Below are 72,089 nucleotides of genomic sequence, written 5' to 3'. Positions count from 1 at the left end.
CATTCTCTCTATCTTGCTGTATCTCTCTCTCACACACACATTCTCTATCTCTTGCTGTATCTCTCTCTCACACACACATTCTCTCTATCTTGCTGTATCTCTCTCACACACACATTCTCTCTATCTTGCTCTATCTCTCTCTCTCACACACGTTCTCTCCATCTTGCTGTATCACTCTCTCCCACTCTTTCTCTCAATCTTGCTGTATCTCTCTCACAAAACCATTCTCTCTCTCTTGCTTTGTCTCTCTCACACACATTCTCTCTATTTGCTGTATTGCTCTCACACACATTCTCTCCGTCTTGCTGTATCTCTCTCTCACACACATTCTCTCTATCTTGCTGTATCTCACTCACACACATTCTCTCTATCTTGAGCATCTCTCTCTCACACACACATTCTCTCTATCTTGCTGTAGCTCTCTGTCTCACACACATTCTCACTATCTTGCTGTATCTCTCTCTCACACGCACATTCTCTCTATCTTGCTGTATCTCTCTCACACACATAATCTCTCTATTTTGCTCTATCTCTCACTCACACACATTCTCTCTATCTTGCTGTATCTCTCTCTCTCTCACTCAATCCTCTATCTTGCTGAATCTCTCTCTCACACACACATTCTCTCTATCTTGCTGTATCTCTCTTACACACATTCTCTCTATCTTGCTGAATCGCTCTCTCTCACACACCTTCTCCCTATCTTGCTGTATCTCCCTCTCACACATTCGCTCTATCTTGCTGTGTCTCTCACGTACACATTCTCCCTATCTGGAGTATCTCTCTCTCGCACACTGATTCTCTCTGTCTTGCTGAATCTCTCTCTCACACTCACATTCTCTCAATCTTGCTGTATCTCTCTCTCACACACTATCTCTCTATCTTGCTGTTTCTCTCTCTCACACACATTCTCTCTATCTTGCTGCATCTCTCTCGCGCACACATACTCTCCATCTTGCTGTATCTCTCTCTCACACACATTCTCTCTATCTTGCTGTGTCTCTCTCGCACACCCACTCTCTCTATCTTGCTCTGTCTCTCTCACACACTCATTCTCTCTATCCTGCTGCATCTCTCTCACACAACCATTCTCTCTATCTTGCTGTGTATCTCCCTCACACACATTCTCTCTCTGTTGCTGTATCTTTCTCACACTCATTCTCTATGTTATGCTGTCTCTCTCTCAAACACATTCTCTCTCTATTGCTGTGTTTCTCTCACACACATTCCCCCTATCTTGAGTATCTCTCTCTCACACACACATTCTCTCTATCTTGCTGAATCTCTCTCTCACATACACATTCTTTCTATCTTGCTGTATCTCTTCTCTCACACACATTCTCTCCATCTCGCTGCATCTCTCTCGCACTCACGATCTCTCTGTCTTGCTGTATCTCTCTCTCTCACTCATTCTCTCTATCTTGCTCTATTTCTCTCTCACACACATTCTCTCTATCTTGCTGTATTGCTCTCACAAACATTCTCACCATCTTGCTGTATCTCACTCTCACACACATTCTCTCTATCTTGCTGTCTCTCTCTCTCGCACACACATTCTCTCTATCTTGCTGTATCTCTCTCACACACATTCTCTCAATCTTGCTGTATTGCTCTCACAAACATTCTCACCATCTTGCTGTATCTCACTCTCACACACATTCACTCTATCTTGTTGTATCTCTCTCGCACACACATTCTCTCTATCTTGCTGTGTCTCTCTCACACACATTCTCTCCATCTGGCTGTATCTCTCTCTCTCGCACACACGTTCTCTCTGTCTTGATGTATCTCTCTCTCTCTGACTATCATTCTCTCTGTCATGCTGTATCTCTCTCTCTCACGCATTCTCTCTATCTTGCTCTATTTCTATCTCACACACATTCTCTCTATCTTGCTGCCTCTCTCTCTCGCACACACATTCTCTCTATTTTGCTGTATCTCTCTCAGTTTCTCTCTCTCACACACATTCTCTCTATCTTGCTGTATCTCTCTCTCACACACATTCTCCCTATCTTGAGCATCTCTCTCTCACACACACATTCTCTCCATCTTGCTGTATCTCTCTCTCACACACATTCTCTATATCTTGCTGTGTCTCTCTCGCACATCCACTCTCTCTATCTTGCTGTGTCTCTCTCACACACTCATTCTCTCTATCTTGCTGTTCCTCTCTCTCACACACATTCTCTCTATTTTGCTATATCTCTATCTCACACACATTCACTCTATCTTGATGTTTCTCTCTCTCACACACATTCTCACTATCTTGCTGCATCTCTCTCCCGCACACACATTCTCTCGAGCTTGCTGTATCTCTCTCTCACACACATTCTCTCTATCTTGCCGTTTCTCTCGCTCACACATTCTCTCTATCTTACTGTTTCTCTCTCTCACACACATTCTCCCTATCTTGAGCATCTCTCTCTCACACACACATTCTCTCCATCTTGCTGTATCTCTCTCTCACACACATTCTCTCTATCTTGCTGTGTCTCTCTCGCACATCCACTCTCTCTATCTTGCTGTGTCTCTCTCACACACTCATTCTCTCTATCTTGCTGTTCCTCTCTCTCACACACATTCTCTCTATTTTGCTATATCTCTATCTCACACACATTCACTCTATCTTGATGTTTCTCTCTCTCACACACATTCTCACTATCTTGCTGCATCTCTCTCCCGCACACACATTCTCTCGATCTTGCTGTATCTCTCTCTCACACACATTCTCTCTATCTTGCCGTTTCTCTCACTCACACACATTCTCTCTATCTTACTGTTTCTCTCTCTCACACACATTCTCTCTATCTAGCTGCATCTCTCTCTCGCACACACATTCTCTCGATCTTGCTGTATCTCTCTCTCACACACATTCTATCTATCTTGCTGTTTATCTCTCTCAAACACATTCTCTCTCTCTTGTTGTATCTCTCTCTCACACACATTCTCCCTATCTTGAGATTCTCTCTCTCACACTCACTTTCTCTCTATCTTGCTGTATCTCTCTCTCACACTCATTCTCTCTATCTTGCTGTTCCTCTCTCTCACACACATTCTCACTATCTTGCTGTATCGCTCTCTCACACACGTTCTCTCTATCTTGCTGTTTCTCTCTCTCGCAAACACGTTCTGTCTATCTTGCTGTGTCTCTCTCGCATACACGTGCTCTCTATCTTGCCGTGTCTCTCTCACACCCACTCTCTCTCTATTGCTTTGTCTCTCTAACACACTCATTGTCCCTATCATGCTGTATCTCTCACACACACACATTCTCTCTGTCTTGCTGTTTCTCTCTCACACACTCATTCTCTCTATCTTGCTGTATCTCTCTCTCGCACTCACATTCTCTCTATCTTGCTGTGTCTCTCTCTCACACACATTCTCTCTATCTTGCTGTTTCTCTCTCACACACTCATTCTCTCTATCTTGCTGAATCTCTCTCTCACAGACACATTCTCTCTATCTTGCAGTATCGCTCTCTCACACACGTTCTCTCTATCTTGCTGTTTCTCTCTCTTACACACATTCTCTCTATCTTGCTGTATCTCTCTCTCACACACATTCTCCTTATCTTGAGCATCTCTCTCTCACACACACTTTCTCTCTATCTTGCTGTATCTCTCTGTCACTCTCATTCTCTCTATCTTGCTTTTCCTCTCTCTCACACACATTCTCTCTATCTTGCTGTATCGCTCTCTCACACACGTTCTCTCTATCTTGCTGTTTCTCTCTCACACACTCATTCTCTCTATCTTGCCGCATCTCTCTCTCGCACACACGTTCTCTCTATCTTGCTGTGTCTCTCTCACACCCACTCTCTCTCTATTGCTGTATCTCTCTCACACTCATTCTCTATATTATGCTGTATCGCTCTCTCTCAAACATATTCTCTCTATCTTGCTGTTTCTCTCTCATACACACATTCTTTCTATCTTGCTGTATCTCTCTCTCACACACATTCTCTCTATGTTGCTATATCTCTATCTCACACACATTCACTCTATCTTGATGTTTCTCTCTCTCACAAACATTCTCACTATCTTGCTGCATCTCCCTCCCGCACACACATTCTCTCGATCTTGCTGTATCTCTCTCTCACACACATTCTCTCTATCTTGCCGTTTCTCTCACTCACACACATTCTCTCTATCTTGCTGTTTCTCTCTCTCACACACATTCTCACTATCTAGCTGCATCTCTCTCTCGCACACACATTCTCTCGATCTTGCTGTATCTCTCTCTCACACACATTCTATCTATCTTGCTGTTTATCTCTCTCAAACACATTCTCTCTTCTTGTTGTATCTCTCTCTCACACACATTCTCCCTATCTTGAGATTCTCTCTCTCACACACACTTTCTCTCTATCTTGCTGTATCTCTCTCTCACACTCATTCTCTCTATCTTGCTGTTCCCCTCTCTCACACACATTATCTCTATCTTGCTGTTTCTCTCTCACACACAGATTCTTTCTATCTTGCTGTATCTCTTTCTCACACACATTCTCTCCATTTTGCTATATCTCTATCTCACACACATTCTCTCTATCTTGATGTTTCTCTCTCCCGCACACACATTCTCTCGATATTGATGTATCTCTCTCTCACACACATTCTCTCTATCTTGCCGTTTCTCTCTCTCACACACATTCTCTCAATCTTGCTGTTTCTCTCTCTCACAGACATTCTCTCTATCTAGCTGCATCTCTCTCTCGCACACACATTCTCTCGATCTTGCTGTAACTCTCTCTCACACACATTGTATCTATCTTGCTGTTTCTCTCTCTCAAACACATTCTCTCTATCTTGTTGTATCTCTCTCTCGCACACACATTCTCCCTATCTTGCTGTGTCTCTCTCACACACATTCTCTCCATCTGGCTGCATCTCTCTCTCGCATACACGTTCTCTCTGTCTTGCTGTATCTCTCTCTCTCTGACACTCATTCTCTCTATCTTGCTGTATCTCTCACTCTCACACATTCTCTCTATCTTGCTCTATTTCTCTCTCACACACATTCTCTCTATCTTGCTGTATCTCTCTCTCACACACATTCTCCCTATCTTGCTGGATCTCTCTCACAAAATCATTCTCTCTCTCTTGCTTTGTTTCTCTCACACTCATTCTCTCTGTCTTGCTGTATCTCTCTCACACACTCATTCTCTCTGTCTTGCTGTATCTCTCTCACACACACATTCTCACTATCTAGCAGTATCTCTCTCTCACACACATTCTCTCTATCTTGCTGTTTCTCTCTCACACACATTTTTTCTATCTTGCTGTATCTCTCTCTCACACACATTCACTCTATCTTGTTGTATCTCTCTCTCACACTCATTCTCCCTATCTTGCTGTATCTCTCTCTCACACACATTCTCTCTATCTTGCTATATCTCTCTCTCACACACATTCTCTCTATCTTGATGTTTCACTCTCTCACACACATTCTCACTATCTTGCTGCCTCTCTCTCCCGCACACACATTCTCTATATCTTGCTGTTTCTCTCTCTCACACACATTCTCTCTATCTTGCTGGATCTCTCTCTCACACACATTCTCCCTATCTTGAGCATCTCTCTCTCACACAAATTCTCCCTATCTTGCTGTATCTCTCTCACAAAATCATTCTCTCTCTCTTGCTTTGTTTCTCTCACACTCATTCTCTCTGTCTTGCTGTATCTCTCTCACACACTCATTCTCTCTGTCTTGCTGTATCTCTCTCACACACACATTCTCACTATCTAGCAGTATCTCTCTCTCACACACATTCTCTCTATCTTGCTGTTTCTCTCTCACACACACATTTTCTCTATCTTGCTGTATCTCTCTCTCACACACATTCACTCTATCTTGTTGTATCTCTCTCACACTCATTCTCCCTATCTTGCTGTATCTCTCTCTCACACACATTCTCTCTATCTTGCTATATCTCTCTCTCACACACATTCTCTCTATCTTGATGTTTCACTCTCTCACACACATTCTCACTATCTTGCTGCCTCTCTCTCCCGCACACACATTCTCTATATCTTGCTGTATCTCTCTCTCAGACACATTCTCTCTAGCTTGCTGTTTCTCTCCCTCGCACACACATTCTCTCTATCTTGCTGTTTCTCTCTCTCACACACATTCTCTCTATCTTGCTGGATCTCTCTCTCACACACATTCTCCCTATCTTGAGCATCTCTCTCTCACACAAATTCTCTCTATCTTGCTGTGTCTCTCTCGCACACCCACTCTCTCTATCTTGCTGTGTCTCTCTCACACACACATCCTCTCTGTCTTGCTGTTTCTCTCTCACACACTCATTCTCTCTATCTTGCTGTATCTCTCTCTCGCACACACATTCTCTCTATCTTGCTATGTCTCTCTCACACACATTCTCCCTATCTTGCTGTATCTCTCTCTCACACACATTCTCTCTATCTCGCTGTTTCTCTCTCACACACTCATTCTCTCTATCTTGCTGAATCTCTCTCTCATAGACACATTCTCTCTATCTTGCTGTATCGCTCTCTCACACACGTTCTATCTATCTTGCTGTTTCTCTCTCTTACACACATTCTCTCTATCTTGCTGTATCTCTCTCTCACACACATTCTCCTTATCTTGAGCGTCTCTCTCTCACACACACATTCTCTCTATCTTGCTGTATCTCTCTCTCACACTCATTCTCTCTATCTTGCTCTTCCTCTCTCTCACACACATTCTCTCTATCTTGCTGTATCGCTCTCTCACACACGTTCTCTCTATCTTGCTGTTTCTCTCTCACACACACATTCTCTCTATCTTGCCGCATCTCTCTCTCGCACACACTTTCTCTCTATCTTACTGTGTCTCTCTCACACCCACTCTCTCTCTATTGCTGTATCTCTCTCACAATCATTCTCTATATTATGCTGTATCTCTCTCAAACATATTCTCTCTATCTTGCTGTATTTCTCTCTCACTCACATTCTCTCTATATTGCTGTTTCTCTCTCACACATATTCTCTCTATCTTGCTGTTTCTCTCTCACACACACATTCTTTCTATCTTGCTGTATCTCTCTCTCACACACATTCTCTCTATTTTGCTATATCTCTATCTCACACACATTCTCTCTATCTTGATGTTTCTCTCTCCCGCACACACATTCTCTCGATCTTGCTATATCTCTCTCTCACACACATTCTCTCTATCTTGCCGTTTCTCTCTCTCACACACATTCTCTCTATCTTGCTGTTTCTCTCTCTCACACACATTCTCTCTATCTAGCTGCATCTCTCTCTCGCACACACATTCTCTCGATCTTGCTGTATCTCTCTCTCACACACATTCTATCTATCTTGCTGTTTCTCTCTCTCAAACACATTCTCTCTATCTTGTTGTATCTCTCTCTCAAACACATTCTCCCTATCTTGAGCTTCTCTCTCACACACATACTTTCTCTCTATCTTGCTGTATCTCTCTCTCACACTCATTCTCTCTATCTTGATGTTCCTCTCTCTCACACACATTCTCTCTATCTTGAGTATCTCTCTCATACACACATTCTCTCTATCTTGCGGTATCTCTCTCACACACACATTCTCTCTATCTTGCTCTATCTCTCTCTCTCACACACATTCTCTCCATCTTGCTGTATCACTCTCTCCCACTCTTTCTCTCAATCTTGCTGTATCTCTCTCACAAAACCATTCTGTCTCTCTTGCTTTGTCTCTCTCACACACATTCTCTCTATTTGCTGTATTGCTCTCACACACATTCTCTCCGTCTTGCTGTATCTCTCTCTCACACACATTCTCTCTATCTTGCTGTATCTCACTCACACACATTCTCTCTATCTGGAGCATCTCTCTCTCACACACACATTCTCTCTATCTTGCTGTAGCTCTCTGTCTCACACACATTCTCACTATCTTGCTGTATCTCTCTCTCACACGCACATTCTCTCTATCTTGCTGTATCTCTCTCTCACTCAATCCTCTATCTTGCTGAATCTCTCTCTCACACACACATTCTCTCTATCTTGCTGTATCTCTCTTACACACATTCTCTCTATCTTGCTGAATCGCTCTCTCTCACACACCTTCTCCCTATCTTGCTGTATCTCCCTCTCACACATTCGCTCTATCTTGCTGTGTCTCTCACGTACACATTCTCCCTATCTGGAGTATCTCACTCTCGCACACTGATTCTCTCTGTCTTGCTGAATCTCTCTCTCACACTCACATTCTCTCTATCTTGCTGTATCTCTCTCTCACACACTATCTCTCTATCATGCTGTTTCTCTCTCTCACACACATTCTCTCTATCTTGCTGCATCTCTCTCGCACACACATACTCTCCATCTTGCTGTATCTCTCTCACACACATTCTCTCTATCTTGCTGTGTCTCTCTCGCACACCCACTCTCTCTATCTTGCTCTGTCTCTCTCACACACTCATTCTCTCTATCCTGCTGCATCTCTCTCACACAACCATTCTCTCTATCTTGCTGTGTCTCTCCCTCACACACATTCTCTCTCTCTTGCTGTCTCTCTCTCACACTCATTCTCTATGTTATGCTGTCTCTCTCTCAAACACATTCTCTCTCTATTGCTGTGTCTCTCTCACACACATTCCCCCTATCTTGAGTATCTCTCTCTCACACACACATTCTCTCTATCTTGCTGAATCTCTCTCTCACATACACATTCTTTCTATCTTGCTGTATCTCTTCTCTCACACACATTCTCTCTATCTTGTTGTATCTCTCTCTCGCACACACATTCTCTCTATCCTGCTGTGTCTCTTTCACACACATTCTCTCCATCTCGCTGCATCTCTCTCTCGCACTCACGATCTCTCTGTCTTGATGTATCTCTCTCTCTCTCACTCTTTCTCTCTATCTTGCTGTATCTGTCTCTCTCACTCATTCTCTCTATCTTGCTCTATTTCTCTCTCACACACATTCTCTCTATCTTGCTGTATTGCTCTCACAAACATTCTCACCATCTTGCTGTATCTCACTCTCACACACATTCTCTCTATCTTGCTGTCTCTCTCTCTCTCGCACACACATTCTCTCTATCTTGCTGTATCTCACTCACACACATTCTATCTTGAGCATCTCTCTCTCACACACACATTCTCTCTATCTTGCTGTAGCTCTCTGTCTCACACACATTCTCACTATCTTGCTGTATCTCTCTCTCACACGCACATTCTCACTATCTTGCTGTATCTCTCTCACACACATAATCTCTCTATTTTGCTCTATCTCTCTCTCTCACACACATTCTCTCTATCTTGCTGTATCTCTCTCTCTCTCACTCAATCCTCTATCTTGCTGAATCTCTCTCTCACACACACATTCTCTCTATCTTGCTGTATCTCTCTTACACACATTCTCTCTATCTTGCTGAATCGCTCTCTCTCACACACCTTCTCCCTATCTTGCTGTGTCTCCCTCTCACACATCGCTCTATCTTGCTGTGTCTCTCACGTACACATTCTCCCTATCTGGAGTATCTCTCTCTCGCACACTGATTCTCTCTGTCTTGCTGAATCTCTCTCTCACACTCACATTCTCTCTATCTTGCTGTATCTCTCTCTCACACACAATCTCTCTATCTTGCTGTTTCTCTCTCTCACACACATTCTCTCTATCTTGCTGCATCTCTCTCGCACACACATACTCTCCATCTTGCTGTATCTCTCTCTCACACACATTCTCTCTATCTTGCTGTGTCTCTCTCGCACACCCACTCTCTCTATCTTGCTCTGTCTCTCTCACACACTCATTCTCTCTATCCTGCTGCATCTCTCTCACACAACCATTCTCTCTATCTTGCTGTGTCTCTCCGTCACACAAATTCTCTCTCTCTTGCTGTATCTCTCTCACACTCATTCTCTATGTTATGCTGTCTCTCTCTCAAACACATTCTCTCTCTATTGCTGTGTTTCTCTCACACACATTCCCCCTATCTTGAGTATCTCTCTCTCACACACACATTCTCTCTATCTTGCTGAATCTCTCTCTCACATACACATTGTTTCTATCTTGCTGTATCTCTTCTCGCACACACATTCTCTCTATCCTGCTGTGTCTCTTTCACACACATTCTCTCCATCTCGCTGCATCTCTCTCTCGCACTCACGATCTCTCTGTCTTGATGTATCTCTCTCTCTCTCACTCTTTCTCTCTATCTTGCTGTATCTCTCTCTCTCACTCATTCTCTCTATCTTGCTCTATTTCTCTCTCACACACATTCTCTCTATCTTGCTGTATTGCTCTCACAAACATTCTCACCATCTTGCTGTATCTCACTCTCACACACATTCTCTCTATCTTGCTGTCTCTCTCTCTCGCACACACATTCTCTCTATCTTGCTGTATTGCTCTCACAAACATTCTCTCTATCTTGCTGTATTGCTCTCACAAACATTCTCACCATCTTGCTGTATCTCACTCTCACACACATTCACTCTATCTTGTTGAATCTCTCTCGCACACACATTCTCTCTATCTTGCTGTGTCTCTCTCACACACATTCTCTCCATCTGGCTGTATCTCTCTCTCTCGCACACACGTTCTCTCTGTCTTGATGTATCTCTCTCTCTCTGACTATCATTCTCTCTGTCTTGCTGTATCTCTCTCTCTCACGCATTCTCTCTATCTTGCTCTATTTCTATCTCACACACATTCTCTCTATCTTGCTGCCTCTCTCTCTCGCACACACATTCTCTCTATCTTGCTGTATCTCTCTCACACACACATTCTCTCTAGCTTGCTGTTTCTCTCCCTCGCACACACATTCTCTCTATCTTACAGTTTCTCTCTCTCACACACATTCTCTCTATCTTGCTGTATCTCTCTCTCACACACATTCTCCCTATCTTGAGCATCTCTCTCTCACACACACATTCTCTCCATCTTGCTGTATCTCTCTCTCACACACATTCTCTCTATCTTGCTGTGTCTCTCTCGCACATCCACTCTCTCTATCTTGCTGTGTCTCTCTCAAACACTCATTCTCTCTATCTTGCTGTTCCTCTCTCTCACACACATTCTCTCTATTTTGCTATATCTCTATCTCGCACACACATTCTCTCTATCTTGCTGTCTCTCTCACACCCACTCTCTCTATCTTGCTGTGTCTCTCTCACACACTCATTCTCTCTATCTTGCTGTGTCTTTCTCACACACATTCGCTCTATGTTGCTGTATCTCTATCTCTCGCACATGCTCTCTATCTTGATGTATCTCTCTCACACACATTCTGTCTATCTTGCTGTTTCTCTCTCTCACACACATTCTCTCTATCTTGCTGCATCTCTCTCGCACACACATACTCTCCATCTTGCTGTATCTCTCTCTCACACACATTCTCTCTATCTTGCTGTGTCTCTCTCGCACACCCACTCTCTCTATCTTGCTCTGTCTCTCTCACACACTCATTCTCTCTATCCTGCTGCATCTCTCTCACACAACCATTCTCTCTATCTTGCTGTGTCTCTCCCTCACACACATTCTCTCTCTCTTGCTGTATCTCTCTCACACTCATTCTCTATGTTATGCTGTCTCTCTCTCAAACACATTCTCTCTCTATTGCTGTGTCTCTCTCACACACATTCCCCCTATCTTGAGTATCTCTCTCTCACACACACATTCTCTCTATCTTGCTGAATCTCTCTCTCACATACACATTCTTTCTATCTTGCTGTATCTCTTCTCTCACACACATTCTCTCTATCTTGTTGTATCTCTCTCTCGCACACACATTCTCTCTATCCTGCTGTGTCTCTTTCACACACATTCTCTCCATCTCGCTGCATCTCTCTCTCGCACTCACGATCTCTCTGTCTTGATGTATCTCTCTCTCTCTCACTCTTTCTCTCTATCTTGCTGTATCTCTCTCTCTCACTCATTCTCTCTATCTTGCTCTATTTCTCTCTCACACACATTCTCTCTATCTTGCTGTATTGCTCTCACAAACATTCTCACCATCTTGCTGTATCTCACTCTCACACACATTCTCTCTATCTTGCTGTCTCTCTCTCTCGCACACACATTCTCTCTATCTTGCTGTATCTCACTCACACACATTCTATCTTGAGCATCTCTCTCTCACACACACATTCTCTCTATCTTGCTGTAGCTCTCTCTCACACGCACATTCTCACTATCTTGCTGTATCTCTCTCACACACATAATCTCTCTATTTTGCTCTATCTCTCTCTCTCACACACATTCTCTCTATCTTGCTGTATCTCTCTCTCTCTCACTCAATCCTCTATCTTGCTGAATCTCTCTCTCACACACACATTCTCTCTATCTTGCTGTATCTCTCTTACACACATTCTCTCTATCTTGCTGAATCGCTCTCTCTCACACACCTTCTCCCTATCTTGCTGTGTCTCCCTCTCACACATCGCTCTATCTTGCTGTGTCTCTCACGTACACATTCTCCCTATCTGGAGTATCTCTCTCTCGCACACTGATTCTCTCTGTCTTGCTGAATCTTTCTCTCGCACTCACATTCTCTCTATCTTGCTGTATCTCTCTCTCACACACAATCTCTCTATCTTGCTGTTTCTCTCTCTCACACACATTCTCTCTATCTTGCTGCATCTCTCTCGCACACACATACTCTCCATCTTGCTGTATCTCTCTCTCACACACATTCTCTCTATCTTGCTGTGTCTCTCTCGCACAACCACTCTCTCTATCTTGCTCTGTCTCTCTCACACACTCATTCTCTCTATCCTGCTGCATCTCTCTCACACAACCATTCTCTCTATCTTGCTGTGTCTCTCCGTCACACAAATTCTCTCTCTCTTGCTGTATCTCTCTCACACTCATTCTCTATGTTATGCTGTCTCTCTCTCAAACACATTCTCTCTCTATTGCTGTGTTTCTCTCACACACATTCCCCCTATCTTGAGTATCTCTCTCTCACACACACATTCTCTCTATCTTGCTGAATCTCTCTCTCACATACACATTGTTTCTATCTTGCTGTATCTCTTCTCGCACACACATTCTCTCTATCCTGCTGTGTCTCTTTCACACACATTCTCTCCATCTCGCTGCATCTCTCTCTCGCACTCACGATCTCTCTGTCTTGATGTATCTCTCTCTCTCTCACTCTTTCTCTCTATCTTGCTGTATCTCTCTCTCTCACTCATTCTCTCTATCTTGCTCTATTTCTCTCTCACACACATTCTCTCTATCTTGCTGTATTGCTCTCACAAACATTCTCACCATCTTGCTGTATCTCACTCTCACACACATTCTCTCTATCTTGCTGTCTCTCTCTCTCGCACACACATTCTCTCTATCTTGCTGTATTGCTCTCACAAACATTCTCTCTATCTTGCTGTATTGCTCTCACAAACATTCTCACCATCTTGCTGTATCTCACTCTCACACACATTCACTCTATCTTGTTGAATCTCTCTCGCACACACATTCTCTCTATCTTGCTGTGTCTCTCTCACACACATTCTCTCCATCTGGCTGTATCTCTCTCTCTCGCACACACGTTCTCTCTGTCTTGATGTATCTCTCTCTCTCTGACTATCATTCTCTCTGTCTTGCTGTATCTCTCTCTCTCACGCATTCTCTCTATCTTGCTCTATTTCTATCTCACACACATTCTCTCTATCTTGCTGCCTCTCTCTCTCGCACACACATTCTCTCTATCTTGCTGTATCTCTCTCTCACACACATTCTCTCTAGCTTGCTGTTTCTCTCCCTCGCACACACATTCTCTCTATCTTACAGTTTCTCTCTCTCACACACATTCTCTCTATCTTGCTGTATCTCTCTCTCACACACATTCTCCCTATCTTGAGCATCTCTCTCTCACACACACATTCTCTCCATCTTGCTGTATCTCTCTCTCACACACATTCTCTCTATCTTGCTGTGTCTCTCTCGCACATCCACTCTCTCTATCTTGCTGTGTCTCTCTCAAACACTCATTCTCTCTATCTTGCTGTTCCTCTCTCTCACACACATTCTCTCTATTTTGCTATATCTCTATCTCGCACACACATTCTCTCTATCTTGCTGTCTCTCTCACACCCACTCTCTCTATCTTGCTGTGTCTCTCTCACACACTCATTCTCTCTATCTTGCTGTGTCTTTCTCACACACATTCGCTCTATGTTGCTGTATCTCTATCTCTCGCACATGCTCTCTATCTTGATGTATCTCTCTCACACACATTCTGTCTATCTTGCTGTATCTCTCTCACACACTCATTCTCTCTATCATGCTGCATCTCTCTCTCGCAAACACATTCTCTCTATCTTGCTGTGTCTCTCTCACACACTCATTCTCTCTATCATGCTGCATCTCCCTCTCTCACACACATTCTCTCTATCTTGCTGTATCTCTCTCTCACACACATTCTCCCTATCTTGCTGTGTCTCTCGCTCACACATTCTCCCTATCTTGAGCATCGCTCTCTCACACACAAATTCTGTCTATCTTGCTGTATCTCTCTCTCACACACATTCTCTCTATCTTGCTGTATCTCTCTCTCACACACATTATCTCTATCTTGCTGTTTCTCTCTCACACACATTCTCTGTATCTTGCTGCATCTCTCTCTCGCACACACATTCTCTCTATCTTGCTGTCTCTCTCACACACACTCTCTCTATCTTGCTGTGTCTCTCTCACACACTCATTCTCTCTATCTTGCTGTGTCTTTCTCACACACATTCGCTCTATGTTGCTGTATCTCTATCTCTCGCACATGCTCTCTATCTTCATGTATCTCTCTCACACACATTCTGTCTATCTTGATGTATCTCTCTCACACACTCATTCTCTCTATCATGCTGCATCTCTCTCTCGCAAACACTTTCTCTCTATCTTGCTGTGTCTCTCTCACACACACATTCTCCCTATCTTGCTGTGTCTCTCGCTCACACATTCTCCGTATCTTGAGCATCTCTCTCTCACACACACATTCTCTCTGTCTTGCTGTATCTCTCTCTCTCACACACATTCTCTCTATCTTGCTGTATCTATCTCAAACACATTCTCTCTTTCTTTCTGTTTCTCTCTCTCACCTAAATTCTCTCTATCTTGCTGTTTCTCACTCTCACACAGATTCTCTCTCTCTTGCTGTATCTCTCTCACACACATTCTCGCTCTCTTCCTGTATATCTCTCTCTCACACACATTCTCCCTCTCTTGCTGTGTCTCTCGCTCAAACATTTTCCCTATCTAGAGCATTTCTCTCTCACACACACATTCACTCTATCTTGCTGTATCGCTCTCTCACACACATTCTCTCTATCTTGCTTTTTCTCTCTCACACACATTCTCTCTATTTTTCTGTTTATCTCTCTCACACACATTCTCTCTATCTTGCTCTTTCTCTCTCTCACACACATTCTCTCTATCTTGCTGCATCTCTCTCTCGCACACACATTCTCTCTATCTTGCTGTCTCTCTCACACCAACTCTCTCTATCTTGCTGTGTCTCTCTCACACACTCATTCTCTCTATCTTGCTGTGTCTCTCTCACACACATTCTCTCTATGTTGCTGTATCTCTATCTCTCGCACATGCTCTCTATCTTGATGTATCACTCTCACACACATTCTCTCTCTCTTGCTGTATCGCTCTCACACACAAATTCTCTATATCTTGCTGTATCTATCACTCACACACATTCTCTCTCTCTTGCTGTATTTATCTCTCACACACATTCTCTCTATCTTGCTGTATCTCTCTCACACACATTCTCTCTAACTTTCTGTTTCTCTCTCTCACATACATTCTCTCTATCTTGCTCTTTCTATCTTGCACACACATTATCTCTATCTTGCTGTGTCTCTCTCACACCCACTCTCTCTATCTTGCTGTGCCTCTCACTCACACGCACATTCTCTCTATCTTGCTGCATCTCTCTCTCGCACACACATTATCTCTATCTTGCTGTATCTCTCTCACACACACATTCTCTCTATCTTGAAGTATCTATCACTCACACACATTCTCTCTTGCTGTATCTATCACTCACAAACATTCTCTCTCTCTTGCTGTATCTCTCTCACACACACATTCTCTCTATCTTGTTGTATCTATCACTCACACACATTCTCTCTCTCTTGCTGTATCTATCACTCACACACATTCTCTCTCTCTTGCTGTATCTCTCTCTCACACACATTCTCCCTATCTTGCTGTGGCTCTCGCTCACACATTCTCCCTATCTTGAGCATCTCTCGCACACACATTCTATCTATCTTGCTGTATCTCTCTCAAACACATTCTCCTTATCTTGCTGTTTCTCTCTCTCACACACATTCTCTCTAGCTTGCTGTATCTCTCTCTCTCACACACATTCTCTCTATCTTGCTGCATCTCTCTCTCGCACACACATTCTCTCGACCTTGCTGTGTCTCTCTCACACCCACGCTCTCTATCTTGCTGTGTCTCTCTCTCGCACACACATTCTCTCTATCTTGCTGTATCTCTCTCTCTCACATCCTCCCTATTTTGCTCAACATCTCTCACACATATTCTCTCTATGTTGCTGTATCTCTCTCTCTCACATACATTCTCTCACTCTTGCAGTATCTCTCTCACACACATTCTCGCCATATTCCTGTATCTCTCTCTCACACACTTTCTCCCTCTCTTGCTGTGTCTCTCGCTCACACATTCTCCCTATCTTGAGCATCTCTCTCTCACACACACACTCTCCCTATCTTGCTGTACCTGTCTCTCACACACATTCTCCCTATCTTTCTGAACATCTCTCACACACATTCTCTCTATCTTGCTGTATCTCTCTCTCTCACTCATTCTCTCAATCTTGCTGAACCTCTCTCACACACTCATTCTCTCTATTTTGCTGTATCTCTCTCACATACATCCTCGCTATCTTCCTGTATCTCTCTCTCACACACACATTCTCCCTCTCTTGCTGTGTCTCACGCTCACACATTCTCCCTATCTTGAGCATCTCTCTCTCACACACACATTCTCTCTATCTTGCTGTATCTCTCTCTCACACACATTCTCTCTATCTTGCTGTATCTCTCTCACACACATTCTCTCTATTTTTCTGTTTCTCTCTCTCACACACACATTCTCTCTATCTTGCTGTTTCTCTCTCTCACACACATTCTCTCTATCTTGCTGCATCTCTCTCTCGCACACACATTCTCTCTATCTTGCTGTGTCTCTCTCACACACTCATTCTCTCTATCTTGCTGTGTCTCTCTCACACACATTCTCTCTATGTTGCTGTATCTCTATCTCTCGCACATGCTCTCTATCTTGATGTATCTCTGTCACACACATTCTGTCTATCTTGCTGTATCTCTCTCACACACTCATTCTCTCTATCATGCTGCATCTCTCTCTCACACACACATTCTCTCTATCTTGTTGTATCTCTCTCTCACACACATTCTCTCACTCTTGCAGTATCTCTCTCACACACATTCTCGCTATATTCCTGTATCTCTCTCTCACACACTTTCTCCCTCTCTTGCTGTGTCTCTCGCTCACACATTCTCCCTATCTTGAGCATCTCTCTCTCACACACACACTCTCCCTATCTTGCTGTACCTGTCTCTCACACACATTCTCCCTATCTTTCTGAACATCTCTCACACACAGTCTCTCTATCTTGCTGTATCTCTCTCTCACTCATTCTCTCAATCTTGCTGAACCTCTCTCACACACTCATTCTCTCTATTTTGCTGTATCTCTCTCACATACATCCTCGCTATCTTCCTGTATCTCTCTCTCACACACACATTCTCCCTCTCTTGCTGTGTCTCACGCTCACACATTCTCCCTATCTTGAGCATCTCTCTCTCACACACACATTCTCTCTATCTTGCTGTATCTCTCTCTCACACACATTCTCTCTATCTTGCTGTATCTCTCTCACACACATTCTCTCTATTTTTCTGTTTCTCTCTCTCACACACACATTCTCTCTATCTTGCTGTTTCTCTCTCTCACACACATTCTCTCTATCTTGCTGCATCTCTCTCTCGCACACACATTCTCTCTATCTTGCTGTGTCTCTCTCACACACTCATTCTCTCTATCTTGCTGTGTCTCTCTCACACACATTCTCTCTATGTTGCTGTATCTCTATCTCTCGCACATGCTCTCTATCTTGATGTATCTCTGTCACACACATTCTGTCTATCTTGCTGTATCTCTCTCACACACTCATTCTCTCTATCATGCTGCATCTCTCTCTCACACACACATTCTCTCTATCTTGTTGTATCTCTCTCTCACATACACATTCCCTCTATCTTGCTGAACCTCTATCACACACATTCGCCCTATCTTGCTGTATCTCTCTCACACACACTCATTCTCTCTATCTTGCTGTGCCTCTCTCACACACATTCTCCCTATCTTGCTGTATCTCTCTCTCACACACATTCTCCCTATCTTGCTGAACATCTCTCACACATATTCTCTCTATCTTGCTGTATCTCTCTCTCTCACTCATTCTCTCAATCTTGCTTTATCTCTCTCTCACACACATTCTCCCTATCTTGCTGTGTCTCTCGCTCACACGTTCTCCCTATCTTTCTGTTTCTTTCTCTCACATCATTCTCTCTATCTTGCTGCATCTCTCTCTCACACACACATTCTCTCTATCTTGCTGTGTCTTTCTCACACCCACTCTCTCTATTTTGCTGTGTCTCTCTCTCGCACACACATTCTCTCTATCTTGTTGTATCTCTCTCTCACATACACATTCCCTCTATCTTGCTGAACCTCTATCACACACATTCGCCCTATGTTGCTGTATCTCTCTCACACACACTCATTCTCTCTATCTTGCTGTGCCTCTCTCACACACATTCTCCCTATCTTGCTGTATCTCTCTCACACACATTCTCCCTATCTTGCTGAACATCTCTCACACACATTCTCACTATCTTGCTGTATCTCTCTCTCTCACTCATTCTCTCAATCTTGCTGAACCTCACTCACACACTCATTCTCTATATCTTGCTGTGTCTCTCTCTCTCTAAAACTCATTCACTGTATCATGCTGTATCTCTCTCTCACACACATTCTCTCTATCTTGCTGTGTCTCTCACACTCACATTCTCTCTATCTTGCTGTATCTCCCGCACACACATTCTCTCTATCTTGCTGTATCTCTCACACACACATTCTCTCTATCTTGCTATATCTCTCTCTCTCACACACTCATTCTCTCTATCTTGCTGTTTCTCTCTCTCACATACATTCTCTCTATCTTGCTGTATCGCTCTCTTACACACATTCTCTCTAGCTTGCTGTTTCTCTCTCTCACACAAACATTCTCTCTATCTTGCTGTATCTCTCGCACACACATTCTCTCTATCTTGCTGTATCTCTCTCTCACACACATTCTCTCTGTCTTGCTGTTTCTCTCTCTCACACACATTCTCTCTATTTTGCTGCATCTCTCTCTCGCACAGACATTCTCTCTATCTTGCTGTGTCTCTCTCACACCCACTCTCTCTATCTTGCTGTATCTCTCTCTCACACACACATTCTCTCTATCTTGCTTTATCTCTCTCTCACACACATTCTCCCTATCTTGAGCATCTCTCTCTCACACACACATTCTCTCTATCTTGCTGTATCTCTCTCGCACACACCTTCTCTCTATCTTGCTGTATCTCTCTCTCACACACATTCTCTCCATCTTGCTGTTTCTCTCTCTCACACACATTCACTCTATCTTGCTGCATCACTCTCTCACACCCACACTCTCTCTCTCTTGCTGTATCTCTCTCACACTCATTCTCTATATTATGCTGTATCTCTCTCTCTCAAACACATTCGCTCTATCTTGCTGTATCTCTCTCTCACACACATTCTCTCTATCTTGCTGTTTCTCTCTCTCACACACATTCTCTCTATCTTGCTGTATCTCTCTCTCACACACATTCTCTCTATCTTGCTCTTTCTCTCTCTCAGACACATTCTCTCTATCTTGCTGCATCTCTCTCTCTCGCACACAAATTCTCTCTATTTTGCTGTGTCTCTCTCGCACACACATTCTCTCTATTTTGCAGTGTCTCTCTCGCACACACATTCTCTACATCGTGCTGTCTCTCTCACACACAGTCTCTCTATCTTGCTTTATCTCTCTCTCTCGCTCATGGCTATATCTTGCTGTGTCTCTCACACTCACATTCTCTCTATCTTGCTGTATCTCTCGCACACACATTCTCTCTATCTTGCTGTATCTCTCACACACACATTCTCTCTATCTTGCATTATCTCACTCTCTCACACACTCATTCTCTCTATCTTGCTGTTTCTCTCTCTCACATACATTCCCTCTATCTTGCTGTTTTGCTCTCTTACACACATTCTCTCTATCTTGCTGTTCCTCTCTCACACACACATTCTCTCTATCTTGCTGTGTCTCTCTCACACACAGTCACTCTATCTTGCTTTATCTCTCTCTCTCGCTCATGCTCTCTATCTTGCTGTATCTCTCGCTCTTACACACATTCTCTCTATCTTGCTGCATTTCTCTCTCGCACACATATTCTCTCTATCTTGCTGTGTCTCTCTCGCACACCCATTCTCTCTATCTAGCTGTGTCTCTTCCACACACATTCTCTCTATCTTGCAGTATTGCTCTCACACACATTCTCTCTCTCTTGCTGTATCTCTCTCACACACATTCTCGCTATCTTCCTGTATCTCTCTCTCTCTCACACACATTCTCCCTCTCTTGCGGTGTCTCTCGCTCACACACATTCTCTCTATCTTGCATCTCTCTCTCACACACACATTCTCTCTATCTTGCTGTATCTCTATCTCACACACATTCTCTCTATCTTGCTGTATCTCTCTCACACATTCTCTCTATTTTTCTGTTTCTCTCTCTCACACATTCTCTCTATCTTGCTGTTTCTCTCTCACACACATTCTCTCTATCTTGCTGCATCTCTCTCTCGCACACACATTCTCTCTATCTTGCTGTCTCTCTCACACCCACTCTCTAACTTGCTGTGTCTCTCTCACACACTCATTCTCTCTATCTTGCTGTGTCTCTCTCACACACACATTCTCTCTATCTTGCTGTATCTATCACTCTCACACATTCTCTCTCTTGCTGTATCTCTCTCACACACACATTCTCTCTATCTTGCTGTATCTATCACTCACACACATTCTCTCTCTCTTGCTGTATCTCTCTCACACACTCATTCTCTCTATCTTGCTGTGTCTCTCTCACATGCATTCTCTCTATGTTGCAGTATCTCTATCTCTCGCACATGCTCTCTATCTTGATGTATCTCTCTCACACACATTCTCCTTATCTTTCTGTTTCTCTCTCTCACACACATTCTCGCTATCTTCCTGTATCTCTCTCTCACACACACATTCTCCCTCTTTTGCTGTGTCTCTCGCTCACAAATTCTCCCGATCTTGAGCATCTCTCTCTCACACACAAATTCTCTCTATGTTGCTGTATCTCTCTCACACACACATTCTCTCTATCTTGCTGTATCTCTCTCACACACATTCTCTCTATTTTTCTGTTTCTCTCTCTCACACACATTCTCTTTATCTTGCTGTTTCTCTCTCTCACACACATTCTCTCTATCTTGCTGCATCTCTCTCTCGCACACACATTCTCTCTATCTTGCTGTCTCTCTCACACACACTCTCTCTATCTTGCCGTGTCTCTCTCACACACTCATTCTCTCTATCTTGCTGTGTCTCTCTCACATGCATTCTCTCTATGTTGCAGTATCTCTATCTCTCGCACATGCTCTCTATCTTGATGTATCTCTCTCACACACATTCTGTCTATCTTGCTGTATCTCTCTCACACACTCATTCTCTCTATCATGCTGCATCTCTCTCTCGCAAACACATTCTCTCTATCTTGCTGTGTCTCTCTCACACACTCATTCTCTCTATCATGCTGCATCTCCCACTCTCACGCACATTCTCTCTATCTTGCTGTATCTCTCTCTCACACACATTCTCCCTATCTTGCTGTGTCTCTCGCTCACACATTCTCCCTATCTTGAGCATCGCTCTATCACACACACATTCTCTCTATCTTGCTGTATCTCTCTCTCTCACACACATTCTCTCTATCTTGCTGTATCTCTCTCAAACACATTATCTCTATCTTTCTGTTGCTCTCTCTCACATACATTCTCTCTATCTTGCTGTTCCCCTCTCTCACACACATTCTCTCTATCTTGCTGCTTCTCTCTCTCGCACACACATTCTCTCTATCTTGCTGTGTCTCTCTCACACCCACTCTCTCTATCTTGCTGTGTCTCTTCCACACAAATTCTCTCTATCTTGCTGTATTGCTCTCACACACATTCTCTCTCTCTTGCTGTATCTCTCTCACACACATTCTCGCTATCTTCCTGTATCTCTCTCTCGCAAACACATTCTCTCTATCTTGCTGTGTCTCTCTCACACACTCATTCCCTCTATCATGCTGCATCTCCCTCTCTCACACACATTCTCTCTATCTTGCTGTATCTCTCTCTCACACACATTCTCCCTATCTTGCTGTGTCTCTCGCTCACACATTCTCCCTATCTTGAGCATCTCTCTCTCACACACACATTCTCTCTATCTTGCTGTATCTCTCTCTCACACACACATTCTCTCTATCTTGCTGTATCTCTCTCACACACATTCTCTCTATCTTTCTGTTACTCTCTCTCACACACATTCTCTCTATCTTGCTGTTTCTCTCTCTCACACACATTCTCTCTATCTTGCTGCATCTCTCTCTCGCACACACATTCTCTCCATCTTGCTGTCTCTCTCACACCCACTCTCTCTATCTTGCTGTGTCTCTCTCACACACTCATTCTCTCTATCTTGCTGTGTATCTCTCACACACATTCTCTCTATGTTGCTGTATCTCTATCTCTCGCACATGCTCTCTATCTTGATGTATCTCTCTCGCACACATTCTGTCTATCTTGCTGTATCTCTCTCACACACATACTCTCTCTATCTTGCTGTATCTCTCTCTCACACACATTCTCTCTATTTTTCTGTTTCTCTCTCTCTCACACATTCTCTCTATCTTGCTGTATCTCTCTCTCACACACATTCTCTCTATTTTTCTGTTTCTCTCTCTCACACACATTCTCTCTATCTTGCTGTTTCTCTCTCTCACATACATTCCCTCTATCTTGCTGTATTGTTCTCTTACACCCATTCTCTCTATCTTGCTGTTTCTCTCTCTCACACACACATTCTCGCTATCTTGCTGTATCTCGCTCACACACATTCTCTCTATCTTGCTGCATTGCTCTCACACACATTCGCACCATCTTGCTGTATCTCTCACACACACATTCTCTCTATCTTGCTGTATCTCTCTATCTCGCACACACATTCTCTCTATCTTGCTGTATCTCTCTCACACACTCATTCTCTCTATCATGCTGCATCTCTCTCTCGCAAACACATTCTCTCTATCTTGCCGTGTCTCTCTCACACACTCATTCTCTCTATCATGCTGCATCTCCCTCTCTCACACACATTCTCTCTATCTTGCTGTATCTCTCTCACACACACATTCTCTCTATCTTGCTGTATCTATCACTCACACACATTCTCTCTCTCTTGCTGTATCTCTCTCACACACACATTCTCTCTATCTTGCTGTATCTATCACTCACACACATTCTCTCTCTCTTGCTGTAGCTCTCTCTCACGTACATTCTCTCTATCTTGCTGTATCTCTCTCACACACATTCTCTCTCTCTTGCTCTTTCTCTCTCTCACACGCATTCTCTCTATCTTGCTGCATCTCTCTCTCGCACACACATTCTCTCTATCTTGCCGTGTCTCTCTCTCGCACACACATTCTCTCCATCTTGCTGCATCTCTCTCTCGCACACACATTCTCTCTATCTTGCTGCATCTCTCTCGCACACACATTCTCTCTATCTTGCTGTATCTCTCTCTCACACACATTCTCTCTATCTTGCTGTATCTATCACTCACACACATTCTCTCTCTCTTGCTGTATCCATCACTCACACACATTCTCTCTCTCTTGCTGTATCTCTCTCTCACACACACTCTCCCTATCTTGCTGTGGCTCTCGCTCACACATTCTCCATATCTTGAGCATCTCTCGCACACACATTCTATCTATCTTGCTGTATCTCTCTCTCACACACATTCTCTCTATCTTGCTGTATCTCTCTCACACACATTCTCCGTATCTTTTTGTTTCTCTCTCTCACACATACATTCTCTCTATCTTGCTGTTTCTCTCTCTCACACCCACTCTCTCCATCTTGCTGTGTCTCTCTCTCGCACACACATTTTCTCTATCTTGCTGCATTTCTCACTCGCACACACATTCTCTCTATCTTGCTGTGTCTCTCTCACACACATTCTCTCTATCTTGCTGTATCTCTCATTTTCACACACATTCTCTCTATCTTGCTGCATCTCTCTCGCACACACATTCTCTCTATCTTGCTGTATCTCTCTCTCACACACATTCTCTCTATCTTGCTGTATCTATCACTCACACACATTCTCTCTCTCTTGATGTATCCATCACTCACACACATTCTCTCTCTCTTGCTGTATCTCTCTCTCACACACACTCTCCCTATCTTGCTGTGGCTCTCGCTCACACATTCTCCATATCTTGAGCATCTCTCGCACACACATTCTATCTATCTTGCTGTATCTCTCTCTCACACACATTCTCTCTATCTTGCTGTATCTCTCTCACACACATTCTCCGTATCTTTCTGTTTCTCTCTCTCACACATCCATTCTCTCTATCTTGCTGTTTCTCTCTCTCACACCCACTCTCTCCATCTTGCTGTGTCTCTCTCTCGCACACACATTTTCTCTATCTTGCTGCATTTCTCACTCGCACACACATTCTCTCTATCTTGCTGTGTCTCTCTCACACACATTCTCTCTATCTTGCTTTATCTCTCTCTCTCACACACATTCTCTCTATCTTGCTGTATCTCTCTCTCACACTCATTCACTCGACCTTGCTGTATCTCTCTCTCACACATCCTCCCTATTTTGCTGAACATCTCTCACACACATTCTCTCTATCTTGCTGTATCTCTCTCTCACACACATTCTCTCTCTCTTGCTGTGTCTCTCGCTCACACATTCTCCCTATCTTGAGCATCTCTCTCTCACACACTCATTCTCTCTATCTTGCTGTATCTCTCTCTCACACACATTCTCCCTATCTTGCTGAACATCTCTCACACACATTCTCTCTATCTTGCTGTATCTCTCTCTCTCACTCATTCTCTCAATTTTGATGAACCTCTCTCACACACTCATTCTCTCTATTTTGCTGTATCTCTCTCACACACATTCTCGCTATCTTCCTGTATCTCTCTCTCACACACATTCTCCCTCTCTTTCTGTGTCTCGCGCTCACACATTCTCCCTATCTTGAGCATCTCTCTCTCGCTCACACATTCTCCCTATCTTGAGCATCTCTCTCTCACACACACATTCTCTCTATCTTGCTGTATCTCTCTCTCACACACATTCTCTCTATCTTGCTGTGTCTCTCTCACACACATTCTCCCGATCTTGCTGTATCTCTCTCTCACACACATTCTCCCTATCTTGCTGAACATCTCTCACACACATTCTCTCTATCTTGCTGTATCTCTCTCTCTCACTCATTCTCTCAATCTTGCTGAACCTCTCTCACACACTCATTCTCTCTATTTTGCAGTATATCTCTCCCACACATTCTCGCTACCTTCCTGTATTCTCCCTGTCTTGCTGTGTCTCTCGCTCACACATTCTCCCTATCTTGAGCATCTCTCTCTCACACACACATTCTCTCTATCTTGCTGTATCTCTCTCTCACACACATTCTCTCTATCTTGCTGTATCTCTCTCACACACATTCTCTCCATTTTTCTGTTTCTCTCTCTCACACACATCCTCTCTATCTTGCTGTTTCTCTCTCTCACACACATTCTCTCTATCTCGCTGCATCTCTCTCTCGCGCACACATTCTCTCTATCTTGCTGTCTCTCTCACACACACTCACTCTATCTTGCTGTGTCTCTCTCACACACGCATTCTCTTTATGTTGCTGTATCTCTATCTCTCGCACATGCTCTCTATCTTGATGTATCTCTCTCACACACATTCTGTCTATCTTGCTGTATCTCTCTCACACACTCTTTCTCTCTATCATGCTGCATCTCTCTCTCGCAAACACATTCTCTCTATCTTACCGTGTCTCTCTCACACACGCATTCTCTGTATCATGCTGCATCTCCCTCTCTCACACACAATCTCTCTATCTTGCTGTATCTCTCTTACACACACATTCTCTGTATCTTGCTGTATCTATCACTCACACACATTCTCTCTCTCTTGCTGTATCTCTCTCCCACACACATTCTCTCTATCTTGCTGTATCTATCACTCACACACATTCTCTCTCTCTTGCTGTATCGCTCTCTCACACACATTCTCTCTATCTTGCTGTATCTCTCTCACACACATTCTCTCTATCTTTCTGTTTCTCTCTCTCACATACATTCTCTCTATCTTGCTCTTTCTCTCTCTCACACGCATTCTCTCTATCTTGCTGCATCTCTCTCGCACACACATTCTCTCTATCTTGCTGCATCTCTCTCGCGCACACATTCTCTCTATCTTGCTGTATCTATCACTAACACACATTCTCTCTATCTTGCTGCATTTCTCTCTCGCACACTCATCCTCCCTATCTTGCTGTGTCTCTCTCACACACATTCTCTCTATCTTGCTGTACCTCTCATTCTCACACACATTCTCTCTATCTTGCTGCATCTCTCTCTCGCACACACATTCTCTCTATCTTGCTGTGTCTCTCTCACACCCACTCTCTCTATCTTGCTGTGTCTCTCTCTCGCACACACATTCTCTCTATCTTGCTGCATCTCTGTCTCGCACACACATTCTCTCTATCTTGCTGTATCTCTCTCACACACCCATTCTCTCCATTTTGCTGTATCTATCACTCACACACATTCTCTCTCTCTTGCTGTATATATCACTCACACACATTCTCTCTCTCTTGCTGTATCTCTCTCGCACACACATTCTCTCTATCTTTCTGTATCTCTCTCTCACACACATTCTCTCTATCTTGCTGTATCTCTCTCTCACACATTCTCTTTATCTTTCTGTTTCTCTCTCTCACATACATTCTCTCTTTCTTGCTGTTTCTCTCTCTCACACACATTCTCTCTATCTTGCTGCATCTCTCTCTCGCACACACATTCCCTCTATCTTGCTGTGTCTCTCTCACACCCACTCTCTCTATCTTGCTGCATCTCTCTCACACACGCATTCTCTCAATCTTGCTGAACCTCTCTCACACACTCATTCTCTCTATATTGCTGTGTCTCTCTCACACTCATTCTCTCTATCTTGCTGTATCTCTCTCACTAAAACTCATTCTCTGTATCATGCTGTATCTCTCTCTCACACACATTCTCTCTATCTTACTGTATCTCTATCTCGCACACACGTTCTATCTATCTTGCTGTCTCTCTCCCACACACATTCTCCCTATCTTGCTATATCTCTCTCTCACACACATTCTCCCTATCTTGCTGAACATCTCTCACACACATTCTCTCTACTTTGCTGTATCTCTCTCTCACTCATTCTCCCAATCTTGCTGTATCTCTCTCACATACTCATTCTCTCTATCGTGCTGTATCTCTCTGTCTAAAACTCATTCTTTGTATCATGCTGTATCTCTCTCTCACACACATTCTCTCTATCTTGCTGTATCTCTCTCTCACACACATTCTCTCTATCTTGCTGTATCTCTATCTCGCACACTCATTCTCTCTATCTTGCTGTTTCTCTCTCACACACACTTTCTCTCTTTCTTGCTGTGTCTCTCTCACACACATTCTCTCTATCTTGCTGTATCTCCCGCACACACTTTCTCTCTTTCTTGCAGTATCTCTCACATACGCATTCTCTCTATCTTGTTGTATCTCTCTCTCGCACACTCATTCTCTCTATCTTGCTGTGTCTCTCTCACACACATTCTCTCTATTTTGCTGTTTCTCTCTCTCACACACATTCTCTCTACCTTGCTGCATCTCTCTCTCGCACACACGTTCTCTCTATCTTGCTGTGTCTCTCTCACACACACTCTCTCTCTCTCTTGCTGTATCTCTCTCACACTCATTCTCTATATTATGCTGTATCTCTCTGTATCAAACACATTCTCTCTATCTTGCTGTTTCTCTCTCTCACACACATTCTCTCTATCTTGCTGCATCTCTCTCTAGCACACGCATTCTCTCTATCTAGCTTTGTCTCTCTCACACACACATTCTCTCTATCTTGCTGTATCTCTTCTCTCACACACATTCGCCCTATCTTGTTGTATCTCTCTCACGCACACCCATTCTCTCTATCTTGCTGTGTCTCTCTCACACACATTCACTCTGTCTTGTTCTATTTCTCTCACGCACACACATTCTCTCGATCTTGCTCTATTTCTCTCTCACGCACATTCTCTCTATCTTGCTGTGTCTCTCTCTCTCACTCATTCTCTCTGTCATGCTGTATCTCTCTCACACACTCATTCTCTCTATCTTGCTGCATCTCTCTCACACACATTCTCTCTATCTTGCTGTATCTCTCTCTCTCAAACACATTCTCCCTATCTTGCTGTATCTCACTCACACACACATTATCTCTATCTTGCTGTACCTCTCTCTCCCACTCATTCTCTCAATCTTGTTGTATCTCTCTCACAAAATCATTCTCTCTCTCTTGCTTTGTCTCTCGCACACACATTCTCTCTATCTTGTTGTTTCTCTCTCGCACACACATTCTCTCTATCTTGCTGTATTGCTCTCACACACATTCTCGCTCTCTTCCTGTTTCTCTCTCTCTCACACACATTCTCCCTCTCTTGTTGTGTCTCTCGCTCACACATTCTCCCTATCTTGAGCATCTCTCTCTGACACACACATTCTCTCTATCTTGCTGTATCTCTCTCTCACACACATTCTCTCTATCTTGCTGTATCTCTCTCACACACATTCTCTCTATTTTTCTGTTTCTTTCTCTCACACACAATTCTCTCTATCTTGCTGTTCCTCTCTCTCACACACATTCTCTCTATCTTGCTGCATCTCTCTCTCGCACACACATTCTCTCTATCTTGCTGTGGCTCTCTCACACCCACTCTCTCTATCTTGCTGTGTCTCTCTTTCGCATACACATTCTCTCTATCTTGCTGCATCTCTCTCTCGCACACACATTCTCTCTATCTTGCTGCATCTCTCTCTCGCACAGACATTCTCTCTATCTTGCTGTATCTCTCTCACACATACATTCTCCCTATCTTGCTGTATCTATCACTCACACACATTCTCTCTCTCTTGCTGTATCTATCACGCACACACATTCTCTCTCTCTTGCTGTATCTCTCTCTCACACACATTCTCCCTATCTTGCTGTGTCTCTCGCTCACACATTGTCCCTATCTTGAGCATCTCTCGCACACACATTCTCACTATCTTGCTGTATCTCTCTCTCACACACATTCTCTCTATCTTGCTGTATCCCTCTCACATACATTCTCTCTATCTTGCTGTTTCTACCTCACACACACATTCTCTCTATCTTGCTGTGTCTCTCTCGCACACACATTCTCTCTATCTTGCTGTATTTCTCTCTCGCACACACATTCTCTCTATCTTGCTGTGTCTCTCTCACACACATTCTCTCTGTCATGCTGTATCTCTCTCTCACACACATTCTCTCCATCTTGCTGTATCTCTCTCTCACACTCATTCACTCGACCTTGCTGCATCTCTCTCTCACACACACATTCCCTCTATCTTGCTGAACACCTCTCACACACATTCGCCCTATCTTGCTGCATCTCTCTCACACACAGTCATTCTCTATCTTGCTGTGTCTCTCTCACACACATTCTCCCTAGCTTGCTGTATCTCGCTCTCTCACACACATTTTCTCTATCTTGCTGTATCTCTCTCTCACACACACATTCCCTCTATCTTGCTGAACCTCTCTCACACTCATTCGCCCTATCTTGCTGCATCTCTCTCACACACAATCATTCTCTATGTTGCTGTGTCTCTCTCACACACATTCTCCCGATCTTGCTGTATCTCTCTCTCAGACACATTCTCCCTATCTTGCTGAACATCCCTCACACACATTCTCTCTATCTTGCTGTATCTCTCTCTCTCTCTCATTCATTCAATCTTGCTGAAGCTCTCTCACACACTCATTCTCTCTATCTTGCTGTATCTCTCTCACACACATTCTCGTTATATTCCTGTATCTCTCTCTCTCACACATTCTCCCTCTCTTGCTGTGTCTCTCGCTCACACATTCTCCCTATCTTGAGCGTCTCTCTCTCACACACACATTCTCTCTATCTTGCTGTATCTCTCTCTCACACACAATCTCTCTTTCTTGCTGTGTCTCTCTCACACACATTCTCTCTATCTTGCTGTATCTCCCGCACAAACTTTCTCTCTTTCTTGCAGTATCTCTCAAATACGCATTCTCTCTATCTTGTTGTATCTCTCTCTCGCACACTCATTCTCTCTATCTTGCTGTGTCTCTCTCACACACATTCTCTCTAATTTGCTGTTTCTCTCTCTCACACACATTCTCTCTACCTTGCTGCATCTCTCTCTCGCACACACGTTCTCTCTATCTTGCTGTGTCTCTCTCACACACACTCTCTCTCTCTCTTGCTGTATCTCTCTCACACTCATTCTCTATATTATGCTGTATCTCTCTGTATCAAACACATTCTCTCTATCTTGCTGTTTCTCTCTCTCACACACATTCTCTCTATCTTGCTGCATCTCTCTCTCGCACACGCATTCTCTCTATCTAGCTTTGTCTCTCTCACACACACATTCTCTCTATCTTGCTGTATCTCTTCTCTCACACACATTCGCCCTATCTTGTTGTATCTCTCTCACGCACACCGATTCTCTCTATCTTGCTGTGTCTCTCTCACACACATTCACTCTGTCTTGTTCTATCTCTCTCACGCACACGCATTCTCTCTATCTTGCTCTATTTCTCTCTCACGCACATTCTCTCTATCTTGCTGTGTCTCTCTCTCTCACTCATTCTCTCTGTCATGCTGTATCTCTCTCACACACTCATTCTCTCTATCTTGCTTTGTCTCTCTCACACACATTCTCTCTATCTTGCTGTATCTCTCTCTCAAACACATTCTCCCTATCTTGCTGTATCTCACTCACACACACATTGTCTCTATCTTGCTGTATTGCTCTCACACACATTCTCGCTCTCTTCCTGCATCTCTCTCTCTCACACACATTCTCCCTCTCTTGTTGTGTCTCTCGCTCACACATTCTCCCTATCTTGAGCATCTCTCTCTGACACACACATTCTCTCTATCTTGCTGTATCTCTCTCTCACACACATTCTCTCTATCTTGCTGTATCTCTCTCACACACATTCTCTCTATTTTTCTGTTTCTTTCTCTCACACACATTCTCTCTATCTTGCTGTTTCTCTCTCTCACACACATTCTCTCTATCTTGCTGCATCTCTCTCTCGCACACACATTCTCTCTATCTTGCTGTCTCTCTCACACCCACTCTCTCTATCTTGCTGTGTCTCTCTCACACACATTCTCTCTATCTTGCTGTATCTCTATCTCTCGCACATGCTCTCTATCTTGATGTATCTCTCTCACACACATTCTGTCTATCTTGCTGTATCTCTCTCACACACTCATTCTCTCTATCATGCTGCATCTCTCTCTCGCAAACACATTCTCTCTATCTTGCTGTGTCTCTCTCACACACTCATTCTCTCTATCATGCTGCATCTCCCTCTCTCACACACATTCTCTCTATCTTGCTGTATCTCTCTCACACACACATTCTCTCTATCTTGCTTTATCTATCACTCACACACATTCTCTCTCTCTTGCTGTATCTCTCTCTCACACACATTCTCCCTATCTTGCTGTGTCTCTCGCTTACACATTCTCCCTATCTTGAGCATCTCTCTCTCACACACTCATTCTCTCTATCTTACTGTATCTCTCTCTCTCACACACATTCTCTCTATCTTGCTGTATCTCTCTCACACACATTCTCCCTATCTTGCTGTATCTCTCTCACACACATTCTCTCTATCTTGCTGCATCTCTCTCTCGCACACACATTCTCTCTATCTTGCTGTGGCTCTCTCACACCCACTCTCTCTATCTTGCTGTGTCTCTCTTTCGCATACACATTCTCTCTATCTTGCTGCATCTCTCTTTCGCACACACATTCTCTCTATCTTGCTGCATCTCTCTCTCGCACAGACATTCTCTCTATCTTGCTGTATCTCTCTCACACAAACATTCTCCCTATCTTGCTGTATCTATCACTCACACACATTCTCTCTCTCTTGCTGTATCTATCACGCACACACATTCTCTCTCTCTTGCTGTATCTCTCTCTCACACACATTCTCCCTATCTTGCTGTGTCTCTCGCTCACACATTGTCCCTATCTTGAGCATCTCTCGCACACACATTCTCACTATCTTGCTGTATCTATCTCTCAAACACATTCTCTCTATCCTGCTGTATCCCTCTCACATACATTCTCTCTATCTTGCTGTTTCTACCTCACACACACATTCTCTCTATCTTGCTGCATCGCTCTCTCGCACACACATTCTCTATATCTTTCTGTGTCTCTCTCACAACCACTCTCTCTATCTTGCTGTGTCTCTCTCTCGCACACACATTCTCTCTATCTTGCTGCATTTCTCTCTCGCACACACATTCTCACTATCTTGCTGTGTCTCTCTCACACACATTCTCTCTGTCTTGCTGTATCTCTCTCTCTCACACACATTCTCTCCATCTTGCTGTATCTCTCTCTCACACTCATTCACTCGACCTTGCTGCATCTCTCTCTCACACACACATTCCCTCTATCTTGCTGAACACCTCTCACACACATTCGCCCTATCTTGCTGCATCTCTCTCACACACAGTCATTCTCTATCTTGCTGTGTCTCTCTCACACACATTCTCCCTATCTTGCTGTATCTCGCTCTCTCACACACATTCTCTCTATCTTGCTGTATCTCTCTCTCACACACACATTCCCTCTATCTTGCTGAACCTCTCTCACACACATTCGCCCTATCTTGCTGCATCTCTCTCACACACAGTCATTCTCTATGTTGCTGTGTCTCTCTCACACACATTCTCCCGATCTTGCTGTATCTCTCTCTCAGACACATTCTCCCTATCTTGCTGAACATCCCTCACACACATTCTCTCTATCTTGCTGTATCTCTCTCTCTCTCTCATTCTTTCAATCTTGCTGAAGCTCTCTCACACACTCATTCTCTCTATCTTGCTGTATCTCTCTCACACACATTCTCGTTATATTCCTGTATCTCTCTCTCTCACACATTCTCCCTCTCTTGCGGTGTCTCTCGCTCACACATTCTCCCTATCTTGAGCGTCTCTCTCTCACACACACATTCTCTCTATCTTGCTGTATCTCTCTCTCACACACAATCTCTCTATCTTGCTGTATCTCTCTCAAACACATTTTCTCTATTTTTCTGTTTCTCTCTCTCACACACATTCTCTCTATCTTGCTGTTTCTCTCTCTCACACACATTCTCTCTATCTTGCTGCATCACTCTCTCGCACACACATTCTCTCTATCTTGCTGTCTCTCTCACACCCACTCTCTCTATCTTGCTGTGTCTCTCTCACACACTCATTCTCTGTATCTTGCTGTGTCTCTCTCACACACATTATCTCTATGTTGCTGTATCTCTATCTCTCGCACATGCTCTCTATCTTGATGTATCTCTCTCACACACATTCTGTCTATCTTGCTGTATCTCTCTCACACACTCATTCTCTCTATCATGCTGCATCTCCCTCTCTCACACACATTCTCTCTATCTTGCTGTATCTCTCTCACACACACATTCTCTCTATCTTGCTGTATCTCTCTCTCACACACGTTCTGCCTATCTTGCTGTGTCTCTCGCACACACATTCTCCCAATCTTGAGCATCTCTCTCTCACACACACATTCGCTCTATCTTGCTGTATCTCTCGCTCTCACACACATTCTCTCTATCTTTCTGTTTCTCTCTCTCACATACATTCTCTCTATCTTGCTGTTTCTCTCTCTCACACACATTCTCTCTATCTTGCTGCATCTCTCTCTCGCACACACATTCTCTCTATCTTGCTGTGTCTCTCTCACACCCACTCTCTCTATCTTGCTGCATCTCTCTCTCGCACAGATATTCTCTCTATCTTGCTGCGTCTCTCTCTCGCACACACATTCTCTCTATCTTGCTGTATCTCTCTCACACACACATTCTCTCTATCTTGTGGTATCTATCACACACACAAATTCTCTCTCTCTTGCTGTATCTATCACTCACACACATTCTCTCTATCTTGCTGTATCTCTCTCTCACACACATTCTCTCTATCTTGCTGTATCTCTCTCACACACATTCTCTTTATCTTTCTGTTTCTCTCTCTCACATACATTCTCTCTATCTTGCTGCATCTCTCTCTCGCACATACATTCTCTCTATCTTGCTGTGTCTCTCTCACACCCACTCTCTCTATCTTGCTGTGTCTCTCTCTCGCACACACATTCTCTCTATCTTACTGCATCTCTCTCTCGCACACATTCTCTCTATCTTGCTGTTTCTCTCTCTCACACACATTCTCTCTATCTTGCTGCATCTCTCTCTCGCACACACATTCTCTCTATCTTGCTGTCTCTCTCACACCCACTCTCTCTATCTTGCTGTGTCTCTCTCACAGACATTCTCTCTATCTTGCTGTATCTCTCTCTCTCACACACATTCTCTCTATCTTGCTGTATCTCTCACTCACACACACGTTTCCTCTATCTTGCTGAACCTCCCTCACACACATTCGCCCTATCTTGCTTATCTCTCTCACACACACTCATTCTCTCTATCTTGCTGCATCTCTCTCTCGCACACACATTCTCTCTATCTTGCTGTGTCTCTCTCACACCCACTCTCTCTATCTTGCTGTGTCTCTCTCTCGCACACACATTCTCTCTATCTTGCTGTGTCTCTCTCCCACACATTCTCTCTATCTTGCTGTATCTCTCTCTCTCACACACATTCTCTCTATCTTGCTGTATCTCTCTCTCACACTCATTCACTCGACCTTGCTGTATCTCTCTCTCACACATCCTCCCTATCTTGCTGAACATCTCTCACACACATTCTCTCTATGTTGCTGTAACTCTCTCTCTCACACACATTCTCTCTATCTTGTTGTATCTCTCTCTCGCACACGCATTCTCTCTATCTTGCTGTGTCTCTCTCACACCCACTCTCTCTATCATGCTGTGTCTCTCTCTCGCACACACATTCTCTCTATCTTGCTGTGTCTCTCTCACACACATTATCTCTATCTTGCTGTATCTCTCTCTCTCACACACATTCTCTCTATCTTGCTGTATCTCTCTCTCACACTCATTCACTCGACCTTGCTGTATCTCTCTCTCACACATCCTCCCTATCTTGCTGAACATCTCTCACACACATTCTCTCTATGTTGCTGTATCTCTCTCTCTCACACACATTCTCTCTATCTTGTATCTCTCTCTCACACACACATTCCCTCTATCTTGCTGCATCTCTCTCTCGCACACAGATTCTCTCTATCCTGCTGAATCTCTCTCACACACACATTCTCTCTATCTTGTGGTATCTATCACTCACACAAATTCTCTCTCTCTTGCTGTATCTATCACTCACACACATTCTCTCTATCTTGCTGTATCTCTCTCTCACACACATTCTCTCTATCTTGCTGTATCTCTCTCACACACATTCTCTTTATCTTTCTGTTTCTCTCTCTCACATACATTCTCTCTATCTTGCTGTTTGTCTCTCTCACACACATTCTCTCTATCTTGCTGTATCTATCACTCACACACATTCTCTCTCTCTTGCTGTATCTCTCGCACACACATTCTCTCTCTCTTGCTGTATCTCTCTCTCACACACATTCTCCTTATCTTGCTGTGTCTCTCGCTCACACATTGTCCCTATCTTGAGCATCTCTCGCACACACATTCTCACTATCTTGCTACATCTCTCTCTCACACACATTCTCTCTATCTTGCTGTATCTCTCTCACACACATTCTCTTTATCTTTCTGTTTCTCTCTCGCACATACATTCTCTATATATTTCTGTGTCTCTCTCACACCCACTCTCTCTATCTTGCTGTGTCTCTCTCTCGCACACACATTCTCTCTATCTTGCTGCATTTCTCTCTCGCACACACATTCTCTCTATTTTGCTGTGTCTCTCTCACACACATTCTCTCTGTCTTGCTGTATCTCTCTCTCTCACACACATTCTCTCCATCTTGCTGTATCTCTCTCTCACACTCATTCACTCGACCTTGCTGCATCTCTCTCACACACACACATTCCCTCTATCTTGCTGCATCTCTCTCACACACAGTCATTCTCTATCTTGCTGTGTCTCTGTCACACACATTCTCCCTATCTTGCTGTATCTCTCTCTCACACACACATTCCCTCTATCTTGCTGAACCTCTCTCACACACATTCGCCCTATCTTGCTGCATCTCTCTCACACACAGTCATTCTCTATGTTGCTGTGTCTCTCTCACACACATTCTCCCGATCTTTCTGTATCTCTCTCTCACACACATTCTCCCTATCTTGCTGAACATCCCTCTCACACATTCTCTCTATCTTGCTGTATCTCTCTCTCTCTCTCATTCTTTCAATCTTGCTGAAGCTCTCTCACACACTCATTCTCTCTATCTTGCTGTATCTCTCTCACACACATTCTCGTTATATTCCTGTATCTCTCTCTCTCACACATTCTCCCTCTCTTGCTGTGTCTCTCGCTCACACATTCTCCCTATCTTGAGCGTCTCTCTCTCACACACACATTCTCTCTATCTTGCTGTATCTCTCTCTCACACAAAATCTCTCTATCTTGCTGTATCTCTCTCACACACATTCTCTCTATTTTTCTGTTTCCCCCTCTCACACACGTTCTCTCTATCTTGCTGTTTCTCTCTCTCACACACATTCTCTCTATCTTGCTGCATCTCTCTCTCGCACACACATTCTCTCTATCTTGCTGTCTCTCTCACACCCACACTCTCTATCTTGCTGTGTCTCTCTCACACACTCATTCGCTGTATCTTGCTGTGTCTCTCTCACACACGTTCTCACTGTGTTGCTGTATCTCTATCTCTCGCACATGCTCTCTATCTTGATGTATCTCTCTCACACACAATCTGTCTATCTTGCTGTATCTCTCTCACACACTCATTCTCTCTATCATGCTGCATCTCCCTCTCTCACACACATTCTCTCTATCTTGCTGTATCTCTCTCTCACACACGTTCTCCCTATCTTGCTGTGTCTCTCGCACGCACATTCTCCCTATCTTGAGCATGTATCTCTCACACACACATTCTCTCTATCTTGCTGTATCTCTCTCTCTCACACTCATTCTCTCTATCTTGCTGTTTTTCTCTCTCACATATATTCTCTCTATCTTGCTGTATCGCTCTCTCACACACATTCTCTCTATCTTGCTGCATCTCTCTCTCGCACACACATTCTCTCTATCTTGCTGTCTCTCTCACACCCACTCTCTCTATCTTGCTGTGTCTCTCTCACACACACATTCCCTCTATCTTGCTGCATCTCTCTCTCGCACACACATTCTCTCTATCCTGCTGTATCTCTCTCACACACACATTCTCTCTATCTTGTGGTATCTATCACTCACACAAATTCTCTCTCTTGCTGTATCTATCACTCACACACATTCTCTCTATCTTGCTGTATCTCTCTCTCACACACATTCTCTCTATCTTGCTGTATCTCTCTCACACACATTCTCTTTATCTTTCTGTTTCTCTCTCTCACATACATTCTCTCTATCTTGCTGTTTCTCTCTCTCACACACATTCTCTCTATCTTGCTGTATCTATCACTCACACACATTCTCTCTCTCTTGCTGTATCTATCACGCACACACATTCTCTCTCTCTTGCTGTATCTCTCTCTCACACACATTCTCCCTATCTTGCTGTGTCTCTCGCTCACACATTGTCCCTATCTTGAGCATCTCTCGCACACACATTCTCACTATCTTGCTGTATCTCTCTCTCACACACATTCTCTCTATCTTGCTGTATCTCTCTCACACACATTCTCTTTATCTTTCTGTTTCTCTCTCGCACATACTTTCTCTCTATCTTGCTGTTTCTACCTCACACACACATTCTCTCTATCTTGCTGCATCGCTCTCTCGCACACACATTCTCTATATCTTTCTGTGTCTCTCTCACACCCACTCTCTCTATCTTGCTGTGTCTCTCTCTCGCACACACATTCTCTCTATCTTGCTGCATTTCTCTCTCGCACACACATTCTCTCTATCTTGCTGTGTCCCTCTCACACACATTCTCTCTGTCTTGCTGTATCTCTCTCTCTCACACACATTCTCTCCATCTTGCTGTATCTCTCTCTCACACTCATTCACTCGACCTTGCTGCATCTCTCTCTCACACACACATTCCCTCTATCTTGCTGAACCTCTCTCACACACATTCGCCCTAACTTGCTGCATCTCTCTCACACACAGTCATTCTCTATCTTGCTGTGTCTCTCTCACACACATTCTCCCTATCTTGCTGTATCTCGCTCTCTCACACACATTCTCTCTATCTTGCTGTATCTCTCTCTCACACACACATTCCCTCTATCTTGCTGAACCTCTCTCACACACATTCGCCCTATCTTGCTGCATCTCTCTCACACACAGTCATTCTCTATGTTGCTGTGTCTCTCTCACACACATTCTCCCGATCTTGCTGTATCTCTCTCTCACACACATTCTCCCTATCTTGCTGAACATCCCTCTCACACATTCTCTCTATCTTGCTGTATCTCTCTCTCTCTCTCATTCTTTCAATCTTGCTGAAGCTCTCTCACACACTCATTCTCTCTATCTTGCTGTATCTCTCTCACACACATTCTCGTTATATTCCTGTATCTCTCTCTCTCACACATTCTCCCTCTCTTGCTGTGTCTCTCGCTCACACATTCTCCCTATCTTGAGCGTCTCTCTATCACACACACATTCTCTCTATCTTGCTGTATCTCTCTCTCACACAAAATCTCTCTATCTTGCTGTATCTCTCTCACACACATTCTCTCTATTTTTCTGTTTCCCCCTCTCACACACGTTCTCTCTATCTTGCTGTTTCTCTCTCTCACACACATTCTCTCTATCTTGCTGCATCTCTCTCTCGCACACACATTCTCTCTATCTTGCTGTCTCTCTCACACCCACTCTCTCTATCTTGCTGTGTCTCTCTCACACACTCATTCGCTGTATCTTGCTGTGTCTCTCTCACACACGTTCTCACTGTGTTGCTGTATCTCTATCTCTCGCACATGCTCTCTATCTTGATGTATCTCTCTCACACACAATCTGTCTATCTTGCTGTATCTCTCTCACACACTCATTCTCTCTATCATGCTGCATCTCCCTCTCTCACACACATTCTCTCTATCTTGCTGTATCTCTCTCTCACACACGTTCTCCCTATCTTGCTGTGTCTCTCGCACGCACATTCTCCCTATCTTGAGCATGTCTCTCTCACACACACATTCTCTCTATCTTGCTGTATCTCTCTCTCTCACACTCATTCTCTCTATCTTGCTGTTTTTCTCTCTCACATATATTCTCTCTATCTTGCTGTATCGCTCTCTCACACACATTCTCTCTATCTTGCTGCATCTCTCTCTCGCACACACATTCTCTCTATCTTGCTGTCTCTCTCACACCCACTCTCTCTATCTTGCTGTGTCTCTCTCACACACACATTCCCTCTATCTTGCTGCATCTCTCTCTCGCACACACATTCTCTCTATCCTGCTGTATCTCTCTCACACACACATTCTCTCTATCTTGTGGTATCTATCACTCACACAAATTCTCTCTCTTGCTGTATCTATCACTCACACACATTCTCTCTATCTTGCTGTATCTCTCTCTCACACACATTCTCTCTATCTTGCTGTATCTCTCTCACACACATTCTCTTTATTTTTCTGTTTCTCTCTCTCACACACATTCTCTCTATCTTGCTGTTTCTCTCTCTTACACACATTCTCTCTATCTTGCTGTATCTATCACTCACACACATTCTCTCTCTCTTGCTGTATCTATCACGCACACACATTCTCTCTCTCTTGCTGTATCTCTCTCTCACACACATTCTCCCTATCTTGCTGTGTCTCTCGCTCACACATTGTCCCTATCTTGAGCATCTCTCGCACACACATTCTCACTATCTTGCTGTATCTCTCTCTCACACACATTCTCTCTATCTTGCTGTATCTCTCTCACACACATTCTCTTTATCTTTCTGTTTCTCTCTCGCACATACATTCTCTCTATCTTGCTGTTTCTACCTCACACACACATTCTCTCGATCTTGCTGCATCGCTCTCTCGCACACACATTCTCTATATCTTTCTGTGTCTCTCTCACACCCACTCTCTCTATCTTGCTGTGTCTCTCTCTCGCACACACATTCTCTCTATCTTGCTGCATTTCTCTCTCGCACACACATTCTCTCTATCTTGCTGTGTCTCTCTCACACACATTCTCTCTGTCTTGCTGTATCTCTCTCTCTCACACACATTCTCTCCATCTTGCTGTATCTCTCTCTCACACTCATTCACTCGACCTTGCTGCATCTCTCTCTCACACACACATTTCCTCTATCTTGCTGAACCTCTCTCACACACATTCGCCCTAACTTGCTGCATCTCTCTCACACACAGTCATTCTCTATCTTGCTGTGTCTCTCTCACACACATTCTCCCTATCTTGCTGTATCTCGCTCTCTCACACACATTCTCTCTATCTTGCTGTATCTCTCTCTCACACACACATTCCCTCTGTCTTGCTGAACCTCTCTCACACACATTCGCCCTATCTTGCTGCGTCTCTCTCACACACAGTCATTCTCTATGTTGCTGTGTCTCTCTCACACACATTCTCCCGATCTTGCTCTATCTCTCTCTCACACACATTCTCCCTATCTTGCTGAACATCCCTCACACACATTCTCTCTATCTTGCTGTATGTCTCTCTCTCTCTCATTCTTTCAATCTTGCTGAAGCTCTCTCACACACTCATTCTCTCTATCTTGCTGTATCTCTCTCACACACACAATCTCTCTATCTTGCTGTATCTCTCTCACACACATTCTCTCTATTTTTCTGTTTCTCTCTCTCACACACATTCTCTCTATCTTGCTGTTTCTCTCTCTCACACACCTTCTCTCTATCTTGCAGCATCTCTCTCTCGCACACACATTCTCTCTATCTTGCTGTCTCTCTCACACCCACTCTCTCTATCTTGCTGTGTCTCTCTCACACACTCATTCTCTGTATCTTGCTGTGTCTCTCTCACACACATTCTCGCTATCATGCTGCATCTCCCTCTCTCACACACATTCTCTCTATCTTGCTGTATCTCTCTCACACACACATTCTCTCTATCTTGCTGTATCTCTCTCTCACACACGTTCTCCCTATCTTGCTGTGTCTCTCGCGCACACATTCTCCCTATCTTGAGCATCTCTCTCTCACACACACATTCGCTCTATCTTGCTGTATCTCTCTCTCTCACACACATTCTCTCTATCTTTCTGTTTCTCTCTCTCACATACATTCTCTCTATCTTGCTGTTTCTCTCTCTCACACACATTCTCTCTATCTTGCTGCATCTCTCTCTCGCACACACATTCTCTCTATCTTGCTGTGTCTCTCTCACACCCACTCTCTCTATCTTGCTGCATCTCTCTCTCGCACAGATATTCTATCTATCTTGCTGCGTCTCTCTCTCGCACACACATTCTCTCTATCTTGCTGCATCTCTCTCACACACACATTCTCTCTATCTTGCGGTTTCTATCACTCACACAAATTCTCTCTCTCTTGCTGTATCTATCACTCACACACATTCTCTCTATCTTGCTGTATCTCTCTCTCACAAACATTCTCTCTATCTTGCTGTATCTCTCTCACACACATTCTCTTTATCTTTCTGTTTCTCTCTCTCACATACATTCTCTCAATCTTGCTGCATCTCTCTCTCGCACATACATTCTCTCTATCTTGCTGTGTCTCTCTCACAACCACTCTCTCTATCTTGCTGTGTCTCTCTCTCGCACACACATTCTCTCTATCTTACTGCATCTCTCTCTTGCACACATTCTCTCTATCTTGCTGTTTCTCTCTCACACACACATTCTCTCTATCTTGCTGCATCTCTCTCTCGCACACACATTCTCTCTATCTTGCTGTCTCTCTCACACCCACTCTCTCTATCTTGCTGTGTCTCTCTCACAGACATTCTCTCTATCTTGCTGTATCTCTCTCACACACACACATTCTCTCTATCTTGCTCTATCTCTATCTCGCACACACGTTCTATCTATCTTGCTGTCTCTCTCACACACACATTCTCTCTATCTTGCTGTGTCTCTCACACTGACATTCTCTCTATCTCGCTGTATGTCTCGCACACACGTTCTCTCTATCTTGCTGTTTCTCTCACACACACATTCTCTCTATCTTGCTGTATCTCTCTCTCTCTCTCACTCATTCTCTCTATCTTGCTGTTTCTCTTTCTCACACACATTCTCTCTATCTTGCTGTATCGCTCTCTCACACACATTCTCTCTATCTTGCTGTTTCTCTCTCTCACACACATTCTCTCTATCTTGCTGCATCTCTCTCTCGCACACACGTTCTCTCTATCTTGCTGTATCTCTCTCACACACATTCTCTCTATCTTGCTGCATCTCTCACTTTCACATTCTCTCTATCGTGCTGTGTCTCTCACACACACATTCTCTCTATCATGCTGTATCTCTCTCTCGCTCATGATCTTTATCTTGCTGTATCTCGCTCACACACACATTCTCTCTATCTTGCTGTATCTATCACTCACACAAATTCTCTCTCTCTTGCTGTATCTCTCTCTCACACACATTCTCTCTCTCTTGTTGTATCTCTCTCTCACAATCGTTCTCATTTTCATGCTGTATCTCTCTCTCTCACACACATTGTCTCTATCTTGCTGTATCTCTCTCACACACATTCTCGTTATCTTCCTGTATCTCTCTCTCTCACACACTTTCTCCCTCTCTTGCTGTGTCTCCCGCTTACACATTCTCACTATCTTGAGCATCTTTCTCTCTCACACAAACATTCTCTCTATCATGCTGCACCTCTCTCTCGCAAACGCATTCTCTCTATCTTGCTGTGTCTCTCTCACACACTCATTCTCTCTATCATGCTGCATCTCCCTCTCTCACACACATTCTCTCTATCTTGCTGTATCTCTCTCACACACACATTCTCTCTATCTTGCTGTAGCTATCACTCACACATATTGTCTCTCTCTTGCTGTATCTCTCTCTCACACACATTCTCCCAATCTTGCTGTGTCTCTCGCTTACACATTCTCCCTATCTTGAGCATCTCTCTTTCTCACACACATTCTCTCTATCTTGCTGTATCTCTCTCTCTCAAACACATTCTCTCTATCTTGCTGTATCTCTCTCACACACATTCTCTCTATCTTTCTGTTTCTCTCTCTCACATACATTCTCTCAATCTTGCTGTTTCTCTCTCTCACACAAATTCTCTCTATCTTGCTGCATCTCTCTCTCGCACACACATTCTCTCTATCTTTCTGTGTCTCTCTCACACCCGCTCTCTCTATCTTGCTGTGTCTCTCTCTCGCACACACATTCTCTCTATCTTGCTGCATCTCTCTCTCGCACACACATTCTCTCTATCTTGCTGCATCTCTCTGTCGCACACACATTCTCTCTATCTTGCTGTATCTCTCTCACACACACATTCTCTCTATCTTGCTGTATCTATCACTCACACACATTCTCTCTCTCTTGCTGTATCTTTCACTCACACACATTCTCTATCTCTTGCTGTATCTCTCTCTCACACACATTCTCCCTATCTTGCTGTGCCTCGCGCTCACACCTTCTCCCTATCTTGAGCATCTCTCGCACACACATTCTCTCTGTCTTGCTGTATCTCTCTCTCACACACATTCTCTCTATCTTGCTGCATCTCTCTTTCGCACACACATTCTCTCTATCTTGCCGTGTCTCTCTCACTCCCACTCTCTCTATCTTGCTGTGTCTCTCTCGCGCACACACATTCTCTCTATCTTGCTGCATTTCTCTCTCGCACACACATTCTCTCTATCTTGCTGTGTCTCTCTGACACACATTCTCTCTATCTTGCTGTATCTCTCTCACACACATTCTCTCTATCTTGCTGTATCTCCCTCTAACACATTCTCTCTATGTTGTTGTATCTCTCTCCCACACACACATTCCCTCTATCTTGCTGAACCTCTATCACACACATTCGCCCGATCTTGCTGTATCTCTCTCACACACACTCATTCTCTCTATCTTGCTGTCTCTCTCTCACACACATTCTCCCTATTTTGCTGTATCTCTCTCTCACATTCATTCTCCCTATCTTGCTGAACATCTCTCACACACATTCTCTCTATCTTGATGTATCTCTCTCTCTCACTCATTCTCTCAATCTTGCTGAACCTCTCTCACACACTCATTCTCTCTATCTTGCTGTATCTCTCTCTCTAAAACTCATTCTCTGTATCATGCTGTATCTCTCTCACACACATTCTCTCTATCTTGCTGTATCTCTATCTCGCACACACGTTGTATCTATCTTGCTGTCTCCCTCTCACACACATTCTCTCTATCTTGCTGTGTCTCTCACACTCACATTCTCTCTATCTTGCTTTATCTCTCGCACACACATTCTCTCTATCTTGCAGTATCTCTCTCACACACATTCTCTCTATCTTGCTGTATCTCTCTCTCTCACACTCATTCTCTCTATCTTGCTGTTTCTCTCTCTCACATACATTCTCTCTATCTTGCTGTATCGCTCTCTCACACATATTTTCTCTATCTTGCTGTTTCTCTCTCTCACACACATTCTCTCTATATTGCTGCATCTCTCTCTCGCACACACGTTCTCTCTATCTTACTGTATCTCTCTCTCACACACATTCTCCCTATCTTGCTGTATCTCTCTCACACACATTCTCTCTATCATCCTGTATCTCTCTCTCGCTCATGATCTATATCTTGCTGTTCTCTCTCACACACGCATTCTCTCTATCTTGCTGTATCTATCACTCACACACATTCTCTCTATCTTGCTGTGTCTCTCACACACACATTCTCCCTATCTTGCTGTGTCTCACTCACACACATTCTCTCTATATGGCAGTATCTCTCTCACGCACACACTTTCTCTCTATCTTGCTGTATCTCTCTCTCACACTGATTCTCTCGATCATGCTGTATCTCTCTCTCTCTAACACTTTCTCTCTATCTTGCTGTATCTGTCTCACACACTCACATTCTCATTATCTTGCTGTATCTCTCTCTCACACTCATTCACACTATCTTGCTGTATCTCTCACATATACACACAGTCCCTCTATCTTGCTGAACCTCTCTCACATACATTCTCACCATCTTGCTGTATCTCTCTCACACACACGCATTCTCTCTATCTTGTTGTATCTCTCTCTCACACACACATTCCCTCTATCTTGCTGAAACTCTCTCACACACATTCGCCCTATCTTGCTGTATCTCTCTCACACACACACATTCTCTATCTTGCTGTGTCTCTCTCACACACATTCTCCCTATCTTGCTGTATCTCTCTCTCACACACATTCTCCCTATCTTGCTAAACATCTCTCACACACATTCTCTATATCTTGCTGTATCTCTCTCTCTCTCATTCTCTCAATCTTGCTGAAGCTCTCTCACACACTCATTCTCTCTATCTTGCTGTATCTCTCTCACACACATTCTCGCTATATTCCTGTATCTCTCTCTCTCACACACATTCTCCCTCTCTTGCTGTGTCTCTCGCTCAAACATTCTCCCTATCTTGAGCGTCTCTCTCTCACACACACATTCTCTCTATCTTGCTGTATCTCTCTCTCACACACATTCTCCCTATCTTGCTGTATCTCTCTCACACACATTCTCTCTATCTTGCTGCATCTCTCACTTTCACATTCTCTCTATCGTGCTGTGTCTCTCACACACACATTCTCTCTATCATGCTGTATCTCTCTCTCGCTCATGATCTTTATCTTGCTGTATCTCGCTCACACACACATTCTCTCTATCTTGCTGTATCTATCACTCACACAAATTCTCTCTCTCTTGCTGTATCTCTCTCTCACACACATTCTCTCTCTCTTGTTGTATCTCTCTCTCACAATCGTTCTCATTTTCATGCTGTATCTCTCTCTCTCACACACATTGTCTCTATCTTGCTGTATCTCTCTCACACACATTCTCGTTATCTTCCTGTATCTCTCTCTCTCACACACTTTCTCCCTCTCTTGCTGTGTCTCCCGCTTACACATTCTCACTATCTTGAGCATCTTTCTCTCTCACACAAACATTCTCTCTATCATGCTGCACCTCTCTCTCGCAAACGCATTCTCTCTATCTTGCTGTGTCTCTCTCACACACTCATTCTCTCTATCATGCTGCATCTCCCTCTCTCACACACATTCTCTCTATCTTGCTGTATCTCTCTCACACACACATTCTCTCTATCTTGCTGTAGCTATCACTCACACATATTCTCTCTCTCTTGCTGTATCTCTCTCTCACACACATTCTCCCAATCTTGCTGTGTCTCTCGCTTACACATTCTCCCTATCTTGAGCATCTCTCTTTCTCACACACATTCTCTCTATCTTGCTGTATCTCTCTCTCTCACACACATTCTCTCTATCTTGCTGTATCTCTCTCACACACATTCTCTCTATCTTTCTGTTTCTCTCTCTCACATACATTCTCTCTATCTTGCTGTTTCTCTCTCTCACACAAATTCTCTCTATCTTGCTGCATCTCTCTCTCGCACACACATTCTCTCTATCTTTCTGTGTCTCTCTCACACCCGCTCTCTCTATCTTGCTGTGTCTCTCTCTCGCACACACATTCTCTCTATCTTGCTGCATCTCTCTCTCGCACACACATTCTCTCTATCTTGCTGCATCTCTCTGTCGCACACACATTCTCTCTATCTTGCTGTATCTCTCTCACACACACATTCTCTCTATCTTGCTGTATCTATCACTCACACACATTCTCTCTCTCTTGCTGTATCTTTCACTCACACACATTCTCTATCTCTTGCTGTATCTCTCTCTCACACACATTCTCCCTATCTTGCTGTGCCTCGCGCTCACACCTTCTCCCTATCTTGAGCATCTCTCGCACACACATTCTCTCTGTCTTGCTGTATCTCTCTCTCACACACATTCTCTCTATCTTGCTGCATCTCTCTTTCGCACACACATTCTCTCTATCTTGCCGTGTCTCTCTCACTCCCACTCTCTCTATCTTGCTGTGTCTCTCTCGCGCACACACATTCTCTCTATCTTGCTGCATTTCTCTCTCGCACACACATTCTCTCTATCTTGCTGTGTCTCTCTGACACACATTCTCTCTATCTTGCTGTATCTCTCTCACACACATTCTCTCTATCTTGCTGTATCTCCCTCTAACACATTCTCTCTATGTTGTTGTATCTCTCTCCCACACACACATTCCCTCTATCTTGCTGAACCTCTATCACACACATTCGCCCGATCTTGCTGTATCTCTCTCACACACACTCATTCTCTCTATCTTGCTGTCTCTCTCTCACACACATTCTCCCTATTTTGCTGTATCTCTCTCTCACATTCATTCTCCCTATCTTGCTGAACATCTCTCACACACATTCTCTCTATCTTGATGTATCTCTCTCTCTCACTCATTCTCTCAATCTTGCTGAACCTCTCTCACACACTCATTCTCTCTATCTTGCTGTATCTCTCTCTCTAAAACTCATTCTCTGTATCATGCTGTATCTCTCTCACACACATTCTCTCTATCTTGCTGTATCTCTATCTCGCACACACGTTGTATCTATCTTGCTGTCTCCCTCTCACACACATTCTCTCTATCTTGCTGTGTCTCTCACACTCACATTCTCTCTATCTTGCTTTATCTCTCGCACACACATTCTCTCTATCTTGCAGTATCTCTCTCACACACATTCTCTCTATCTTGCTGTATCTCTCTCTCTCACACTCATTCTCTCTATCTTGCTGTTTCTCTCTCTCACATACATTCTCTCTATCTTGCTGTATCGCTCTCTCACACATATTTTCTCTATCTTGCTGTTTCTCTCTCTCACACACATTCTCTCTATATTGCTGCATCTCTCTCTCGCACACACGTTCTCTCTATCTTACTGTATCTCTCTCTCACACACATTCTCCCTATCTTGCTGTATCTCTCTCACACACATTCTCTCTATCATCCTGTATCTCTCTCTCGCTCATGATCTATATCTTGCTGTTCTCTCTCACACACGCATTCTCTCTATCTTGCTGTATCTATCACTCACACACATTCTCTCTATCTTGCTGTGTCTCTCACACACACATTCTCCCTATCTTGCTGTGTCTCACTCACACACATTCTCTCTATATGGCAGTATCTCTCTCACGCACACACTTTCTCTCTATCTTGCTGTATCTCTCTCTCACACTGATTCTCTCGATCATGCTGTATCTCTCTCTCTCTAACACTTTCTCTCTATCTTGCTGTATCTGTCTCACACACTCACATTCTCATTATCTTGCTGTATCTCTCTCTCACACTCATTCACACTATCTTGCTGTATCTCTCACATATACACACAGTCCCTCTATCTTGCTGAACCTCTCTCACATACATTCTCACCATCTTGCTGTATCTCTCTCACACACACGCATTCTCTCTATCTTGTTGTATCTCTCTCTCACACACACATTCCCTCTATCTTGCTGAAACTCTCTCACACACATTCGCCCTATCTTGCTGTATCTCTCTCACACACACACATTCTCTATCTTGCTGTGTCTCTCTCACACACATTCTCCCTATCTTGCTGTATCTCTCTCTCACACACATTCTCCCTATCTTGCTAAACATCTCTCACACACATTCTCTATATCTTGCTGTATCTCTCTCTCTCTCATTCTCTCAATCTTGCTGAAGCTCTCTCACACACTCATTCTCTCTATCTTGCTGTATCTCTCTCACACACATTCTCGCTATATTCCTGTATCTCTCTCTCTCACACACATTCTCCCTCTCTTGCTGTGTCTCTCGCTCAAACATTCTCCCTATCTTGAGCGTCTCTCTCTCACACACACATTCTCTCTATCTTGCTGTATCTCTCTCTCACACACATTCTCCCTATCTTGCTGTATCTCTCTCACACACATTCTCTCTATCTTGCTGCATCTCTCACTTTCACATTCTCTCTATCGTGCTGTGTCTCTCACACACACATTCTCTCTATCATGCTGTATCTCTCTCTCGCTCATGATCTTTATCTTGCTGTATCTCGCTCACACACACATTCTCTCTATCTTGCTGTATCTATCACTCACACAAATTCTCTCTCTCTTGCTGTATCTCTCTCTCACACACATTCTCTCTCTCTTGTTGTATCTCTCTCTCACAATCGTTCTCATTTTCATGCTGTATCTCTCTCTCTCACACACATTGTCTCTATCTTGCTGTATCTCTCTCACACACATTCTCGTTATCTTCCTGTATCTCTCTCTCTCACACACTTTCTCCCTCTCTTGCTGTGTCTCCCGCTTACACATTCTCACTATCTTGAGCATCTTTCTCTCTCACACAAACATTCTCTCTATCATGCTGCACCTCTCTCTCGCAAACGCATTCTCTCTATCTTGCTGTGTCTCTCTCACACACTCATTCTCTCTATCATGCTGCATCTCCCTCTCTCACACACATTCTCTCTATCTTGCTGTATCTCTCTCACACACACATTCTCTCTATCTTGCTGTAGCTATCACTCACACATATTCTCTCTCTCTTGCTGTATCTCTCTCTCACACACATTCTCCCAATCTTGCTGTGTCTCTCGCTTACACATTCTCCCTATCTTGAGCATCTCTCTTTCTCACACACATTCTCTCTATCTTGCTGTATCTCTCTCTCTCACACACATTCTCTCTATCTTGCTGTATCTCTCTCACACACATTCTCTCTATCTTTCTGTTTCTCTCTCTCACATACATTCTCTCTATCTTGCTGTTTCTCTCTCTCACACAAATTCTCTCTATCTTGCTGCATCTCTCTCTCGCACACACATTCTCTCTATCTTTCTGTGTCTCTCTCACACCCGCTCTCTCTATCTTGCTGTGTCTCTCTCTCGCACACACATTCTCTCTATCTTGCTGCATCTCTCTCTCGCACACACATTCTCTCTATCTTGCTGCATCTCTCTGTCGCACACACATTCTCTCTATCTTGCTGTATCTCTCTCACACACACATTCTCTCTATCTTGCTGTATCTATCACTCACACACATTCTCTCTCTCTTGCTGTATCTTTCACTCACACACATTCTCTATCTCTTGCTGTATCTCTCTCTCACACACATTCTCCCTATCTTGCTGTGCCTCGCGCTCACACCTTCTCCCTATCTTGAGCATCTCTCGCACACACATTCTCTCTGTCTTGCTGTATCTCTCTCTCACACACATTCTCTCTATCTTGCTGCATCTCTCTTTCGCACACACATTCTCTCTATCTTGCCGTGTCTCTCTCACTCCCACTCTCTCTATCTTGCTGTGTCTCTCTCGCGCACACACATTCTCTCTATCTTGCTGCATTTCTCTCTCGCACACACATTCTCTCTATCTTGCTGTGTCTCTCTGACACACATTCTCTCTATCTTGCTGTATCTCTCTCACACACATTCTCTCTATCTTGCTGTATCTCCCTCTAACACATTCTCTCTATGTTGTTGTATCTCTCTCCCACACACACATTCCCTCTATCTTGCTGAACCTCTATCACACACATTCGCCCGATCTTGCTGTATCTCTCTCACACACACTCATTCTCTCTATCTTGCTGTCTCTCTCTCACACACATTCTCCCTATTTTGCTGTATCTCTCTCTCACATTCATTCTCCCTATCTTGCTGAACATCTCTCACACACATTCTCTCTATCTTGATGTATCTCTCTCTCTCACTCATTCTCTCAATCTTGCTGAACCTCTCTCACACACTCATTCTCTCTATCTTGCTGTATCTCTCTCTCTAAAACTCATTCTCTGTATCATGCTGTATCTCTCTCACACACATTATCTCTATCTTGCTGTATCTCTATCTCGCACACACGTTGTATCTATCTTGCTGTCTCCCTCTCACACACATTCTCTCTATCTTGCTGTGTCTCTCACACTCACATTCTCTCTATCTTGCTTTATCTCTCGCACACACATTCTCTCTATCTTGCAGTATCTCTCTCACACACATTCTCTCTATCTTGCTGTATCTCTCTCTCTCACACTCATTCTCTCTATCTTGCTGTTTCTCTCTCTCACATACATTCTCTCTATCTTGCTGTATCGCTCTCTCACACATATTTTCTCTATCTTGCTGTTTCTCTCTCTCACACACATTCTCTCTATATTGCTGCATCTCTCTCTCGCACACACGTTCTCTCTATCTTACTGTATCTCTCTCTCACACACATTCTCCCTATCTTGCTGTATCTCTCTCACACACATTCTCTCTATCATCCTGTATCTCTCTCTCGCTCATGATCTATATCTTGCTGTTCTCTCTCACACACACATTCTCTCTATCTTGCTGTATCTATCACTCACACACATTCTCTCTATCTTGCTGTGTCTCTCACACACACATTCTCCCTATCTTGCTGTGTCTCACTCACACACATTCTCTCTATATGGCAGTATCTCTCTCACGCACACACTTTCTCTCTATCTTGCTGTATCTCTCTCTCACACTGATTCTCTCGATCATGCTGTATCTCTCTCTCTCTAACACTTTCTCTCTATCTTGCTGTATCTGTCTCACACACTCACATTCTCATTATCTTGCTGTATCTCTCTCTCACACTCATTCACACTATCTTGCTGTATCTCTCACATATACACACAGTCCCTCTATCTTGCTGAACCTCTCTCACATACATTCTCCCCATCTTGCTGTATCTCTCTCACACACACGCATTCTCTCTATCTTGTTGTATCTCTCTCTCACACACACATTCCCTCTATCTTGCTGAACCTCTCTCACACACATTCGCCCTATCTTGCTGTATCTCTCTCACACACACACATTCTCTATCTTGCTGTGTCTCTCTCACACACATTCTCCCTATCTTGCTGTATCTCTCTCTCACACACATTCTCCCTATCTTGCTAAACATCTCTCACACACATTCTCTATATCTTGCTGTATCTCTCTCTCTCTCATTCTCTCAATCTTGCTGAAGCTCTCTCACACACTCATTCTCTCTATCTTGCTGTATCTCTCTCACACACATTCTCGCTATATTCCTGTATCTCTCTCTCTCACACACATTCTCCCTCTCTTGCTGTGTCTCTCGCTCAAACATTCTCCCTATCTTGAGCGTCTCTCTCTCACACACACATTCTCTCTATCTTGCTGTATCTCTCTCTCACACACATTCTCCCTATCTTGCTGTATCTCTCTCACACACATTCTCTCTATCTTGCTGCATCTCTCACTTTCACATTCTCTCTATCGTGCTGTGTCTCTCACACACACATTCTCTCTATCATGCTGTATCTCTCTCTCGCTCATGATCTTTATCTTGCTGTATCTCGCTCACACACACATTCTCTCTATCTTGCTGTATCTATCACTCACACAAATTCTCTCTCTCTTGCTGTATCTCTCTCTCACACACATTCTCTCTCTCTTGTTGTATCTCTCTCTCACAATCGTTCTCATTTTCATGCTGTATCTCTCTTTCTCACACACATTGTCTCTATCTTGCTGTATCTCTCTCACACACATTCTCGTTATCTTCCTGTATCTCTCTCTCTCACACACTTTCTCCCTCTCTTGCTGTGTCTCCCGCTTACACATTCTCACTATCTTGAGCATCTTTCTCTCTCACACAAACATTCTCTCTATCATGCTGCACCTCTCTCTCGCAAACGCATTCTCTCTATCTTGCTGTGTCTCTCTCACACACTCATTCTCTCTATCATGCTGCATCTCCCTCTCTCACACACATTCTCTCTATCTTGCTGTATCTCTCTCACACACACATTCTCTCTATCTTGCTGTAGCTATCACTCACACATATTGTCTCTCTCTTGCTGTATCTCTCTCTCACACACATTCTCCCAATCTTGCTGTGTCTCTCGCTTACACATTCTCCCTATCTTGAGCATCTCTCTTTCTCACACACATTCTCTCTATCTTGCTGTATCTCTCTCTCTCACACACATTCTCTCTATCTTGCTGTATCTCTCTCACACACATTCTCTCTATCTTTCTGTTTCTCTCTCTCACATACATTCTCTCTATCTTGCTGTTTCTCTCTCTCACACAAATTCTCTCTATCTTGCTGCATCTCTCTCTCGCACACACATTCTCTCTATCTTTCTGTGTCTCTCTCACACCCGCTCTCTCTATCTTGCTGTGTCTCTCTCTCGCACACACATTCTCTGTATCTTGCTGCATCTCTCTCTCGCACACACATTCTCTCTATCTTGCTGCATCTCTCTGTCGCACACACATTCTCTCTATCTTGCTGTATCTCTCTCACACACACATTCTCTCTATCTTGCTGTATCTATCACTCACACACATTCTCTCTCTCTTGCTGTATCTTTCACTCACACACATTCTCTATCTCTTGCTGTATCTCTCTCTCACACACATTCTCCCTATCTTGCTGTGCCTCGCGCTCACACCTTCTCCCTATCTTGAGCATCTCTCGCACACACATTCTCTCTGTCTTGCTGTATCTCTCTCTCACACACATTCTCTCTATCTTGCTGCATCTCTCTTTCGCACACACATTCTCTCTATCTTGCCGTGTCTCTCTCACTCCCACTCTCTCTATCTTGCTGTGTCTCTCTCGCGCACACACATTCTCTCTATCTTGCTGCATTTCTCTCTCGCACACACATTCTCTCTATCTTGCTGTGTCTCTCTGACACACATTCTCTCTATCTTGCTGTATCTCTCTCACACACATTCTCTCTATCTTGCTGTATCTCCCTCTAACACATTCTCTCTATGTTGTTGTATCTCTCTCCCACACACACATTCCCTCTATCTTGCTGAACCTCTATCACACACATTCGCCCGATCTTGCTGTATCTCTCTCACACACACTCATTCTCTCTATCTTGCTGTCTCTCTCTCACACACATTCTCCCTATTTTGCTGTATCTCTCTCTCACATTCATTCTCCCTATCTTGCTGAACATCTCTCACACACATTCTCTCTATCTTGATGTATCTCTCTCTCTCACTCATTCTCTCAATCTTGCTGAACCTCTCTCACACACTCATTCTCTCTATCTTGCTGTATCTCTCTCTCTAAAACTCATTCTCTGTATCATGCTGTATCTCTCTCACACACATTCTCTCTATCTTGCTGTATCTCTATCTCGCACACACGTTGTATCTATCTTGCTGTCTCCCTCTCACACACATTCTCTCTATCTTGCTGTGTCTCTCACACTCACATTCTCTCTATCTTGCTTTATCTCTCGCACACACATTCTCTCTATCTTGCAGTATCTCTCTCACACACATTCTCTCTATCTTGCTGTATCTCTCTCTCTCACACTCATTCTCTCTATCTTGCTGTTTCTCTCTCTCACATACATTCTCTCTATCTTGCTGTATCGCTCTCTCACACATATTTTCTCTATCTTGCTGTTTCTCTCTCTCACACACATTCTCTCTATATTGCTGCATCTCTCTCTCGCACACACGTTCTCTCTATCTTACTGTATCTCTCTCTCACACACATTCTCCCTATCTTGCTGTATCTCTCTCACACACATTCTCTCTATCATCCTGTATCTCTCTCTCGCTCATGATCTATATCTTGCTGTTCTCTCTCACACACACATTCTCTCTATCTTGCTGTATCTATCACTCACACACATTCTCTCTATCTTGCTGTGTCTCTCACACACACATTCTCCCTATCTTGCTGTGTCTCACTCACACACATTCTCTCTATATGGCAGTATCTCTCTCACGCACACACTTTCTCTCTATCTTGCTGTATCTCTCTCTCACACTGATTCTCTCGATCATGCTGTATCTCTCTCTCTCTAACACTTTCTCTCTATCTTGCTGTATCTGTCTCACACACTCACATTCTCATTATCTTGCTGTATCTCTCTCTCACACTCATTCACACTATCTTGCTGTATCTCTCACATATACACACAGTCCCTCTATCTTGCTGAACCTCTCTCACATACATTCTCCCCATCTTGCTGTATCTCTCTCACACACACGCATTCTCTCTATCTTGTTGTATCTCTCTCTCACACACACATTCCCTCTATCTTGCTGACCCTCTCTCACACACATTCGCCCTATCTTGCTGTATCTCTCTCACACACACACATTCTCTATCTTGCTGTGTCTCTCTCACACACATTCTCCCTATCTTGCTGTATCTCTCTCTCACACACATTCTCCCTATCTTGCTAAACATCTCTCACACACATTCTCGCTATATTCCTGTATCTCTCTCTCTCACACACATTCTCCCTCTCTTGCTGTGTCTCTCGCTCAAACATTCTCCCTATCTTGAGCGTCTCTCTCTCACACACACATTCTCTCTATCTTGCTGTATCTCTCTCTCACACACATTCTCTCTATCTTGCTGTATCTCTCTCACACACATTCTCTCTATTTTTCTGTTTCTCTCTCTCACACACATTCTCTCTATCTTGATGTTTCTCTCTCTCACACACATTCTCTCTATCTTGCTGCATCTCTCCCTCGCACACACATTCTCTCTACATTGCTGTCTCTCTCACACCCACTCTCTCTATCTGCTGTGTCTCTCTCACACACTCATTCTCTGTATCTTGCTGTGTCTCTCTCACACACATTCTCTCTATGTTGCTGTATCTCTATCTCTCGCACATGCTCTCTATCTTGATGTATCTCTCTCACACACATTCTGTCTATCTGGCTGTATCTCTCTCACACACTCATTCTCTCTATCATGCTGCATCTCCCTCTCTCACACACATTCTCTCTACATTGCTGTCTCTCTCACACCCACTCTCTCTATCTGCTGTGTCTCTCTCACACACTCATCCTCTGTATCTTGCTGTGTCTCTCTCACACACATTCTCTCTATGTTGCTGTATCTCTATCTCTCGCACATGCTCTCTATCTTGATGTATCTCTCTCACACACATTCTGTCTATCTTGCTGTATCTCTCTCACACACATTCTCTCTATCTTTCTGTTTCTCTCTCTCACATACATTCTCTCTATCTTGCTGTTTCTCTCTCTCACATCATTCTCTCTATCTTGCTGCATCTCTCTCTCGCACACACATTCTCTCTATCTTGCTGTGTCTCTCTCACACCCACTCTCTCTATCTTTCTGTGTCTCTCTCTCGCACACACATTCTCTCTATCTTGCTGCATCTCTCTCTCGCACACATATTCTCTCTATCTTGCTGCATCTCTCTCTCGCACACACATTCTCTCTATCTTGCTGTATCGCTCTCAAACACATTCTCTCTATCTTGCGGTATCTATCACTCACACACATTCTCTCTCTCTTGCAGTATCTATCACTCACACACATTCTCTATATCTTGCGGTATCTCTCTCTCACACACATTCTCTCTATCTTGCTGTATCTCTCTCACACACATTCTCTTTATCTTTCTGTTTCTCTCTCTCACACACATTCTCTCTATCTTGCTGTTTCTCTCTCTCACATACATTATCTCTATCTTGCTGTTTCTCTCTCACACACATTCTCTCTATCTTGCGGTATCTATCACTCACACACATTCTCTCTCTCTTGCTGTATCTATCACTCACACACATTCTCTCTATCTTGCTGTATCTCTCTCTCACACACATTCTCTCTATCTTGCTGTATCTCTCTCACACACATTCTCTTTATCTTTCTGTTTCTCTCTCTCACATACATTCTCTCTATCTTGCTGTTTCTCTCTCTCACATACATTATCTCTAGCTTGCTGTTTCTCTCTCTCACACACATTCTCTCTATCTTGCTGCATTTCTCTCTCGCACACACATACTCTCTATCTTGCTGTGTCTCTCTCACACACATTCTCTCTATCTTGCTGTATCTCTCTCTCTCACACTCATTCACTCGACCTTGCTGTATCTCTCTCTCACACATCCACCCTATCTTGCTGAACATCACTCACACACATTCTCTCTATGTTGCTGTATCTCTCTCTCTCACACACATTCTCTCTATCTTGCTGAACCTCTATCACACAAATTCGCCCTAACTTGCTGTATCTCTCTCACACACACTCATTATCTCTATCTTGCTGTATCTCTCTCACACACATTCTCCCTATCCTGCTGAACATCTCTCACACACATTCTCTCTATCTTGCTGTATCTCTCTCTCTCACTCATTCTCTCAATCTTGCTGAACCTCTCTCACACACTCATTCTCTCTATCTTGATGTATCTCTCTCTCTAAAACTCATTCTCTGTATGATGCTGTATCTCTCTCTCACACACATTCTCTCTATCTTACTGTATCTCTCTCTCACACACATTCTCTCTATCTTGCTGTATCTCTATCTCGCACACACGTTCTATCTATCTTGCTGTCTCTCTCTCACACACATTCTCTCTATCTTGCTGTGTCTCTCACACTCACATTCTCTCTATCTTGCTGTATGTCTCGCACACACATTGTCTCTATCTTGCAGTATCTCTCACACACACAGTCTCTCTATCTTGCTGTATCTCTCTCTCTCACACTCATTCTCTCTATCTTGCTGTTTCTCTCTCTCACATACATTCTCTCTATCTTGCTGTATCGCTCTCTCACACACATTCTCTCTATCTTGCTGCATCTCTCTCTCGCACACACGTTCTCTCTATCTTGCTGTATCTCTCTCTCACACACATTCTCCCTATCTTGCTGTATCTCTCTCACACACATTCTCTCTATCTTGCTGCATCTCTCACTTTCACGTTCTCTCTATCCTGCTGTGTCTCTCACACACACATTCTCTCTATCATGCTGTATCTGTCTCTCGCTCATGATCTCTATCTTGCTGTATCTCGCTCACACAGACATTCTCTCTATCTTGCCGTATCTATCACTCACACAAATTCTCGCTCTCTTGCTGTATCTCTCTCTCACACACATTCGCTCTCTCTTGTTGTATCTCTCTCTCACACTCATTCTCATTTTCATGCTGTCTCTCTCTCTCTCACACACATTGTCTCTATCTTGCTGTGTCTCTCACACACACATTCTCTCTATCTTGCTGTATCTCTCTCACACACATTCTCGCTATCTTCCTGTATCTCTCTCTCTCACACACATTCTCCCTCTCTTGCTGTGTCCCTCGCTCACACATTCTCCCTATCTTGGGCATCTCTCTCTCACACAAACATTCTCTCTATCTTGCAGTATATCTCTCTCACACACATTCTCTCTATCTTGCTGTATCTCTCTCACACACATTCTCTCTATTTTTCTGTTTCTCTCTCTCACACACATTCTCTCTGTCTTGCTGTTTCTCTCTCTCACACACATTCTCTCTATCTTGCTGCATCTCTCTCTCGCACACACATTCTCTCTATCTTGCTGTCTCTCTCACACCCACTCTCTCTATCTTGCTGTGTATCTCTCACACACTCAGTCTCTCTATCTTGCTGTGTCTCTCTCAAACATATTCTCTCTATCTTGCTGTATCTCTATCTCTCGAGCATGCTCTCTATCTTGATGTATCTCTCTCACACACATTCTGTCTCTCTTGCTGTATCTCTAGCACACACTCATTCTCTCTATCATGATGCATCTCCCTCTCTCACACACATTCTCTCTATTTTGCTGTATCTCTCTCACACACATTCTCGCTATCTTCCTGTCTCTCTCTGTCGCACACATTCTCCCTCTCTTGCTGTGTCTCTCGCTCACACATTCTCCCTATCTTGAGCATCTCTCTCTCACACACACATTCTCTCTATCTTGCTGTATCTCTCTCTCACACACATTCTCTCTATCTTGCTGTATCTCTCTCACACACATTCTCCCTATCTTTCTGTTTCTCTCTCTCACATACATTCTCTCTATCTTGCTGTTTCTCTCTCTCACACACATTCTCTCTATCTTGCTGCATCTCTCTCTCGCACACACATTCTCTCTGTCTTGCTGTGTCTCTCTCACACCCGCTCTCTCTATCTTGCTGTGTCTCTCTCTCGCACACACATTCTCTCTATCTTGCTGCATCTCTCTCTCGTACACACATTCTCTCTATCTTGCTGAATCTCTCACACACACATTTTCTGTATCTTGCTGTATCTATTACTCACACACATTCTCTCTCTCTTGCTGTATCTATCACTCACACACATTCTCCCTATCTTCCTGTGTCTCTCGCTCACACATCCTCCCTATCTTGAGCATCTCCCGCACACACATTCTCTCTATCTTGCTGTATCTCTCTCTCACACACATTCTCTCTATCTTGCTGCATCTCTCTCTCGCACACACAGTCTGTCTATCTTGCTGTGTCTCTCTCTCGCACACACATTCTCTCTATCTTGCTGCATTTCTCTCTCGCACACACATTCTCTCTATCTTGCTGTGTCTCTCTCTCACACACACATTCTCTCTATCTTGCTGTATCTCTCTCTCACACACCTTCTCTCTATCTTGTATCTCTCTCCCACACACACATTCCCTCTATCTTGCTGAACCTCTATCACACACATTCGCCCTATCTTGCTGTATCTCTCTCACACACACTCATTCTCCCTATCTTGCTGTATCTCTCTCACACACATTCTCTCTATCTTGCTGCATCTCTCACTTTCATATTCTCTCTAACTTGCTGTGTCTCTCACACACATATTCTCTCTATCATGCTGTATCTCTCTCTCGCTCATGATCTATATCTTGCTGTATCTCTCTCACACACACATTCTCTCTACCTTGCTGTGTCTCTCACACACACGTTCTCCCTATCTTGCTGCGTCTCACTCACACACATTCTCTCTATCTGGCAGTATCTCTCTCTCGCACACACTTTCTCTCTATCTTGCTGTATCTCTCTCTCACACTGATTCTCTCTATAATGCTGTATCTCTCTCTCTCGAACACTTTCTCTCTATCTTGCTGTATCTCTCTCTCACACTCATTCACACTATCTTGCTGTATCTCTCACACACACACACAGTCCCTCTATCTTGCTGAAGCTCTCTCACATACATTCTCCCTATCTTGCTGTATCTCTCTCACACACACACATTCTCTCCATCTTGTTGTGTATCTCTCTCTCAAACACATTCTCCCTATTATGCTGAACATCTCTCACACACATTCTCTCTATTTTGCTGTATCTCTCTCTCTCACTCATTCTCTCAATATTGCTATATCTCTCTCACATACTCATTCTCTCTATCTTGCTGTATCTCACTCTCTAAAACTCATTCTCTCTATCTTGCTGTATCTCTCTCTCTCACTCATTCTCTCAATGTTGCTGTATCTCTCTCACACACTCATTCTCTCTAACTTGCTGTTTCTCTCTCTCTAAAACTCATTCTCTGTATCATGCTGTTTCTCTCTCACACACATTATCTCTATCTTGCTATATCTCTCACACACATTATCTCTATATTGCTGTATCTCTCACACACATTCTCTCTATCTTGCTGTATCTCATTCTCGCACACACTTTCTCTCGATCTTGCTGTCTCTCTCTCACACACATTCTCTCTATCTTGTTGTGTCTCTCTCACACACATTCAGTCCATCTTGCTGTATCTCTCGCACACACTTTCTCTCTATCCTGCTGTATCTCTCACACACACATTCTCTCTATCTTGCTGTATCTCTCGCTCAAACTCATTCTCTCTATCTTGCTGTTTCTCTCTCTCACACACATTATCTCTATATTGCTGTATCTGTCACACACATTCTCTCTATCTTGCTGTATCTCATTCTCGCACACACTTTCTCTCGATCTTGCTGTATCTCTCTCACACACATTTTCTCTATCTTGTTGTATCTCTCTCTCACACACATTCTCTCTATCTTGCTGTATCTCTCTCACACACATTCTCCCTATCTTTCTGTTTCTCTCTCTCACATATATTCTCACTATCTTGCTGTTTCTCTCTCTCACACACATTCTCTCTATCTTGCTGCATCTCTCCCTCGCACACACATTCTCTCTGTCTTGCTGTGTCTCTCTCACACCCGCTCTCTCTATCTTGCTGTGTCTCTCTCTCGCACACACATTCTCTCTATCTTGCTGCATCTCTCTCTCTCGCACACACATTCTCTCTATCTTGCTGAATCTCTCACACACACATTTTCTGTATCTTGCTGTATCTATTACTCACACACATTCTCTCTCTCTTGCTGTATCTATCACTCACACACATTCTCCCTATCTTCCTGTGTCTCTCGCTCACACATCCTCCCTATCTTGAGCATCTCCCGCACACACATTCTCTCTATCTTGCTGTATCTCTCTCTCACACACATTCTCTCTATCTTGCTGCATCTCTCTCTCGCACACACATTCTGTCTATCTTGCTGTGTCTCTCTCTCGCACACACATTCTCTCTATCTTGCTGCATTTCTCTCTCGCACACACATTCTCTCTATCTTGCTGTGTCTCTCTCTCACACACACATTCTCTCTATCTTGCTGTATATCTCTCTCACACACCTTCTCTCTATCTTGTATCTCTCTCCCACACACACATTCCCTCTATCTTGCTGAACCTCTATCACACACATTCGCCCTATCTTGCTGTATCTCTCTCACACACACTCATTCTCACTATCTTGCTGTGTCTCTCTCACACACATTCTCCCTATCTTGCTGTTTCTCTCTCTCACACACATTCTCCCTATCTTGCTGCACATCTCTCACAGATATTCTCTCTATCTTGCTGTATCTCTCTCTCTCACTCATTCTCTCAATCTTGCTGAACCTCTCTCACACACTCATTCTCTCTATCTTGCTGTATCTCTCTCTCTAAAACTCATTCTCTGTATCATGCTGTATCTCTCTCTCACACACATTCTCTCTATCTTGCTGTGTCTCTCACACTCACATTCTCTCTATCTTCCTGTATCTCTCGCACACATTCTCTCTATCTTGCAGTATCTCTCACACACACATTCTCTCTATCTTGCTGTATCTCTCTCTCTCACACTCATTCTCTCTATCTTGCTGTTTTTCTCTCTCACATATATTCTCTCTATCTTGCTGTATCGCTCTCTCACACACATTCTCTCTATCTTGCTGCATCTCTCTCTCGCACACACATTCTCTCTATCTTGCTGTATCTCTCTCTCACACACATTCTCCCTATCTTGCTGTATCTCTCTCACACACATTCCCTCTATCTTGCTGCATCTCGCACTTTCATATTCTCTCTAACTTGCTGTGTCTCTCACACACATATTCTCTCTATCATGCTGTATCTCTCTCTCGCTCATGATCTATATCTTGCTGTATCTCTCTCACACACACATTCTCTCTACCTTGCTGTGTCTCTCACACACACGTTCTCCCTATCTTGCTGCGTCTCACTCACACACATTCTCTCTATCTGGCAGTATCTCTCTCTCGCACACACTTTCTCTCTATCTTGCTGTATCTCTCTCTCACACTGATTCTCTCTATAATGCTGTATCTCTCTCTCTCGAACACTTTCTCTCTATCTTGCTGTATCTGTCTCAAACATATTCTCTCTATCTTGCTGTATCTCTATCTCTCGAGCATGCTCTCTATCTTGATGTATCTCTCTCACACACATTCTGTCTCTCTTGCTGTATCTCTAGCACACCCTCATTCTCTCTATCATGATGCATCTCCCTCTCTCACACACATTCTCTCTATTTTGCTGTATCTCTCTCACACACATTCTCGCTATCTTCCTGTCTCTCTCTGTCGCACACATTCTCCCTCTCTTGCTGTGTCTCTCGCTCACACATTCTCCCTATCTTGAGCATCTCTCTCTCACACACACATTCTCTCTATCTTGCTGTATCTCTCTCTCACACACATTCTCTCTATCTTGCTGTATCTCTCTCACACACATTCTCCCTATCTTTCTGTTTCTCTCTCTCACATACATTCTCTCTATCTTGCTGTTTCTCTCTCTCACACACATTCTCTCTATCTTGCTGCATCTCTCTCTCGCACACACATTCTCTCTGTCTTGCTGTGTCTCTCTCACACCCGCTCTCTCTATCTTGCTGTGTCTCTCTCTCTCACACACATTCTCTCTATCTTGCTGCATCTCTCTCTCGTACACACATTCTCTCTATCTTGCTGAATCTCTCACACACACATTTTCTGTATCTTGCTGTATCTATTACTCACACACATTCTCTCTCTCTTGCTGTATCTATCACTCACACACATTCTCCCTATCTTCCTGTGTCTCTCGCTCACACATCCTCCCTATCTTGAGCATCTCCCGCACACACATTCTCTCTATCTTGCTGTATCACTCTCTCACACACATTCTCTCTATCTTGCTGCATCTCTCTCTCGCACACACAGGCTGTCTATCTTGCTGTGTCTCTCTCTCGCACACACATTCTCTCTATCTTGCTGCATTTCTCTCTCGCACACACATTCTCTCTATCTTGCTGTGTCTCTCTCTCACACACACATTCTCTCTATCTTGCTGTATCTCTCTCTCACACACCTTCTCACTATCTTGTATCTCTCTCCCACACACACATTCCCTCTATCTTGCTGAACCTCTATCACACACATTCGCCCTATCTTGCTGTATCTCTCTCACACACACTCATTCTCCCTATCTTGCTGTATCTCTCTCACACACATTCTCTCTATCTTGCTGCATCTCTCACTTTCATATTCTCTCTAACTTGCTGTGTCTCTCACACACATATTCTCTCTATCATGCTGTATCTCTCTCTCGCTCATGATCTATATCTTGCTGTATCTCTCTCACACACACATTCTCTCTACCTTGCTGTGTCTCTCACACACACGTTCTCCCTATCTTGCTGCGTCTCACTCACACACATTCTCTCTATCTGGCAGTATCTCTCTCTCGCACACACTTTCTCTCTATCTTGCTGTATCTCTCTCTCACACTGATTCTCTCTATAATGCTGTATCTCTCTCTCTCGAACACTTTCTCTCTATCTTGCTGTATCTCTCTCTCACACTCATTCACACTATCTTGCTGTATCTCTCACACACACACACAGTCCCTCTATCTTGCTGAAGCTCTCTCACATACATTCTCCCTATCTTGCTGTATCTCTCTCACACACACACATTCTCTCCATCTTGTTGTGTATCTCTCTCTCACACACATTCTCCCTATTATGCTGAACATCTCTCACACACATTCTCTCTATTTTGCTGTATCTCTCTCTCTCACTCATTCTCTCAATATTGCTATATCTCTCTCACATACTCATTCTCTCTATCTTGCTGTATCTCACTCTCTAAAACTCATTCTCTCTATCTTGCTGTATCTCTCTCTCTCACTCATTCTCTCAATGTTGCTGTATCTCTCTCACACACTCATTCTCTCTAACTTGCTGTATCTCTCTCTCTAAAACTCATTCTCTGTATCATGCTGTTTCTCTCTCACACACATTATCTCTATCTTGCTATATCTCTCACACACATTATCTCTATATTGCTGTATCTCTCACACACATTCTCTCTATCTTGCTGTATCTCATTCTCGCACACACTTTCTCTCGATCTTGCTGTCTCTCTCTCACACACATTCTCTCTATCTTGTTGTGTCTCTCTCACACACATTCAGTCCATCTTGCTGTATCTCTCGCACACACTTTCTCTCTATCCTGCTGTATCTCTCACACACACATTCTCTCTATCTTGCTGTATCTCTCGCTCAAACTCATTCTCTCTATCTTGCTGTTTCTCTCTCTCACACACATTATCTATATTGCTGTATCTCTCACACACATTCTCTCTATCTTGCTGTATCTCATTCTCGCACACACTTTCTCTCGATCTTGCTGTCTCTCTCTCACACACATTCTCTCTATCTTGTTGTATCTCTCTCTCACACACATTCTCTCTATCTTGCTGTATCTCTCTCACACACATTCTCCCTATCTTTCTGTTTCTCTCTCTCACATACATTCTCTCTATCTTGCTGTTTCTCTCTCTCACACACATTCTCTCTATCTTGCTGCATCTCTCTCTCGCACACACATTCTCTCTGTCTTGCTGTGTCTCTCTCACACCCGCTCTCTCTATCTTGCTGTGTCTCTCTCTCGCACACACATTCTCTCTATCTTGCTGCATCTCTCTCTCTCGTACACACATTCTCTCTATCTTGCTGAATCTCTCACACACACATTTTCTGTATCTTGCTGTATCTATTACTCACACACATTCTCTCTCTCTTGCTGTATCTATCACTCACACACATTCTCCCTATCTTCCTGTGTCTCTCGCTCACACATCCTCCCTATCTTGAGCATCTCCCGCACACACATTCTCTCTATCTTGCTGTATCTCTCTCTCACACACATTCTCTCTATCTTGCTGCATCTCTCTCTCGCACACACATTCTGTCTATCTTGCTGTGTCTCTCTCTCGCACACACATTCTCTCTATCTTGCTGCATTTCTCTCTCGCACACACATTCTCTCTATCTTGCTGTGTCTCTCTCTCACACACACATTCTCTCTATCTTGCTGTATCTCTCTCTCACACACCTTCTCTCTATCTTGTATCTCTCTCCCACACACACATTCCCTCTATCTTGCTGAACCTCTATCACACACATTCGCCCTATCTTGCTGTATCTCTCTCACACACACTCATTCTCACTATCTTGCTGTGTCTCTCTCACACACATTCTCCCTATCTTGCTGTTTCTCTCTCTCACACACATTCTCCCTATCTTGCTGCACATCTCTCACAGATATTCTCTCTATCTTGCTGTATCTCTCTCTCTCACTCATTCTCTCAATCTTGCTGAACCTCTCTCAAACACTCATTCTCTCTATCTTGCTGTATCTCTCTCTCTAAAACTCATTCTCTGTATCATGCTGTATCTCTCTCTCACACACATTCTCTCTATCTTGCTGTGTCTCTCACACTCACATTCTCTCTATCTTGCTGTATCTCTCGCACACATTCTCTCTATCTTGCAGTATCTCTCACACACACATTCTCTCTATCTTGCTGTATCTCTCTCTCTCACACTCATTCTCTCTATCTTGCTGTTTTTCTCTCTCACATATATTCTCTCTATCTTGCTGTATCGCTCTCTCACACACATTCTCTCTATCTTGCTGCATCTCTCTCTCGCACACACATTCTCTCTATCTTGCTGTATCTCTCTCTCACACACATTCTCCCTATCTTGCTGTATCTCTCTCACACACATTCTCTCTATCTTGCTGCATCTCGCACTTTCATATTCTCTCTAACTTGCTGTGTCTCTCACACACATATTCTCTCTATCATGCTGTATCTCTCTCTCGCTCCTGATCTATATCTTGCTGTATCTCTCTCACACACACATTCTCTCTACCTTGCTGTGTCTCTCACACACACGTTCTCCCTATCTTGCTGCGTCTCACTCACACACATTCTCTCTATCTGGCAGTTTCTCTCTCACACACACATTCTCTCTATCTTGCTGCATCTCTCTCTCGCACACGCATTCTCTCTATCTTACTGTGTCTCTCTCACACACTTTCTCCCTATCTTGAGTATCTCTCTGTCACACACTCATTCTCTCTATCTTGCTGTGTCTCTCTCACACACATTCTCTCTATCTGGCTGTATCGCTCTCTCACACACATTCTCTCTATCTTGCTGTTTCTCTCTCTCACACACATTCTCTCTATCTTGCTGCATCTCTCTCTCGCACACGCATTCTCTCTATCTTGCTGTGTCTCTCACACACATTCTCTCTATCTTGCTGTATCTCTCTCACACACTCATTCTCTCTATCTTGCTGTATCTCTCTCACACCCACATTCTCTCTATCTTGCTGAATCGCTCTCACACACACACACGTTCTCTCTATCTTGTTGTATCTCTCTCACGCACACACATTCTCTCTATCCTGCTGTGTCTCTCTCACACACATTCACTCTATCTTGTTGTATCTCTCTCACGCACACACATTCTCTCTATCTTGCTGCATCTCTCACTTTCATATTCTCTCTATCTTGCTGTGTCTCTCACACACATATTCTCTCTATCATGCTGTATCTCTCTCTCGCTCATGATCTATATCTTGCTGTATCTCTCACACACACATTCTCTCTACCTTGCTGTGTCTCTCACACACACGTTCTCCCTATCTTGCTGCGTCTCACTCACACACATTCTCTCTATCTTGCTGTATCTGTCTCACACATATTCTCTCTATCTTGCTGTATCTCTCTCTCGCACACACTTTCTCTCTATCTTGCTGTATCTCTCTCTCACACTGATTCTCTCTATAATGCTGTATCTCTCTCTCTCTAACACTTTCTCTCTATCTTGCTGTGTCTGTCTCACACATATTCTTTCCACCTTGCTGTATCTCTCTCACACACACACATTCTCTCTATATTGCTGTATCTCTCTCTCACACTCATTCACACTATCTTGCTGTATCTCTCTCACACACACACACAGTCCCTCTATCTTGCTGAACCTCTCTCACATACATTCTCCCTATCTTGCTGTATCTCTCACACACACACATTCTCTCCATCTTGTTGTGTCTCTCTCTCTCACACACATTCTCCCTATTATGCTGAACATCTCTCACACACATTCTCTCTATTTTGCTGTATCTCTCTCTCTCACTCATTCTCTCAATCTTGCTGTATCTCTCTCACATACTCATTCTCTCTATCTTGCTGTATCTCACTCTCTAAAACTCATTCTCTCTATCTTGCTGTATCTCTCTCTCTCACACATTCTCTCAATCTTGCTGTATCTCTCTCACACACTCATTCTCTCTATCTTGCTGTATCTCTCACACACATTCTCTCTATCTTGCTGTATCTCATTCTCGCACACACTTTCTCTCGATCTTGCTGTCTCTCTCTCACACACATTCTCTCTATCTTGTTGTGTCACTCTCACACACATTCAGTCCATCTTGCTGTATCTCTCGCACACACTTTCTCTCTATCCTGCTGTATCTCTCTCACACACATTCTCTCTATCTTGCTGTATCTCTCGCTCAAACTCATTCTCTCTATCTTGCTGTTTCTCTCTCTCACACACATTGTCTCTATCTTGCTGTATCGCTCTCTCACACACATTTTCTCTATCTTGCTGTTTCTCTCTCTCACACACATTCTCACTCTCTTGCTGCATCTCTCTCTCGCACACACTTTCTCTCTATCTTGCTGTGTCTCTCTCACACCCACTCTCTCGCTCTTGCTGTATCTCTCTCACACTCATTCTCTATATTATGCTGTATCTCTCTCTCACATTCATTCTCTCTATCGTGCTGTTTCTCTCTCTCACACACATTCTCCTTTTCTTGCTGTATCTCTCTCTCACACACATTCTCTCTATCTTGCTGTTTCTCTCTCACACACACATTCTCTCTATCTTGCTGCATCTCTCTCTCGCACACGCATTCTCTCTATCTTGCTGTGTCTCTCTCGCACACTTTCTCCCTATCTTGAGTATCTCTCTGTCACACACTCATTCTCTCTATCTTGCTGTTTCTCTCTCACACACACATTCTCTCTATCTTGCTGTATCGCTCTCTCACACACATTCTCTCTATCTTGCTGTTTCTCTCTCTCACACACATTCTCTCTATCTTGCTGCATCTCTCTCTCGCACACGCATTCTCTCTATCTTGCTGTGTCTCTCACACGTATTCTCTCTATCTTGCTGTATCTCTCTCACACACTCATTCTCTCTATCTTGCTGTATCTCTCTCACACACACATTCTCTCTATCTTGCTGTATCTCTCTCACACCCACATTCTCTCTATCTTGCTGTTTCTCTCTCTCACACACATTCTCTCTATCTTGCTGCATCTCTCTCTCGCACACACATTCTCTCTGTCTTGCTGTGTCTCTCTCACACCCGCTCTCTCTATCTTGCTGTGTCTCTCTCTCTCACACACATTCTCTCTATCTTGCTGCATCTCTCTCTCGTACACACATTCTCTCTATCTTGCTGAATCTCTCACACACACATTTTCTGTATCTTGCTGTATCTATTACTCACACACATTCTCTCTCTCTTGCTGTATCTATCACTCACACACATTCTCCCTATCTTCCTGTGTCTCTCGCTCACACATCCTCCCTATCTTGAGCATCTCCCGCACACACATTCTCTCTATCTTGCTGTATCACTCTCTCACACACATTCTCTCTATCTTGCTGCATCTCTCTCTCGCACACACAGGCTGTCTATCTTGCTGTGTCTCTCTCTCGCACACACATTCTCTCTATCTTGCTGCATTTCTCTCTCGCACACACATTCTCTCTATCTTGCTGTGTCTCTCTCTCACACACACATTCTCTCTATCTTGCTGTATCTCTCTCTCACACACCTTCTCACTATCTTGTATCTCTCTCCCACACACACATTCCCTCTATCTTGCTGAACCTCTATCACACACATTCGCCCTATCTTGCTGTATCTCTCTCACACACACTCATTCTCCCTATCTTGCTGTATCTCTCTCACACACATTCTCTCTATCTTGCTGCATCTCTCACTTTCATATTCTCTCTAACTTGCTGTGTCTCTCACACACATATTCTCTCTATCATGCTGTATCTCTCTCTCGCTCATGATCTATATCTTGCTGTATCTCTCTCACACACACATTCTCTCTACCTTGCTGTGTCTCTCACACACACGTTCTCCCTATCTTGCTGCGTCTCACTCACACACATTCTCTCTATCTGGCAGTATCTCTCTCTCGCACACACTTTCTCTCTATCTTGCTGTATCTCTCTCTCACACTGATTCTCTCTATAATGCTGTATCTCTCTCTCTCGAACACTTTCTCTCTATCTTGCTGTATCTCTCTCTCACACTCATTCACACTATCTTGCTGTATCTCTCACACACACACACAGTCCCTCTATCTTGCTGAAGCTCTCTCACATACATTCTCCCTATCTTGCTGTATCTCTCTCACACACACACATTCTCTCCATCTTGTTGTGTATCTCTCTCTCACACACATTCTCCCTATTATGCTGAACATCTCTCACACACATTCTCTCTATTTTGCTGTATCTCTCTCTCTCACTCATTCTCTCAATATTGCTATATCTCTCTCACATACTCATTCTCTCTATCTTGCTGTATCTCACTCTCTAAAACTCATTCTCTCTATCTTGCTGTATCTCTCTCTCTCACTCATTCTCTCAATGTTGCTGTATCTCTCTCACACACTCATTCTCTCTAACTTGCTGTATCTCTCTCTCTAAAACTCATTCTCTGTATCATGCTGTTTCTCTCTCACACACATTATCTCTATCTTGCTATATCTCTCACACACATTATCTCTATATTGCTGTATCTCTCACACACATTCTCTCTATCTTGCTGTATCTCATTCTCGCACACACTTTCTCTCGATCTTGCTGTCTCTCTCTCACACACATTCTCTCTATCTTGTTGTGTCTCTCTCACACACATTCAGTCCATCTTGCTGTATCTCTCGCACACACTTTCTCTCTATCCTGCTGTATCTCTCACACACACATTCTCTCTATCTTGCTGTATCTCTCGCTCAAACTCATTCTCTCTATCTTGCTGTTTCTCTCTCTCACACACATTATCTATATTGCTGTATCTCTCACACACATTCTCTCTATCTTGCTGTATCTCATTCTCGCACACACTTTCTCTCGATCTTGCTGTCTCTCTCTCACACACATTCTCTCTATCTTGTTGTATCTCTCTCTCACACACATTCTCTCTATCTTGCTGTATCTCTCTCACACACATTCTCCCTATCTTTCTGTTTCTCTCTCTCACATACATTCTCTCTATCTTGCTGTTTCTCTCTCTCACACACATTCTCTCTATCTTGCTGCATCTCTCTCTCGCACACACATTCTCTCTGTCTTGCTGTGTCTCTCTCACACCCGCTCTCTCTATCTTGCTGTGTCTCTCTCTCGCACACACATTCTCTCTATCTTGCTGCATCTCTCTCTCTCGTACACACATTCTCTCTATCTTGCTGAATCTCTCACACACACATTTTCTGTATCTTGCTGTATCTATTACTCACACACATTCTCTCTCTCTTGCTGTATCTATCACTCACACACATTCTCCCTATCTTCCTGTGTCTCTCGCTCACACATCCTCCCTATCTTGAGCATCTCCCGCACACACATTCTCTCTATCTTGCTGTATCTCTCTCTCACACACATTCTCTCTATCTTGCTGCATCTCTCTCTCGCACACACATTCTGTCTATCTTGCTGTGTCTCTCTCTCGCACACACATTCTCTCTATCTTGCTGCATTTCTCTCTCGCACACACATTCTCTCTATCTTGCTGTGTCTCTCTCTCACACACACATTCTCTCTATCTTGCTGTATCTCTCTCTCACACACCTTCTCTCTATCTTGTATCTCTCTCCCACACACACATTCCCTCTATCTTGCTGAACCTCTATCACACACATTCGCCCTATCTTGCTGTATCTCTCTCACACACACTCATTCTCACTATCTTGCTGTG

This window comes from Scyliorhinus torazame, chromosome 20, assembly GCF_047496885.1.
Source record: "Scyliorhinus torazame isolate Kashiwa2021f chromosome 20, sScyTor2.1, whole genome shotgun sequence".
Classification (NCBI taxonomy): Eukaryota; Metazoa; Chordata; class Chondrichthyes; order Carcharhiniformes; family Scyliorhinidae; genus Scyliorhinus; species Scyliorhinus torazame.
The sequence above is the reverse complement of the archived record's forward strand: the minus strand, read 5'-3'. Positions refer to the sequence as shown.